This window comes from Vigna umbellata, chromosome 7 (assembly GCF_029865625.1).
Source record: "Vigna umbellata cultivar VRB3 chromosome 7, Vumbellata_1.0, whole genome shotgun sequence".
In the NCBI taxonomy this organism is placed as follows: domain Eukaryota; kingdom Viridiplantae; phylum Streptophyta; class Magnoliopsida; order Fabales; family Fabaceae; genus Vigna; species Vigna umbellata.
The window spans coordinates 3405263-3477351 of record NC_142171.1 but is presented as its reverse complement, the minus strand read 5'-3'; the positions used below and the strand labels follow the sequence as shown (position 1 = coordinate 3477351).

The following is a 72089-nucleotide window of genomic DNA, read 5'->3' as shown; positions in this document are numbered from 1 at the left end:
CTACGTATCTCCACTTTTGATGGAGAATCAAGGATCACGTAGTTCTGGGTTAAAATATTGTTCGTTTGCTTGAAAGTGTTGATGTTTTTAGTTTTTTGAAGATTTTATATTTTTTGGTATTTTTTGAGAAAAAGAAGGTGAAAAGGTTTTTTAGCACAAGGACGATGCGAGCGATCACACATGCGCTTAACCCTTTAAGACATATTTTTATAATTTATTTGAGAAAGAGAAAATGTTTTTAGCACAAGGACGATGCGTGCGATCACACATGTGCCTAAACCTTTAAAATATTTTGGTAAATTTTGTATATATATATACCTAAATATTTTATTTTTTTTATGTATTATTAAATATGTATTTTAAAATAAACAGATGTTTAGAATAAATAAATAAAATAAAAACAATAAAAACAAAACAACAATAAAAATAATAAAATAAAAAAAATAAATAGAATAAGATAAATAAGGGAACAAAATAAAATAAATAAAGAAAAACAAATAAATAAATAAGTAATAAAATAAAACAAATAGTAGGGGGTGCCTAAATGAGAAACGGGGTGTGTAAACTATATTTTTTTTATGAATAGATTGGGCCTAAATCCAAACTGAAAGGGGGTGTGGAAGTGGGAAACAGGGGCTGCGCGATGGAGAATGGAGTTTTTTTCTTCTTGGGCTCGACCCAGCATTGGCCCGGGGGTGGTATGGGAGTGCGCGGGTAAGAAAACAGGGTCTGCAGAACGGAATTGAGGCTGTTTTGGTTTGCAGAAACGGAATGGGCTTCAACCCAAACAGAGGGGGGTGTGAATGAGAAATGCGCGTCAACATGAAGAAGAGGCAGCCCCCGCTAGGCCCAAAGCCTCTCTATTCAGAAACCTTAATCCCATTAGGGGTTTGGTTGAATTCCCTCATTCCTCCTCCTCTGAACAAACAGAAACTGTCAACATTCACCTCTGCCACGTGACGACGTTCATCGCTGAAGCCGTCCCCGGTTGAGGCGAAAGTTCTCCTTTTTCCGCCGCTCGTCGCGCGCGAGTTTGGGCACGTCCTCACCGCCGCCAACGATGCCCGTCACCGCCGGCCACAACTCCAGGTTCTCGCCTCTCCTCCTCTTCTTCGCACGAGAGGGAAGACACGTTGCTGCTCTACGAAGAATCCTCACCACTACGAGCAGTGCCAGCCGGCACCGATGCCTCCGCGGTTCGCCCCTACTCGCGCCGGTGCCGCTGTGACTCCCCAGCCACTGTCGCCGGCGTGCGCCACCCTCCGATCTCTCCCTCTTTCTGTCATTACTTCCTTGATTGTATGATGGGTTGTTATGTGCGTGAGTGTTGTTTGGTGAGGAAGAAGATGAAGGCGCGGAGATGGTGAGAAAAAAAACGGTTAGAGGCTCGACTTTATGCGTGTGTTTGGAGAGGTGGTATTTGCTGCTTGAGGATTCAATTTTGCTGGGGATTGAAGATGAACAGAAACGTTGAAGGGTTCCATGAAAGGGGGGAGAAAAGAGAAGAGAAGAATGGGTTTTGTTTTTGTTTCTGAGTTTGATTGACTACAGGTGAGGGGGAGTGACACGCCGAGGGAGTTCTCGGTGGATGGTGTCGGAAACGAAAAAATGATGATGTGGTTGGGAGGGCGGTTCGAGTAGGGAATGGAATGGTTCAGTGAGGATGAAGACACTGTTCTATTGTCTCTGTTACATGATTTTTCTGTTGTGTGTTTTGTGTTTACTGTTTCAATTTCAGTATTGATGATTGGAGATGAACAGAGGCTTGGGGGCATAGCTTATGGAACCTACCTCGTTTTGAGCTTGCTTGGAATAGAAAAATAAGACCATAGAAGTGGACGTGGGGAGGGTGATGCAACAGTGAACATATACAGTGGAATGTATTCAAACAACAGTCATACCCAAACAACAACTTCAACATAGATATGTGTAAGGGCAAACAAACAACTCTCTAAACAGCATTACTTACCTCTCGAAGATCCGCTTGTTATGGTCAATCTAGTGCTTCCAGTGAGTACTCTTCTCCCTTGAGTGGCTGACTTCTGTTTCTCTTTGCAGGTGCAAAAATGGTGAAAAACTCCTCAGCAATGGATGATCCAAGATGAAGGCATGGAGCTGTGTAAAAATCCTTTTACTTTTCCTCCAAAACCCCTCAAAATCCAATATGCTCTCCGTGCTTCTTTTTGTGCAATTCTCTATACCAAATTGCTTGTACTGATTTCGTACACACCCAAATCGCGTCTGCCACCACTCGCTCTCTATAGAAAACCGTTTCTGCCTTTCCCCCTCCAGCACACACACTGCTCTTTTTTGTCCCCCAACCCGAAAACATTCTCTCTTCCTTTTCTCATATCTTTTTTTCTTCTCTTTTTTTTATTTTTTTTATTTTTAACTGTATTAATTATATTAAACAAAATAAACTTTAAATAGGTAAAACTAAAGATGAAAATAAAATAAAAATAGAAAATAAAATAAAAATAAAATAATAAAAATAAAAATAAAATAATAAAAATGTAAGAAAAATATATATACATATATATGGAGAAAAATAAGATAATATATGTAAATAAAACTAGGATAACACAAACATAGTAATAATAATAAAAAATAATGAGAAAAGAAATAAATAAATAAATAACAATAAATAAAGAAATAAAAGATAAAAAACAAAAATGAAAGATAAAAAAATAAAAATAAAAATAAGTAAATAATATAATAGACTACAGTAAAACCAAAAAAATCAATCCGAACAAAATTGAGTGGTGACAATGTTATAATAATAATAATTCTATAACTTTTCGTTATCATAAAAAGAATAACATGTTTTTTTTTCACTAGTTTAATATAAAAGCAAAACCAAATTTATTTAAATTCATTTTAATTATTATAAAATTATTAAACATATAGAAAACAGTTAGATATTTTATAATAAAAATTATCAAATAAATATTATTAAAAAGTTGAAAAGGAAAAACATCATTTTAATATTCACTATCCAATCAAAAGCCAACTACATAAAATGAGACTGCATTAAATCCAAAACAAATGTAGGTACATTTCTCATATACGTTCAATTTATCTATGGTATAAACCCTTGGATGGTTCTTATATTTGTTAGGGTATTTCAAGTGGGTTCTTGTTTTTTAAACTAAGAAAATTGAGTTCATATATTTGTAAAATTGAACCAATTTTGTCCTCTTCGTTAAGTTTTGAGAGACGGCGTTAAACTGTGATGACGTGTTTATACTGATATACATTGTTTGATTATGTGGAATTTTTATTTCAATTAAAAGATTATGATATGACAACATTCACTACAAAAATAAGCAATTTTAGTAGGGATTATTTTTTATGTTACCAGGGGTTTTAACCCCCGAAAAGTATAATTCCCGGGGTTGCAAAAACTCCTGGGAAAAGTTGTGTCGGCAAATAATTACCGGCGATTTTGAAAAATCTTTCGGAATTAGCAAGGGATTGGCAGGGTTTTTGAAAAACCGCCAGAATTGGTAGGGTTTGGCAAAACCACCAGGATTGACAAGGATTTTGCAAAAATCGCCAAAAATGGCAGGGGTTTTGCAAAAACCGCCGAGTTTAGCAAAGATTCCACTCACACAGCCACAAATGTATATAAATTAATTTTCTTTTATTGATTGTGATAAAATTGATTTTTCTTCGTATAAAAAATCCGATAACCCACAACCATATTTCCTCTGGTTATTACATTTTATTTATGCATATTTGTACTTATTTTTTATGTGTATTATCTGTTTGTTTTTTCTGGTTTAGTGCAAGCAAATATTGGAATAATTTTTCAACTTAAGCTTTGGTATAATGAATGATTTAATTAATGACATCTAATGTCATCATCCTAGTACTTATATTTAGATCCCCTACCACCGTCTTACTTCCAATGTTGCACTTGAGAAAGCAACTAAAACAAAATTGAACCTAAAAGCAGTTACAGTAGAAAAGGTAAAATTTAGTCACTGTAGAATGTTCTTTATTCTTCAAATTGTGGAAGAACAATATATTTGAGAAAGTAGATTTGGAGGGAGCATAAGAAATACCCCCGAAATTGAAGAAAATAGAAAAGAAAGCAGTGGGCTAGAGTAGCTAAAAAATGCATCATATTACAAAGCTGTCCAATATTTTCTCATATCAGCAATACGAATTCCTTCATTTTGAATAACATGAACAAATAACAAAAGAGAGGACATTAACCAATCCTATCAAAGAACATTAGCAGGAAGAGAGAGAGAGACATATTTAGAGTCACATGCATTCCCTTTCTATCAAAATGCCCATATATCATAGAACAACCAAACTTTAGGCAATAATTTTGCAATTATGGCCTAATTTGTACTAAAACAGAATTATAGCTGGATGAAAAATTAGTAAAGCCCTGATTCTTTCAGTTATTCTCTCTCTGCGCAACTGTCATTGAATGGCAACATGAAAAATAAAAATTAGCAAATCATGAAAATAACTTAAGTTATTTTGTCATTATTCTGAATAATAATTTCTACAACAAGTAAAAGGTTTGTATTCTTCAAAATATCCAGTGGCCCACTCTTTCAGCTATATTGTGTGGATCAATAGCCTGTCCTCTTCTATCACGAACTCTAGGTCACACTGCTGGTGGATGTGGGGCAGTCAGAATAGTAGTTGGCTTAATCAAATACAAGAGTTAACAACAACAGCAAAATACAAGAGTTAGACACAATCGAATCAATGAACACATTCAATAGACTAAGGTACAGGAGACAAACGTGTAGAGTGAAAATGAACGAAGAGAAAATGAAGTGACCTCCCCGCTTTCTGAGCCGCGTGAACCGTAGATGCAAGGAATTCCGAGAGAAAATCTACAGTTCAGTTTCGAGAGCACCTCGACGAACAATAAGATGCCTCCACGCTGCCTCGAAGCCTCACTCAGCCCACAAATGCCTTGACGCCTCGACACTTTGCTCAGGGGAAGACCAGCACAAAGATGGTGCGGGAAAAGGTTTTGAGGGAAAATAATTATGGTGCAGGGAAGGCGCGGGGAAGGTAGATGAAATGAGTGAAGGTAGAAGAATTAGGGTTTGGGAGAAACTAGAGAATCAGGGAAAGGTCGAATAAATGAAAGGCGTTGGGAAGGGTGGGTATTATTTAGGGGGATACATTAAAAAAATTAAAGAAAATAAAAAAAAGGGGTAACTACGGTATTAGTCAAAACCGCCGAAAATTATTCGGGGTTTCCAAAACCGCCGGAAACAACCCCTGCTAAAATATATTATTTTTGTAGTGATTGAAAAGGGAATTAGGGATTTGGAAACACTGCGTTCGTAAAGAGTTGAAAAACGAGCGTTTACCTTTGGGCTTGGCCTAGCACCGGCCCAGGGTGGCCTTTCTGACCTAGAATCCCCTAGGGGTTCAGCATTCCCCTTTCATTCCCAACACTCATACTCAGCTCCAGAGATCCAAGGTCGCTCTCCACTCGCTGCCGGTGTGCTCACGCCTTAGTCAGAACTGACCGCAGCTCCGACGACTTCCACCAGTCCTGACACCGCCGGCGACAGCAAGTGTGCTCGAAACCAAACGGCGGCCACGGCGTTACTGCTTCCAGCCCCCGCTGCACGCCCAACCTCCATCCGACTGGCAGCTGCGAGCCACCGGAGTCGTCGCCAGTCGAGGCGAAATCTCTCCTCCTCCGTTTGAGATTAGAACTTGCAGCCGACGATTATTCCCATACCCCTCTGATAACTATTTTCTGTTTTGGGTGCTGAGATGAGTTTATGTGATGGGAAACATGGTTGAGGTTAGAAACCGAGTGAGTTCTTTTCTGTTTTTCAGGTATTGAACCAGATGGAGGACAAAATGAAAGATGAATGGATATTGAGGGAGACGATTCAATGGGCGAGTGAAAATGATGGTCATGAGGATAAAAAGAGATCAATTTTGTGTGAGAGATGATTATTGAATGTTCTTTCGAGCTTCAGGGGTTCAAATCCTTTGCTGATGATGATGATTGGAAATGAAGGGAGGCTTGAAGGCTTAATCCCCGGTCTATGAAAAATGGGAGTGGAAGGAGAAGGTGACTGGAAGGGTGTTGGTGGTAGCCGTGAGTGTCAAGATATGGCCATGGGTGAATTTGGATGGTTGAAGAGGATGAAGACACTGTTGTTCTTCTTTTTCTGTTGTGTTTCCCTTTTCTTTTGTTTTTTTTTTTTTGTGAGTGTCCAGTTTAGTGATAGTTCAATGTTGTTCAATGTTAGTGATTGAAGATGGGGGTTTGGTTGTTGGGAATAGCCGTGAGTGTGAGAGTTAGGAAGGAGAGAGGGAGCGTGGTGAAACAGAGAATGAATGGAAGTGGAGGTTTGTTTAAGAGGGTGAAGACACTGTTCTAATGTTTCAGTTATATGATTTTTGGGAGGATCCTGTTTATTGTTTCAATTTCAACTTCAATGCTGATGATTGGGGATGGACAGAGGCGTGAGGGGCATAGTAGATGGATTCGCTTTGAGCTTGTTTGGAAGAGGAAAATAGGACCATAGAAGTGGACGTGGGGAGGGTGATGCAATAGTGAACACGTACTCAACGACAATCATATGCAGGCATGGCAAATTCAACAGAGATATGTGCAAGATGGAGTGCAAGGCAATACTTACCTCTCGGAGATCCGTTTGCTCCTGTCGCCCCTGCCTCTCCAATGAATCTCCCTTGCCTTTGCTGTGAAAATCTCTTCTGGTTCTTCTTTGCAGATGCCCAATGGTGAAGCAAAAACCTCCTCAGCAAAAAAATCCAAAGTCCTTTTTACTTTTCCTCCCCTAATCCCCAAAATCCAATCTGCTCTCCGTGCTTGTCTTTTGTGCCATTCTCTGTACCAAAACTGTACACCCAAATCGCGCCTCTGCCACCCTGCTCTCCTCCAAAACGTCTCTGCCACCACCTCGGCTTTCTGCAGAAACGGTTTTCTGCCCCTCACTCTCCAACATACATACTTTTTTTTTTGTCCCCCAATCCGAAAACATTCTCTCCTTTCTCATAATTTTCTTCTTTTATTTTTTTTTATTATATATATTTTTTTTTATTTAAATTTTTTTTTTAAAAAAAACCGTATTAATTATATTAAGCAAAATAAACTTTAAATAGGTAAAATTGAAGATGAAAATAAAATAAAATAAAAATAAAATAATAAAAGTGTAAGAAAAATATATTTGCATATATATGAAGAAAAATAAGATAATATATGCAAATAAAACTAGAATAATACAAAAATAATAATAACAATAAAATAATAAAAAAAAATAATGAGAAAAGAAATAAATAAATAACAATAAATAAATAAATAAAAGATAAAAACGAAAATAAAAGATAAAAATAAGAAATAAAAATGAGTAATAATATAATAGACTATAGTAAAGCCAAAAACGATCCGGACGAAATTTGGTATTGACAGTTGCCCCTCTTTACTTAAATTTTACTAGATAATATGACAAAGTGATGTTTTCATATTATATTGTAAAAGATAAGTAAAGATAGAAATACTAATTTCGTTTGGATTTCTAAGGAGGCGAAATGAAGTAAAAATGAATACGGAACATAAGTTGAACAAATCGATGAAGAATGTGAGATTGCAACATAAACGACCATTGCCGAGCAGAGGGCCCAAAATCACAGAAAGACTAGAGGCGCCAGACAAGACTGGGCATGAAACGCTGAACCAAAACCGTGCTTGAGCGGAACGAGGTGTACAAACCTCGTGGAGGGTGTACAAACCCTGAACGAATGATGTGAGGTGTACTAACCTTATGGATGAATGCTATGAGGTGTACTAACCTCGTGGAGGGTGTACAAACCCTATGGATGAATGATATGAGGTGTACTAACCTCGTGGAGGGTGTACAAACCCTGTAGATGAATGATATGAGGTGTACTAACCTCGTGGAGGGTGTACAAACCCTGTGGAATGAATGATATGAGGTGTACTAACCTCGTGGAGGGTGTACAAACCCTGTGGAATGAATGATATGAGGTGTACCAACCTCGTGGAGGGTGTACAAACCCTGAACAAATGATGTGAGGTGTACTAACCTCTTGGAGGGTGTACAAACCCTATGGATGAATGATGTGAGGTGTACTAACCTCGTGGAGGGTGTACAAACCCTGTGGAATGAATGATATGAGGTGTACTAACCTCGTGGAGGGTGTACAAACCCTATGGATGAATGAAATGAGGATCAATAGGCTCGACGAGTGCCTTGAGGTGAGCTATCGTAGAAAAAACTCTTGGATTCAGATCTTTTTTGAAGAAACATTGGTAAATACTTAGCAAAACATTAGAGAGATTTAGATATAAAGGTCTGCTAACCTTTTTCACCACTCCATTTTCCCCTTACGGATTTTTGAACAATTTTCTTTGCTTTCTATGAAATGATGTTATGTTATGATGGTGCATGAATGCATATGAGCCATTGGTTTCGTTCCCTTCTTTTGCTCGCGCTTTCTCTTTCTTGCACTTTCTTTCTTCCTTTTTTTTTGTTTTTTTTTTTTTTTGTGAAAATTCTATGCTTGGAATCCGTTGTCAATGTTGACGTCAAACGCGATGTACGTTCGAAATGCATTCAATCAAAATAATGTCAAGAAGCAGTGGGTTCTTTGATGAAAGGAAGAGAACGTAACTAGGGGTTCAAATTCCCTCTAGCACTAGCTTGAACCTGAAAAGGTGCGGGAGATGAGTATGAAAGGTGGATGGTTGAATGATTACCTGTGGGTAACGTTAGCATTTGAATTTTTCTTACATTGGGAGGTGTTGTTAGTATCTACACACGCATGGCCCGCAAGGGCTGCCCCAACTTTGTTGCGTACAGTAAACTTGATTTGGAGAGGGGGAAAGGTTCGGGTAGGAAGGATTGCCCCAATTTGGCGATTCCTGATTGACGGGGAGACTTCACATTTTTTGTCTTTTCCCTTTTTTTTTCGATGTTTTTATTTTCTTTCCTTCTTTTTTTTCTCTTTTCTTTTTTTTTTCAGAAATCCCCTCCTTGATTTTGGACGCCCTTGATGTACCCTTTAGGTTGACATCGATGTGCTAATGATTCTTGTCGGGGGTGATGAAAACAAATATAATTTATGGCTCAAAAGGGGTGCAATTGGATAAACTTCTTTTAACGTTTGGATAAAGAAAAAAAAAAATGGCCACACGTCACTCTGAATCTTTGCTTACCTTACTTTCTCGCGACCTTAGCCCTGGAATAAAACTCGGTGGTGGTTGACACATCGACTTCATTGTTTTTTTTTTTTTTTTATCTCCCAATCAACAGATCGTTGGGGATGTGTACCATGATGAACACTGCCCCAGTATTGTATTCATGACAACCCTTTGTTTTAATGGGAAATGAAAAGGTTGAGGGTTCAAGTAGTATGAATGCAAATGCTCTAGCCGGAAAAGAACGATGGTTACTGATACAAGAAGGTCTAACACCATAGGACCCATCACAAGAGGAATGGCCAAAAAGCTCCAAGATGAATATTCTCCTCAAGGTCAAGTACTATTTGCTATCTTTGGATGGATAATTGGAGAACAAGAAGATAGGCCAAATCTGCCAAAACATGGAGAAGGGTAAAAAGGACATTTCTATACAAAAGGGGTGTACTTATACTTCTATGGGGCTGCATGAGTAATTGTTTTTCTTCACATAAAACTTGATTTTCACGTGTTTTAGACGCTATACATGTAGCACATGGGTTCAGATCTGCCACGTGAAAGTTGAGTGCTTAAAGCCTTGAGATTAATCTATAAAATCTCATAGGAAAAGCTTGTAAATCACTTTTGGATTGTAGTAAAGAATTTCTGCTGAAATGCATAGTAAATTCCTTCTCCAAGAGTCACTTCTTAGCTTGATTCCCATTGCAACTTTCTTCCACTCTAGGAAGCCTTCTGAGTTGTGAATCACCTCTCCAAGCTAGCCTCCATATCCAACCACCATAAACACCAATCATCCGCTGCATCACATCCAAAGCTCCTCACCAATCTGCTCTTGAAATTCCAAATCTGCACACCTCTGCATCAGATACAGCTCCTGTTACATTGGTTGCAGCCACTGTCCAAGTCTCCTTGCACCTCCAATCTCACGGCTCATCTTCTCCACATCTCCTAGGATGTATCAGTTACCCCCGAAACCTTGCATCAGGAGAAGACCCAACTTTGGTATTTTCAAAATTTATTTTGCTTTTGCTTTTCGAAAACACTACGCCCTTGACAACCTCATTGACAACGAATTCAACATGTGTCTTTTCTTTTGCTCTCTTTTTTTTTGATTTTTTTCATTTTTATTTTTATTATTATTTTTTTATTTATTTATTTTTTAATTTTTACGACACCCACCAGGACCGAGCTAAGCCGACTGAATACCCGTGATGCTTTTATTGACATTCGTTCAATTATTTTCGTTTTCATTCCTCTTTATTTACCTAAACAGCTCAGCACGACATGCAATAATTTCAGAAAGTATGAACAAAAATTTAATATGCGGTATTTATTGAACGAAATAACACAGATTACAACAATTTAAAAGGCAATGTTAATATTCGCTAACGGCAACCCCTATCACGGAATCATCATACATAGAACTTTTTGACCGCATCAGAATTAACCGGTAACGGTAATTCCTCCCATCCATCCTTGTGAGAATTAGTGCCCCACCAGAGAATGCTTTCTTCACCACAAACGACCCTTCATAGTTTGGGGTCCACTTGCCTTGATGATCTTTTTGGATGGGCAAAATCCTCTTCAACACCAGTTCGCCCTCATGAAACTCTCTTGGGTGCACCCTTTTGTCAAACGCCTTTTTCATTCTCCTTTGATACAGCTGTCCATGACACACTGCTGTTAACCTTTTCTCTTCGATAAGGTTGAGTTGGTCGAATCGGGTTTGAACCCACTCAGCTTCCTCTAACTTAGTTTCCATTAACACGCGTAAGGAGGGAATTTCAACCTCAAATGGAAGTACCGCTTCCATCCCATACACTAGCGAGAACGGCGTGGCCCCAGTTGATGTTCGTACTGATGTGCGGTATCCGTGCAGAGCGAAAGGAAGCATTTCGTGCCAATCCTTGTAGGTGACCACCATCTTCTGCACAATCTTCTTGATGTTCTTGTTAGCAGCCTCTACTGCCCCATTCATCTTTGGACGATAAGGAGAGGAATTATGGTGGTGAATTTTGAATTCCTCACATAACTCCGCCATCATCTGATTGTTCAAGTTGGTAGCGTTATCAGTGATGATCTTGTTAGGTAGCCCATACCTACAGATCAACTCCTTCCTTATGAATCTAACCACAACCTTTCTAGTCACGTTGGCATACGAAGCAGCCTCAACCCACTTGGTGAAATAGTCGATTGCGACTAGTATGAAGCGATGTCCATTTGACGCTTTTGGTTCTATAGCTCCGATGACATCTATTCCCCACATCGAAAACGGCCATGGTGCAGACAACACGTTCAGAGCAGTGGGTGGCACATTGATATTATCTGCATATATCTGACATTTCTCACACTTTCTCACGTGTATGCAACAATCGTTTTCCATGGTCAACCAGAAGTAACCAGCTCTTAAGATCTTCCTAGCCATCGAATGTCCATTCATGTGTGTACCAAATGTACCTTCGTGCACTTCTTTCAATATCAACTCGGTTTCCTTTGCATCCACACATCTGAGGAGGACCATGTCATGGTTTCTCTTGTATAAAACATCCCCACTTAAGATGAAACTTCCGGCCAACCTTCTTAGTGCTCTTTTATCGTTTTCAGACGCATCCTCAGGGTATTCTCGGGTTTTAAGATAACGCTTGATATCAAAGTACCAAGGTTTACCGTCTAACTCCTCCTCGATGAAGTGGCAATATGCTGGCTCTGCATGGCTTTTCATTTTGATTCTTGGTAATTCTGCATCTTGATCAACCTCAAACATTGACGACAAGGTAGCCAGTGAGTCTGCTAATTGATTATCTTCTCGAGGTATATGGTTAAATGTGATGGAATCGAAATACTCCATTAATCCCCTGATGTAAGCTTGGTAGGGAATTAATTTTGTATCCCTAGTTTCCCATTCTCCTTTCAGTTGATGGATGACCAAAGCCGAATCTCCATACACATCCAGAATTTTTGCCTTAGACTCAATTGCTGCTCGAATACCCATGGCACAGGCTTCATATTCAGCGATGTTATTTGTGCAGCTAAAACACAACCTTGCCGTCATTGGTATATACTGACGCTCTAGGGAGATAAGCACTGCCCCTATTCCATGTCCCATCACATTCGAGGCTCCGTCGAATAACACCGTCCACGCTTTTTCGTTTCGGTCTTCTTTGTTCTCTTCGAATAGAGCCATGATATCCTCATCAGGAAATTCAGGTTGCATTGGTTGATAATCACAAAGGGGTTGATGAGCCAGGTATTCTGCTAGTGCGCTACCCTTGACAGATTTTTGAGTGACATATACGATGTCGTACTCTGACAATAGCATCTGCCATCGAGCTATCCTTCCAGTAAGAGCAGGCTTTTCAAAAATATACTTGATAGGATCCATCTTGGATATCAACCATGTGGAATGACTCAACATGTATTGCCTTAAACGATGAGCGGCCCATGCCAATGCGCAGCAAGTCCGCTCTAACGATGAATATCGTTGTTCGCAGTCTGTGAACTTCTTGCTTAAGTAATATATAGCGTGCTCTCTTTTGCCATCCTCATCATGCTGACCCAACACACAACCCATTGACTTGTCCAATACAGTCAAATACAAAATGAGTGGCCTTCCTGGTTCTGGTGGACGTAATATAGGAGGGTTTTGTAAGTATTGTTTGACTCTCTCAAAAGCGGCCTGACAATCCTCATTCCACACCACAGCCTGATTCTTTCGTAACAACTTGAACAGTGGTTCACAAGTAGCAGTTAAGTGGGAGATGAATCTAGCAATGTAATTCAATCTACCCAAAAACCCTCGAACTTCTTTTTCCGTTTGAGGCGCAGGCATTTCCATTATTGCTCGCACTTTGTCTGGATCCACCTCTATCCCCTTCTGGCTGACAATAAAGCCCAACAATTTCCCGGATTTCACTCCAAATGTACATTTGGCGGGATTCAGCCTAAGCTTATACTTCCTCAATCTCTCGAATAACTTTCTCAAGTTGAGGACGTGTTCTTCTTCTGATTCGGACTTTGCGATCATATCGTCCACATAAACTTCAATCTCCTTGTGCATCATATCATGGAAAAGTGCCACCATCGCCCTTTGATATGTTGCCCCGGCATTCTTGAGTCCAAAAGACATCACTTTATAACAAAATGTGCCCCACAATGTAATAAAAGTAGTCTTTTCCATATCTTCTGGCGCCATCTTGATCTGGTTATACCCCGAAAAACCATCCATGAACGAAAACAGTGAATACTTGGCTGTATTATCAACTAGGGTGTCGATGTGTGGTAATGGGAAATTGTCCTTTGGGCTTGCGCGATTCAAATCTCGATAATCGACACACATCCGAACTTTACCATCCTTCTTAGGCACCGGTACAATGTTTGCTACCCATTCTGGGTATCTCGCCACAGCTAGAAACCCTGCATCGAATTGCTTCTGTACCTCCTCCTTGATCTTCAAGGACATTTCCGGTTTCATTCTTCTTAGCTTTTGCTTTACCGGTGGGCATTCCGGCTTGAGTGGGAGCTTGTGTTGTACAATATCTGTATCGAGGCCTGGCATGTCATTGTAAGACCAAGCAAACACATCCCTGAACTCCCTCAATAAGACACGCAATTTTTCTTTCACTTCTGCCTTCATGGCTGTACCAATCTTCACCTCCTTTACCTCATCCTCATTCCCTAAATTGAGTACTTCAACATCTTCCTGGTGATGTTTCATCTCCTTACACTTTTGTTCCACTAGTCTCAACAGTTCAGGAGGGGGTTCCGGGTCATCATCACAATCATCTTCCGTATTATTGACGGGGCGCCCAAAATCAGGAATATCAACATAATTACTTTCAAAACATTCATTGTCATATCTGCATTATTTGAGTTTATGAAAAGGAAATAAATAAACGAAAAATGACGAGGAATGCAAAATGATGATAAAACACAAACAAACACACTTTGATTATCGCGCTGAGCATAACAAACTAAAAGCGTCAACCCGTAAGTCATGAATCCTAAAGCCCCGGGTAAAGCTATAGGATTAATTAAAGTTATTACATCTTATTCAAATTAAGCATCACGGGCAAATCCAGCATCTCCCAGTTGTCGAGTCGTGCATCCGGGGAGCAGGCCCACACGCAACTGGAGCCTTCCGATCCATCTTCATCTCCCACAACTGCTATGTGGCCGACGTTAACCCAACCAGCGCTGCGAAAGCTCTCCTTGAGGTCACAGATACGAATTCTTCCCACTTTGGGCTCCCGTCTTTCCATCCGAGCCAGACTGCGCTCTCTCCTTTCTTCTATCAGCCTTCTCCTATCCTCCTTGGTGGGCTTGTATCCCAGGCCATACCTATTCTTGTTCTCGACGACCTCCAGAGGGAATGCTCGCCCCTGTCCATACCTACCCAAACATTTCCCATGCATATAACCTTCTTTTAACATGACTCTAGCCATCATGATAGAAGCACGCGACAGATGTGGGCTGACCACGAATGGCTCCACGTAGGTGTTTCCCACGATCTCCAGAGATTGGAAAGTTGCCTCGAGAGCTTCCTCGGCTACTTCAATATAACGGGAGGATGATGGTCCGCTCACCAGGAAATCCTCCTCTCCTGCCACTATCACCAGCTTGTCTCCCATAACATACTTCAACTTTTGGTGTAGTGTAGAAGGCACAACCCCTGCGGAATTGATCCAAGGGCGACCCAACAGACAACTATAGGCCGGGAGGATGTCCATGACTTGGAATGTCACTTGAAAGACACACGGACCGACTTGGACTGGTAGTTCTACCTCTCCCATCACTTCCCTCTTACTACCATCAAAGGCTCTCACAATCATCGAACTTAGCTTCATATGCGTTCCGTCACTGGGTAGCTTCTCCAAGGTTGCTTTTGGCATGACGTTCAGGGAGGATCCATTATCCACTAAGACACGTGCTATCACATGATCCAGGCATTTCACAAAGACATGAAGGGCTTTGTTATGACCTCTCCCCTCAACAGGTATCTCTTCATCAGTGAAGGTGAGGTAATTATTAGCAACGATGTTGCCAACAATGCCCTCGAACTTGTTCAGAGAAATACCTTGTTCCACATGAGCCTCACTGAGTATCTTCATCAACAACTTTCGGTGCGAGGCAGAGTGCATGAGTAATTCTAGCAAGGAGATCCGGGCAGGCATGCGATTCAACTGTTCCACCACTTTGTACTCACTCTGTTGTATGAACTTTAGGAATTCACCAACTTCTTCTTCAGATATTTCCCTCTTCTCCTCTTTGTCGGGGGTCTCCTCGGCCTCCACGTTCTTCCCCCTCAAGAACTCCTTTGCTTTTGCAGCCATTGTTGCTTCCCTATCATTGGTTCTTTCTCTCGCCAATTCTGGTGGTGTAAAGATTCGACCACTTCTGGTCATTCCACCAATGCCTGATATGTTTTCCACAGTCGGATTTGCATATTCTCCCTCGTCTAATGCAGTTGCCCCATATCTCCATGGGACGGCTTTCTCGTTCTTATAAGGGAAAGGAGTTGGCACTCGGATGACCACAAACGGATTTCCTTCAGTTACCAGTGCAGGGGTGGTCCTAGTAAAATGGATCACCAAAGGTTCGGGTAGAGTCACATCAGATTCTCCACCAACTTGTGCAAATACTTCCTCCTCTCTGACCTTGCGGCACACTTGCATCAGATTTCTATCAAGTAAGTCTTGTAGAAAAATCTCGAATTCCATACATTCCTCAATAGAGTGCCCGGCCTTCGGATGGAGTGCGCACGCTTTACCCAGATCATAATCGCCCTTCACTAGGCCCTTCTTCAACAAAGCTTCAAAGATAAACCTTCTAGAACTTCGGATTTCGCCCACATCTCTTATCAGATCATGGTTTCCAACCTCGACGGCGTTCGTCGAGGAACTCCCGTGCCCGGACAATGGATTAGTATCGACGCTGGGCTGGTCCTCTTGAAACTTTAACCAACCCGAATCTATCAGAGCCTGAACTTTGTATTTGAGAGCCATACATCCTTCGGTCGAGTGGCGAACGCCTCCTGCATGATAACTACACCTGGCATTCGCGTCATAACCCCTAGGGTACGGCGGCTGTACAGGCTTCATCGGACAAATGGCGATCAGACCCTTTTTGACTAGGTTAGGTAACAATTCAGTGTAGGTCATAGGGATTGGGGTGAACCTAACAAATTGATTTCCCCTTGGGTTGTTGTTGTGACCCATATTCAGATTTGGGCCCATGTTTGCGACCAGTCTTGCAGCTTCGGTTGGGATACGCTGCGGTGGATAATACGCTTGTTGTTGTTGAGGCCTAGCTTGGTGAACAAACATGGTGTTAGCAGCATAAGGAGGCGGGTTTAAGTATGGTCGATAATTAGGATTGGGAGCTCGTCCTCTCCACGCAGGCATTACCGACGCAGCATGTACCTCCCCCTCTTTTTTCTTCCCCTGATTGAAGCTGGGCTTTTTGTAGTTTGTAGCTGCAGGTGGGCCATATGCTATCTTCCCGTTTTTCAATCCAATTTCTATCCTCTCACCAATGATGATGGTGTCAGCAAAATTGACAGATACATTCCCAACCATATGCTCATAAAATGGCGGCTGGAGTGTGTTTACGAACATCGACACCATCTCCTTATCAAACAACGGCGGCTCAACTTGCGCAGCCAACTCTCTCCATCGTTGGGCGTACTCTTTGAAAGTTTCATTGTCCTTTTTTGTCATATTCTGCAGCTGCAGACGGTCCGGAGCAACATGAGTATTGTATACATATTGTTTTACGAAGGCGTCAGCTAGATCCGCCCAACAACGAATTCGGTATGGCTCCAGGTGGGTGTACCAGTTCAATGCCACCCCAGCCAAACTTTCCTGGAAAACGTGGATGAGTAGCTGCTCATCATGAGCATACGCAGCCATCTTTCTGCAGTACATGGTCACATGGCTTTTAGGGCAAGTGTTACCCCTATATTTTTCAAACTCCGGCGCCTTGAACTTAGGTGGGATTTTCAAGCCCGGAACCAAACTTAATCTGGCCGCATCTCCAAACCCGTAGCTCTCAACTCCCTCAACAGCTCTCAACCTCGCCTCCAGACTTTCCAACCTACCTGTAGCTCCAACGAGGCTACCGAATCCCCCAACCATTGTGGCGTGCTGTGCAGCTTCGGCTGAAGAATCCTCCCTAGCAACCACACGCGGTACTGAGGTCACCCGAATTCCATCAGTTGTGTTGGTCTCATTCATTCCCGTGTCCACCATGGGAGCCGACACTAAGACAGGTCCCTGAGTGCCGGTGGTTGGTGGTATATTGACAGTCGCGGGGAACGAGAATGAAGCGTGCTCAACTTCCAAGTACTCTCCTACAGGAGGAGTGTAACCCGGAGGTAAACCATATAGTGGGAAAGGAACAGATTGGCTCGCAGCGTTGAACATTGGAGGATAAGGGTGAACATTCCCCCCAACATGCGCAGATGAAGACTCTCCAGTAGTCTTCATGGATTCAAGCGTCGCCAAGATCTGGCCGATCTGGTCCTTCAACTGGCCAACATCCGTTTTGAGAGACTCCTGTGACTCCTCCCAGCTTGCCATGGCTTTTGAGTTTGCCCGGGTCCGGTAGGGATGTCGTGGAAATTTGGTCGTCGTTTTTTCTCACGCGTACTGCTTTATTATTTTAATTAATTAGATGGAAATGAAACATGCTGAACAAAAGAAAAGATGATGCATGCTAGTAATAGGGGGAAATCACAAGATTGTAATGACATCACTGATGGAAATTAACACAAGCAGATGCTAAACAACATCCCACACCTTTCATTTAAAGGAAAACAAGTTCATTGCATTTCTTACAGGAAACAAATCATAAAGATCTCAAAATACATCAATTCCTATCCCGAGTGATGAGGGATTTCATCTCGTCTATCAACTGTTTACAGTGATTAATAAAAAGCTCTATCTCTACTGGTGGGCTATAAAAGTGGGTACTCGCTTCAGCTTCCGCCACCATTCTGGGGATGTCTTCAATTGCCCCATTTGCCAAAGCAGCCAACTGAGAGAAGCTTTCATTCCAATGCTTTACGGCCGTTTCTTGCTCTGCGATGTGCTCTTTCATTCGCTTTATCAAGGCCTGATGCCTTTCTTCAAATTCCATCGACCTCCATCGCTCCTCCTGCTCCTCGATGTAATCCTCCATCTGCTTTAACATGGCTCGATACTCCTCTTCAGCCTCTGCCAGCTTCCAGCGCTCCTGATTCAACTCCGCTTCAAATGATTTAGCCATTTCCTTCATCTGATGCCCCGATTCTTGTACTTGGACTTGCGCTTCCCTTAGTCTTTTTAGGGCTTCCCTTTTATCCCTCTTGGCTTCTTCATAGAGTTGTTTCCACTGTCTGCCCTCTTCTAGAGCCACATTCTTCTCATTCACCCTCATGGATAACTCCTTACTCGCGGCCGCAAGATCCTGTTTTACTCGGAATGTATAATCTCTCTCTGCCTTCTGGCTTTTGAAAATGTTTTCATAAGCCCGTGACTTTTCTTCGTTATCATTCCTCATATCCACAAAATCATTGCGAGCTTTCTGTAATTCATTTTCCAACCTAGCATTCCTCACCCTCAATTTCTCCACCTCAACCTTCAGCTGTTTCACCTCTTCACTTTCTGGGGCTTGGAATGTCCCTTCACTCGCCGATTGATCATTGATGGGCTTAAAAGGCTACTTGACTTCTCTTACCCTCTCCAGAATCCAGGTATGGTAACTAACCCTGCTATCCATCACTCCACTCCTCAGGTCCTTCTCTGCTCGCACCACATTTTCCCAGGCACTTCTGACTCTCCTCAACATTTCAGTACAATGTCCGTCCTCATAGTAGATGAAGAAGGCTGTGAGATAATCTGGTGAAGGCGTTCCCTTCATAGGATATCCGAACTGTCTTTGGACCAAAATAGGGTTGTAGTTAATACAATACCTAGCGCCTATGAGAGGTATGTTAGGGAAGTTGCCACAATGATGGATAGATGGTTTAGTCTCAAGCCAAGGAAGGCGCCATTTTACGTTTCCCTCTCTCAAACCGGCAAAGAAAAGAGCCCACCCATTACCTCCTTGATGCGACAGATTCTCAGGTGAACTTCTAACATCGACTACCCCCTTAAATACTCGTGCCGTCATCCACGCATATAACGCCGGCAAACAACAAAGAATCCTCTTTCCTTTTCTCTCCTGGCAAAAACTCATAGTCCCATACACATCTGCGAGGACTGCTGTTACGGGGTTTTCTGATCTCGTCTTTTTTGCCACAAAGACATCAATAGCAGTGTAATCTACAAAGTCTTCCAGCTTGGGAAACAGGACAATGCCAAACACAGTGAGGGCTAGTACATCCATGAAGGTCTCCCATTCTTCCCTATCGCCCAGGTCGTGCAAATATTGTTCAAGGTAACCTTGTGTCAGCCCCCGAATTTGATGTCTCGTTATCAACCGGTTCTCCAATTCATTGGGCTGTAATTTCATTATAACAGCAAGGGTAGAAACAGAGGCATGATGCTCCAAGTGCTGATATGGCTTGGTACCCTCCAATGGCAAGCCCAGAATATGCTCAAATTCTTCTACAGTTGGCGCCAGCTGGAAGTCCTGGAAGGTAAAACATCTCAGGGGAGAATCATAATACTGAGCTAGAGTTGTAATAGCGGGCAACTGTACTTTCACCTCCATTAAACTCAACAAATTCCCATATTTCCTCCCGAAGGCTTCTCTCTGTATGGTCTTGAGTCTTCGGCCTAAATTTATCAACCCGGTCAAATTTCCAACATGTGTCCTTAGGCTAGACTTCTTTCTTAAAATGGCGGAGTTGGAATGCAGTGTAGCATCAGATCTGGCGTCAACATCCATCTCGTGTGAAGTCAAGTGTATACCTGTGATTTCCCCTAAAACCAACATGTTACTAAATGATGCATGAATATGATGCATGATAATAAAACAACACGATGAATCAAATGCATGCATGGCATGAAAATGCAATAACATAATTTTCGAAAGAGAACGAACAGCGTGAGGATTACAAGAATACACGTTTCTCCGTTTGTGCCCTAATAAAGGTTCAATGGCTTGGATTCGAGGTCAAGTATATGCAGTTTCACAAGGATGGTCTCCTGAACCTAGAGGTCAATGGTCACTAGAGCTATGGCCCCCTTCATAGCATCTCCACAACAGTCGAGTAATCAACTAGATGAGGGGACACAAGTGAAGAGAACAAACTCTAGCTGGAGTTCTCACGATAGCCAGACAGGAAGTACATCCCAGAATGACACCGCTACACAACTCCTCTAATTCTAAGTTACGCTCAGACCCGGGTATAGGGCCCCACTCATGATATGCACAAAGTGTGTGTGTGAAGGGAGAATGCAATGCATACCCAAACCCTCACCTGCAAAACAACCAGAAGATTCCCAGGCGGATATAACATGTTTTCTATCTTAGGGTTCAATATAATCAAAACAAACACACATACAATTATGCCAAATATCAAACAAAGATAAAGAAAAAAGGAAAGAAAAACACAAATAAAAACCACATTGAATTCGCGCATCTAATTAAATGGCCTGACTCTCTAGCGTCCCCAGTGGAGTCGCCATCTGTCGCAACCGGAATCGCGACGGGACGACGATCCAAAAAAGGAAACGCGGGTTTTGAAAAGAGATTTTGGAGTCGCCACCATAGTTTATTCTGGAAAACTACGGAAAAACCATAAAACGATAAAGCACGGTCCACGAAAACCAAAGATTGGGTTCGGGAGTCGGTTACGCGTGAGGAAGGTGTTAGCACCCCACAACGCCTGCCCTAAGGCAGTACCTTTAACTAAATGCACGAATATGATGTGATTTTCAAAATGTTTAACTATCCCCTAAAATAAAATTCTAAAATAAACAAAACATATTTTTTAGTTTTTTGGGCCCGACAAGGATTGACCTTGCTCCTACGTATTCTCATTCAAAATGAGAAATCAGGGTTACGTAGTTCTTTTAGAAAACTGCTTGAAAATTTGTTTGAAAATTGTTTAGAAAATTTTGTTTGGAAAATGATTATGGATAAATTTGGATTTTTGGGAAAGTGAACCTGACAAGGGCTAGCCTTGCTCCTACGTATCTCCACTTTTGATGGAGAATCAAGGATCACGTAGTTCTGGGTAGCAAGACTATTTGTTGTTTAAAATTGTTGATGTTTTCGGGTTTTTTGAAGATTTTATACCTTTTTTTTGTATTTTGTTTAAGAAAGAGAAAAGGTTGTTAGCACAAGGACGATGCGTGCGATCACACATGTGCATAAACCTTTAAAACATATTTTTTTGGTTAATTTTACTTAAGGAAAAGAAAAGGTTTTTAGCACAAGGACGATGCGTGCGATCACACATGTGCCTAAACCTTTAAAACATATTTTTGTAATTTTAATTAAGAAAGATAAAAGGTTTTCAGCACAAGGACGATGCGTGCGATCACACATGTGCCAAAACCTTTAAAACATATTTTTTGTAATTTTAATTAAGAAAGATAAAAGGTTTTCAGCACAAGGACGATGCGTGCGATCACACATGCGCCAAAACCTTTAAAACATATTTTTTGTAATTTTAATTAAGAAAGGGAAAAGGTTTTTAGCACAAGGACGATGCGTGCGATCACACATGTGCCTAAACCTTTAAAATGTATTTTTGGTAATTTTAATTAAGAAAGAGAAAAGATTTTCAGCACAAGGACGATGCGTGCGATCACACATGTGCCTAAACCTTTAAAACGTATTTTCATAAATTCCTTTATTTAAATTGTAAATATTGCATTATTAAATATATATTTTAGGATAAGTAAATATCTAGAATAAGTAGATAGAACAAAATAAAATAAAAAATAAAAATAAAAATAAAAGAAATAAATAGGACAAATGAAATAAGATAGGCAAGAATAAATGAAATAGAATAAAATAAAATAAGAAAAACAAACAAATAAAAATAACGAGCGTTGGGTGGATCATAAACGGACGTTGAGAAAGAGGAGAAATAACGAGCGTTCGTTGCGGGGATTAACGAACGTTCGTTGAAAATGAGGAGGAATAACGAGCGTTGGGGGATCATAAACGGGCGTTGAGAATGAGGAGAAATAACGAGCGTTGGGGGAATTATGAACGGACGTTGGGAATGAAGTGAAATAACGAGCGTTAGTTTCGGGGATTAACGAACGTTCGTTGAGAATGAGGAGGACGAACGAGCGTTGGGGGGATTAACGGACGCTCGTTGAGAATGAGGAGAAAGATCGAGCGTTCGTTTGGTGGATTAACGAACGTTCGTTGAGAATGAGGAGGAACGAGCGTTGGGGGAAATTGACGAACGTACGTTGAGAAAAATAGCCTGGATGACGAGCGTTCGTGGGTGATATGACGAACGTACGTTGAGTACAGGAGGGTAGATGACGAGCGTTCATTGGGAAAGGAGGTTGAGTGACGAACGCTCGTTGGGGACGAGCGTTCGTTGGGACGAGCGTTCATTGGGACGGGCGTTCGTTGGGGAATTGACGAATGGACGCTGGGAAAGGGGCTGAATGACGAGCGCTCGTTGTGGACGAGCGTTCGTTGGGACGAGCGTTCGTTGGGGAATTGACGAACGGACGCTGGGAAAGGGGCTGAATGACGAGCGCTCGTTGGGGACGAGCGTTCGTTGGGGAGTTGGCAAACGGATGCTGGGAAAGGGGGCCGAATGACGAGCGTTCGGAATGGGTTGAAAAACGAGCGTTCGAAAAGAGGGAGTAACGAGCGTTCGAAAAGGGTTGAAAAACGAACTGAGAAAAGAGGGAGTAACAAGCGTTCGTAAAGAGTTGAAAAACGAGCGTTCAGAAAATTCTAAAAGACGAGCGTTCGAAAAGGGGGAATAACGAGCGTTCGGAAAGAGTTGAAAAACGAACGTGAGAAAAGAGGGAGTAACGAGCGTTCGTAAAGAGTTGAAAAACGAACGTGAGAAAAGAGGGAGTAAGGAGCGTTCGTAAAGAGTTGAAAAACGAGCGTTTACCTTTGGGCTTGGCCTAGCACCGGCCCAGGGTGGCCTTTCTGACCTAGAATCCCCTAGGGGTTCAGCATTCCCCTTTCATTCCCAACACTCATACTCAGCTCCAGAGATCCAAGGTCGCTCTCCACTCGCTGCCGGTGTGCTCACGCCTTAGTCAGAACTGACCGCAGCTCCAACGACTTCCACCAGTCCTGACACCGCCGGCGACAGCAAGTGTGCTCGAAACCAAACGACGGCCACGGCGTAACTGCTTCCAGCCCCCGCTGCACGCCCAACCTCCATCCGACTGGCAGCTGCGAGCCACCGGAGCCGTCGCCAGTCGAGGCGAAATCTCTCCTCCTCCGTTTGAGATTAGAACTTGCAGCCGACGATTATTCCCATACCCCTCTGATAACTATTTTCTGTTTTGGGTGCTGAGATGAGTTTATGTGATGGGAAACATGGTTGAGGTTAGAAACCGAGTGAGTTCTTCTCTGTTTTTCAGGTATTGAACCAGATGGAGGACAAAATGAAAGATGAATGGATATTGAGGGAGACGATTCAATGGGCGAGTGAAAATGATGGTCATGAGGATAAAAAGAGATCAATTTTGTGTGAGAGATGATTATTGAATGTTCTTTCGAGCTTCAGGGGTTCAAATCCTTTGCTGATGATGATGATTGGAAATGAAGGGAGGCTTGAAGGCTTAATCCCCGGTCTATGAAAAATGGGAGTGGAAGGAGAAGGTGACTGGAAGGGTGTTGGTGGTAGCCGTGAGTGTCAAGATATGGCCATGGGTGAATTTGGATGGTTGAAGTGGATGAAGACACTGTTGTTCTTCTTTTTCTGTTGTGTTTCCCTTTTCTTTTGTTTTTTTTTTTTGTGAGTGTCCAGTTTAGTGATAGTTCAATGTTGTTCAATGTTAGTGATTGAAGATGGGGGTTTGGTTGTTGGGAATAGCCGTGAGTGTGAGAGTTAGGAAGGAGAGAGGGAGCGTGGTGAAACAGAGAATGAATGGAAGTGGAGGTTCGTTTAAGAGGGTGAAGACACTGTTCTAATGTTTCAGTTATATGATTTTTGGGAGGATCCTGTTTATTGTTTCAATTTCAACTTCAATGCTGATGATTGGGGATGGACAGAGGCGTGAGGGGCATATTAGATGGATTCGCTTTGAGCTTGTTTGGAAGAGGAAAATAGGACCATAGAAGTGGACGTGGGGAGGGTGATGCAATAGTGAACATGTACTCAACGACAATCATATGCAGGCATGGCAAATTCAACAGAGATATGTGCAAGATGGAGTGCAAGGCAATACTTACCTCTCGGAGATCCGTTTGCTCCTGTCGCCCCTGCCTCTCCAATGAATCTCCCTTGCCTTTGCTGTGAAAATCTCTTCTGGTTCTTCTTTGCAGATGCCCAATGGTGAAGCAAAAACCACCTCAGCAAAAAAATCCAAAGTCCTTTTTACTTTTCCTCCCCTAATCCCCAAAATCCAATCTGCTCTCCGTGCTTGTCTTTTGTGCCATTCTCTGTACCAAAACCGTACACCCAAATCGCGCCTCTACCACCCTGCTCTCCTCCAAAACGTCTCTGCCACCACCTCGACTTTCTGCAGAAACGGTTTTCTGCCCCTCACTCTCCAACATACATACTTTTTTTTTGTCCCCCAATCCGAAAACATTCTCTCCTTTCTCATAATTTTCTTCTTTTATTTTTTTTTTATTATATATATATATTTTTATTTAAATTTTTTTTTTAAAAAAAACCGTATTAATTATATTAAGCAAAATAAACTTTAAATAGGTAAAATTGAAGATGAAAATAAAATAAAATAAAAATAAAATAATAAAAGTGTAAGAAAAATATATTTGCATATATATGAAGAAAAATAAGATAATATATGCAAATAAAACTAGAATAATACAAAAATAATAATAACAATAAAATAATAAAAAAAAATAATGAGAAAAGAAATAAATAAATAACAATAAATAAATAAATAAAAGATAAAAACGAAAATAAAATATAAAAATAAGAAATAAAAATGAGTAATAATATAATAGACTATAGTAAAGCCAAAAACGATCCGGACGAAATTTGGTATTGACAAAAACAAATCAACAAAAATATTCAATCAACTGGGTTGCCTCCCAGGTTGCGCTTGTTTAACGTCACGAGCCTGACCCAAAATCCACCAACACCCTTAGGTAGGTGCAAAATTTTCTTACCAACACCCATCAGTAGGTGTTACAGCCATTGTATCCTTCAGTAGATACTTAACCACCTAGCATCCTTCAGTAGATGCTATATCCAACAAAATAAATACAAAAATAATGTTCACAAATTAAAAATTACAAAACCAAAATAAAAGCAAAAGTTCTTAAATCACTGGGTTGCCTCCCAGCAAGCGCTCTTTTAACGTCATTAGCTTGAACTCAAGTTCCTTCTTCTTTTTCTTCTTTCTACTGAACTTCTTCAGAAATTTGATCAAACCAGGAACCTGTTGCAATGTCTCAACCATAGGAACTTTAATCTCCAATTTCTTGAAGATTTCCATAAAGCACTTGAATTTTTTTTCCTTCCTATGATTCTTCTTTAGATGAGGATGTGATTTTTCATATGATTTCTTCTTCTTTCCTCTCATCTTTTTTTTCTTCCTTTTTCTCTCCCTAAATTTTCTCTTTTTCTTTTCTTTTATTTTTTTCTTCCCTTTTCTTTTTCTTTTCAACTTCTTTATTTCCACACAAATTTTCTTTCTCTCTTCTCTCTCAACCACTTCTTTCTCTTTTTCTTCATCTTTATTTCTCTCACTCAATTCTTCTTTTTCTTTTCTCTCTATCTTTTCCTCATCGCCCCCTATTTTTTTCTCATCAAGAATCTTGTCACTTTCAGTGATAATGGCTTGCCCTTCCTCCTTAGGGTTAACTTCAGTATTAACCTCATCATTCAATCTCTGACTAATGGAATGAAGCTGCATCTCCATCCTTTTACATGATTCTTCAATGCTTTTCTGAGTAGCGTCAGAATTTTTCAAAAATTGTTGAAGGGTGTCATCCAAACTTCCTGATAGAAAGGTTTGTTGCTGTTGCTTGTTAAATTGCCCAGTTTGTCCAGCTTGCCCACTTTGTTCCTGACCAATACTTGGGTGTGGTTTCCACCCTTGATTGTAGCTCCCTTGACGGTACTGATTGGTCATGTAGTTTACATCCTCTACGGCTTCAACTGGAAAGGCACATTGACCATTGATATGGTCACCTCCACACAATTCGCATAACTGGGATTGTACCTGTGCAACAGTCTTTAACTCTTGTGGCAATTGTTCAAGTATCTTTGAGAGATTCTCCAATTGTTGAGTTATTAACTTGTTCTGAGCTATCAAGGCATTATTGGATTGCAACTGTAGAACTCCTTTTTGTTGAATAGGAGCTCCTCTTTCACTGTTTAGTTCATTATCACTTGTAGCCATATTTTCAATGATTTCTGTAGCTTCCTCTGGAGTTTTCCATTTGATATTTCCTCTAGCTGAGGCGTCAAGCATCATCTTGGTTTGTGAACCAAGACCTCCAAGGAAGATTAGGACTACTTCCACTTCGTCAAATCCATGCGTGAGAGTCTTTCTTAATAGGCTTTTATATCTGTCCCATGCATGCCCCAGTGATTCTTCCATGCCTTGTCTAAATGAAGAGATCTCGTGCTTCCCTTTGTTGATTTTAAAGCTTTGTTGCTGCCATTGTTGTTGTGGTTGGTTCTCAAATTGTCCGGCAGCTTGCCAAAATTGGCTTTGATCCATGCTTGAGTCATGTTCCCACCAGTGGTTGAGATTACTTTGGTAGAATTGAGTGCCCATATAGTTAAATTCTTGACCAAATTGCATTCTGCAGACATTAGGCACAAAACCCTAAAAATAATTGTTAGCACAAAAAGATAGAGAAAAAAAAATCAAAGGATATAATTGAAAAGATAAGAAGATAGGAAATAAAAACAGAAAAATAAAAACAGAAAAATAAAATAAAATAAAATAAAAACAGAAAAATAAAATAAAATAAAATAAAATAAAAATAAAATAATAACCAAAAAAATAAAAACAGAAAATAAAAACAGAAAATCAAAATTAAAGTCAAAGATAATCAATAATCACACAAATTAACTAGTTAAACCACGAGTCCCCGGCAACGGCGCCAAAAACTTGATGGACAAATTTATGAACACCAAATTATGATGTCACAAACTTGTTTTCAATCGGCAAGTATGACCGAATCGTTCAAGTAATAAACTTGGTAAGACCAAGTATCGTTCTTCCCAAAGGACTCACGGCCTAGTTTAGTTGTGTTGGTTACTGATTAGTTAAGACTTAAAAGACGAAATATTTGGAGTTTAATATGCAAGACAGAAAATAAACATGTATGCATGAAGTTTTGATCAATGGCAAAAATCAAAAGATAAACACTTTCAATGAAATTTATGTATGAATATGTTGTTGGGGGTCAATTTCATCTTATCCACTCTCATATATTTTTAGGAATTCAACAGTCAAATCATCATTGTTAATGCCACTCTCTAATGTACCTTTCCAGAAGGCTTCTCCCTAATCACGAGTTCATACAATTCCTAGCATTCCTAATGATCAGTTCATAAGTGCAGGAGCTTAATGACAACCAATATAAAATTGGGAGAAATTCCCCGGATCTAGACTTCCCCGTACGTGCCCGTATCGACAAAACCAATAATCATGCATCGAATGAGTTAAACAATGCAAGCATTAAGCAAAGAGGAAAAACCCTAACTAATGATGAAAGAAAGCATAAGTCTTAATTAAAAGATGTAAAAACAGATTCCATATATGAGAGCTTCAAAAGATTACATTGATTCCCCAACAAACATACAAGGTTTAGTTCACCATATTCATGGTGAACCTAGATGAACAATAATGAAAGAATGAAAGAGATAGAAAAACCCGAGAAAGAGAAGAGGAGAGCTGTCACCATCTCCCAATCTACCCCAAGGGGTGGAAGAGAGAGTGTTTGCTTCGTTTCTGTCAAAGATGCCTAACCCTAGGAAACCCTAAAGTTTATATATCATTCGTAAATTACAAAAAGTCAAGTCCAAGCCCATTAAAGTGCCGCTCAGCGGTAAAATACCGCTCAGCGGTGAGTGCGTGACTTGTTTGCTCCCCTCAGCGGCCATTTTGCCCCTCAGCGGACCTCCCGCAAGCTCCTGAGTGCCGCTCAGCGGTAAACTGCCGTTGAGCGGTGACTTCGGCTTCTCCTTTTGCACTTTTTATTGTCTTTTCTGATTTCATCTCTCTCCTTCTTCACTTCTTTCACCAAATTCACCTTAAAACCTGCACAAAAACACTGAAATCAAGCATAAACCTGTCCAGCTCTCTTATTTCTAAAAATATGAAGAAAAGCATGATTTCAAGCTAGTTTCTAAGTGTAAAGGTTGCTTTTAGTGTCAATTTTAATCATGAAAATAACAGTTTTTCAACTGTTATCAACTTGTCCAACACACCATGGATAAGTTCTTAAGGATAGTGTGATCTACACGCCTTAAGAAATTTTGATAATGATTTTTGTCAACACTATACAACATTAAGAAGGATCAACCTTATATGTGTCATAAGATCAATGAAAAGCCAAGGCAAGTCGAGATATTAGAGATATTTTATATTTGGGTTAAATATGTTTTTAGTCCTTATACTATCAAGCGGTTCTGGTTTTAGTCCCTCTTTCAAAGTAAGGTACATTTTAATCCTCCTCCTTAAGCAAACTTTGATTTTAATCCTTCAAAATTAACACCGTTAAAAACCAGCTGATGTGGCTAACGGTAGACTGGCACAATTAATTTTTCTTGCGCTGAGTCAGTGTTTCTCACCTTTTCTCCCTCTCTCTCCCTCGTCTCTTCCTTCCATCTTCCACCCAACCTCCCCACCGCCAAGCTCCAAATTCACCTACCACAAAGTCACTCTGCTGGAACTGTAAAGAACCTGGCCACATGGCCAATAATTGTCCAAATGAGGGAATTTGCCATACCTGTGGTAAAGCTGGACACCGTGCTAGGGAATGCACCTCTCCTCCAATGCCTCCAGGAGACTTAAGGTTGTGCAACAACTGTTATAAGCAAGGCCACATAGCAGCTGAATGTACGAATGAGAAGGCACTGTAGTTGCGGAATAACTATAATCTTGCTTTGGTAAATGCAACAGAGAAGGCACTGCAGTTGCAGAATAACTCTAATGCTCGAGAAGCCCTTGCATAATGACCAGGCCACTTGCAGTTCTTGCACAAATTGTCTCGGCTGAAACCCCGACGTGAATCTCTCTTGTAAGGTGCATCACGGTAAGAAAATCGATCAGATCGGATCTTACGGTCCATTGGGCTCCTGCTTCTGCTCCGGCTCCTGTTGCGGCTGTCTGAACCCACTTTCACCTTTTTTCTTTCCTACCCTCAACCACAACTGATCAGCAAAAAAACTCCAAGTTCACTGATCATCAAAATCACACTCACTCATTTCCTGACCTCCAACAATGAAACCCCCAAGCCCAAAGCGGAGTCCCAATCGAATCACCTCTAGGATAGCAGCGTTCAATAGCAGATTCCCAAATCTCTAACGTTCGAGAATCGCGGCGGGGAAAAATCAAGCTGAGGAAGGATCCGACGCCACGGCGGGCGCTGCATTCGACGATGAACGACGATCGGTTTGGCAGAGGCAACGGCGGTTAGCTTCGTGGGTGGCGGCAGTCTTGAACTCGAAGGAGAGGGAAAGGGTATCCCTGATTGTGCGTAAAGAAGAGAAAAGAGAGTAATCTGACGTAGTGGCGCTGACTACGACCGGTGGCGACCCTAGCGGTGATCGGTGACGCTGGGGACACTCACCTCGCGGCTAGCGGCGGCTGATTCATCGGAGACTGTGTCGCGGCGTGGAAGGAAGAGACAAGGGAGAGAGAGGAAGAAAAGGTGAGAAACACTGACTCAGCTCAAAAAAAAATTGTGTCAATCTACCATTAGCCACCTCAGCTGGTTTTTAACTATGTTAGTTTTAGAGAACTAAAATCAAAGTTTCCTTAAGGAGGATGACTAAAATGTACCTTACTTTGAAAGAGGGACTAAAACCAAAATAGTTTGATAATATAGGGACTAAAAGCATATTTAACCCTTTATATTTTTATCTTTTATCTTATAATGATACTATTGCTACCTTTCTAATTTTTTTTGTAATTATCTTTTATTTTTAACTTTGTAATGTAGGCTAAAATACGTTGAAGGACCACCACGTATCTCCATGGACCTAACCACGTATCAATCATGGGTCATGATAAAAAAGACCAACATTATGTGTCAAAAAATCAATGAAAAGCCAAGACAAGACGAGATATTAGAGATCTTTTATGTTTTTATCTTATTATCATGTGATTGCTACCTTTTAATTTCTTTTTGTAATTATCTTATGTTTCTATCTTTGTAATTTAGGTTGAAATACATTGAAGGACCATCATGTATCTCCATGAATCTACCCACAGATCATTCATGGGTCATATTAAGAAATACCAACCTTATATGTGTCAAAAGATCGATGAAAAACCACGACAAGTGAAAGATACTTTTTTGCTTTTATCTTTTATTTTATAGTAATGTGATTGCTACCTTCTAACTTTTCTTTTAATTATATTTTGCTTTTGCTTTTGTAATTTAGGGGGACTACTACGTATCTTCATGAACCTGACCATGGTATCTTCATGAACCTAACCATGGATCATTAATGAGTCATGTTAAAAGATCGATAAAAAGTCAGAACAAGTCAAGATATTAGAGATCTTTTATGTTTTATCTATAATTATGTAATTATTACCTTCTAATTTTTTGTAATTATTTTTGTTTTTATCTTTGTAACTTAAAACGTTCTTTTGATATTGGCAATAGAAACTATTTGTAATCATTTTACCTATAAATAAAATACTAACTTTTACGACCAAGAGACAAATAAAAAAAGTCATAAACTGAGTCAAAATTCTGATTATTTTTGTCTTTAAGAAAAGACACCCAATTTTTTTACCGAAACAAGTATAATACAATAAAACTATAAAAACAACTTTAAAAAACTCTCTTTGTTAATTACCAATAGTATCTGAATAAAATTTAAGCCAAAATCCGAACCAGATCATTCAATTAAAAAAAAATTATAGTTTGAACCAATTTTCAATCATTTTTTAATTGGTTATTTGAAAGGTCATGTTTACATATATGATAAAAAAAACACTTGAGAAATAGATCTCTTGTTTCCCTTACAGGCAAGTAATTTCAAGCAACTAAATATATTAATGATTTTGAATAGAAAATAATACGCGTTCCGCGTGCGAAAAGAAATCAATAAAAACTAGATTTCCTATTAATCCTTACGCTGCCAGCTGATGCCTGATTTGCTGCTCGATTGCTTCCAAAATTTTTCCGATTTGATTCCCTTGCAATTCTTGAACCAAACTACAACAACAAACATAATACAAACACAAATCAATGACTACAAACATATGTTCCACATATAAACAAATTGTATTCATTCACTCATCTAGGGAAGCTGCACCCTCTCCTCTGGTTTAGCTATTATTTCCTGATACGTTACTTTCTAATAAAAATGCATGTGAAATAAAATAAAATAAAAAATCGGTTTCCACTATACTCATAGCAACACATTTTACAATGCATAAGCTCTATTGACAATTTGACATCTAACTAGAAATCTAGTGAAAAGGCAATGTGATTCTGCTAGAATTTTTCCCTAGTTTCTTTTCACTTTCTAGTATCTTTCTTATTTCTTCTTTCTTTTATCATTTTCCTAAGCCAAGGCTAAAGCGTCCTATGAATGGATCAACTATCCTATATAGTGGATTAAAATTAGAAGTAACCTAGAAGGTTTATATTTAAAAATTGCAACTCGTCAAACAACATTGTCTTTCCCGTGATGGTTTTACGTAGTTTTAGGAATCCACCGAGTTCTTCATCAAGTAAATTCAAGTGTAAAGATTCAGAACACACACCTGAATTGCTCGTTTTGGCAGAACTGCTGCTTCATATAAACCAAGCAATTTGGCAACCTTCAAGAAATATCAACTATGAGATTCAAGTTCGGCAATTCATTTTTTTGGGGGCCACTTCAAATAAAACGGGAAATAATTTGGTAAATTTGAACATCAAATCCGTGTAGTCACTAGAAACAAGAACAAATATCAGTACTATATCTTATAAAATATAAGCAGGACTGGGGGGTGTCAAATACATTCCACTGGTACACCGACACTGATGTAAAACATATTAAGGGAAAATAAATTTCCTGTCGGATCTACAGCAGAAGCTTTTTTCTTTTTTTCTCATGTATATGGATTGTGGATTCAGCTCTGGCAGCAGCTCTTATCCTCAAGGCATACAATTTTGCTCTTATTACGTACTAAACACTCGTATCACTAGATTCTGCTCAGTCAAAGTTATACAAAAAGATATTGACCAAGTGTCGGTTCAGCCAGCCATCAAATGTCCAACAATAAAACAGTTGAAAAGGAGAAAGTAAGCAAATCATCCAAACTCAAAAAAAAAATAGTAATACCTCTCTTAAGATCTTTTTATCACCAATGCCGATAGGTTGATCAAGGTTGGCAACTTCCCACAACGGCATATTGAGCAGCAGCCTTATAACATCTTCATCCAAGAATGGAAATCTAGCCTAAAGGAAACAAGAGCCAAAAAGGGGGGAAAGATAAATAACTGGAAGGTCCATATTGATTTTTAATAGACTTTGATTATTACCTCCTTCCCATTATCAGCAATACACCTATCATCTCTCCCTAAATTTCTTCTCCAAATTCTTTGCATATCGAGTCTCATTTCCTCGTGTAGCCCCAGCCAACTGATCAAGGCATAGTATGTCATCAGAATACATTAGACGATAATGCACATATATTCCACAATTAATCAGTACTGTTAACAATCAATTAACCTAAGAATTTCAATAATATTGCTTCTCTTGGTAGAATGGCATTAAACTACCACCTTAAAAAAAAGACAAATCTTCTAAATAAATTATCCATCAAGCACTGTCAGTTCAATAAATTATTTAGGTCAAACCTGATTTCATCTTCTAGGGATATAAGGGTCATGAGGTCCTTGAAATGTTAAGTCAACGATTTAGTCCTTCAATAATGTAAAGTGTCATCAATTTAGTTCCCCAATCATGCAAAATGTTGTCAAAGATGTCCCAAAATTAGGATTAAAATAACATTTAATTCTCTCAACTTAACAAAAAAAGAGCAATTTGATGGAACTTTGAAAATTGAGAAACGATATCAAGGACAAATATTTTTAGAGAAAGAAAATGATAATGCTCGTATCTTAGCAGAAGAAATTAGGGGTTTCAATATTTTTGGAAACAAAGTTTGCAGAACAACATTTTAAATCTTAGGAAATTTCTTAAATTTAATTGAATGATGCAAAGATACAAGACTCAACAATTGAGCTGAATATTATAAGATCCTACTAAAACTAAAATGGGCAAGGAAACGTTTTATTTATTAAACAAAGATGAAAGAATAAAAAATGATCTTATCATTGTTCATCATAAACATAAGGACAAGAATAACACTAAAACATAATTTACCGTTTTTATATTAGTACCTTCCACGTCTATAACTTGTCCTGTGTCTCCCATACCCAGCACACTGCTCATCAGCACCAGAACCAACTAGAAGAATCTTTGCATTCGACTTATACTTAATCCGTACATGATTGTTGTCATTATCAGATATATTTGCATCAGAGACCCATCCATTGCCACCAGAAGCAAGCCATAAAGCTATTCCAATATTAAGGTCCTGAAAAAGTACAGACCAATCATCAATTAGAAATACTAAAGATGTTAAAAAACTCATCAAGATGGTTTGCAGTCTAAAATTTCCATTTCACCTCTCAAAAGTTTCAGTCACTTTAAAATTAGAATAAAAAAAAACGATTTCATTCAGCATGAAAACCAACATATCCCTATGTCAATATATCACCTAGTTTAAGTTAAGTACATATAATTCAAAAACTTTTAACAAGGTTCCAATAATTGTAATGTTCAGTACCTAAATCCTTAGAAACTGGCATAGTTAAATTTCTCTTCTTATCACTTGTCAACATCTGAATGTTTTCTTCAATTCACTCTCTCTCTTCCACGGGATCTCGTATTATCTCCAAATAACTAAATTGGGAAATGCTTCCCGGTATCATAGACATGCTAATGACTACCTTGATGATATGCATATCCCCTCTCAACAGGTGCAGTTGCAGTTGGTTGGACATTAAATTACTCAAATCAACCTAAAATAACTAAAAATGCATATACATGACAGAATAAAAATTGTAAATTTCAGATCCAGAAGATTAAGTATTACCATGTAGGTGTTGGCAGGATTTATGAGTGACACAACATGACTAGTTTCGAACACCAAGTCTGACAAGTCAGCATCAATTTCCACAAGTCTCCACCTGAAATTATAAATTGTAGCACCCTTTCACCTGAATATGATAGATGCTAAAAATAGATATTTCGACATAAAGAACATATAATAAATAGGTTCATGATCACAACTTAACTACATAAGAATCCAGTCTAATGACAGAATATGTATATATATATATATAATAAGTAAAATAAAAGAATAAGAGATTCATCCTAACAGAGCAAGTGAGAAATGGACTGTTCATGAAGCCAAGAAAAGGATACCCTTTTTTGTTCTCCTTAATACTGCCGAATGTTATCACTTAATCTGTGTAATTGACACTGTATTTTTTTTTTGCAGTAAACATACCTACCATATGCTAAAGCCTATACATGAAACTAAAAACTAACACAATAAATTTTGATATATACAATTTACGCTTAACATAAGCATCATAAATTTGACACTAATTAAAGGAGTAAAGAATGAGGAATGGAAATTGGATGGTAAGATCATTAGTAATATAATATCACAGAGATTGGAAATTTTTTAAGTTTTCGAACTTATAGTATTGTGGGTTGTTAGGAAAACTTTACTGAATTAGGTCATTTGATTATTCTAATTATTACAGAATCGATCTAAAGTCTAATTCAATCCAAGAAAACCAACTATAAGATAAGATACTTATATACTATAAGTTCGTCATATGACTAGATGTAGAATTTCTAACACACTTTATCATACTAAGGATTGGAAATCTCAAGGGTGGGAAGGAGATACTACAATTTGGTTATATTTATTATAGTAGGTGTGGGATCTCCCACACCAATAATTAAAAATAACTTGGTGATCAAGTTGAAACTTGCTCCAAAGATCACTCAAGTAAATTGATTACCTCCACCTTGTTATTGGGTAAAGTGTAACTTAGATGGAGTGGCCATTAACTATCCTTCTATAATGTGCACAGGACTTTTCAAAGACTATAGGTCTGGGATTATATGTTGTTTTTCAATTTTTCTTTCTCGTCATAGTTCTCTTGAACCTGAATTACTAGGGGTCATGCATGCTATTGAGATTGCTTCTCGGGAAAATTGGTATGGATTGAGAAGATTCTACTAATGTATTTGTTGAAATGTAATGTTCTTTATTATTATTATTTATGTAGGGGAACCCAACTATTAGGTTAGGGTTTTAGAGTTTCTAGACCTTTTGTATTATGCACTATTGTACTCTATAAATAGAGTGGTAAATTGTAACAATGACTTAATAGAAAATAAATTGCTTTTAGTTACTTCTAAGCTCTTTAAGTTGGTATCAAGAGTCAGACCAATGGGTCTTCATTGTTTGTCATCGGCATTGCTTTCTTTTTGCCATTCACCACCATTGTCCGCTGTCACGCGCCATCTTCTCAGTGTCAGAATCTCATCGCGCCACTACTAGTCGTCTGACCAAAACCTCCTAGGCATGTTGTGGTCCCGGTTTTTCTGTTTCGTTGGTCGTGGCTCATATCTAAGGTTTTTTCCCTCAAGTTTATTTTGGAATCCCAAGTTTTTCTCTCCTTGCAGTTTTCTTTGGAATGGCTTCGGGTTTTGGAATAACTCCTCTATTTGCTACTCCTAACATTACTTCTGCAAAGCTCACCTGGAAAAATTATTTATCTTGGTCTTCTTTTGTGGAGTTATGGTTTCTTAATCAAGGATACCATAATCATCTTGAACAAGATGTTTCTACATTACCAGATGAAGAGGAACCCTAGTGGCAAAAACTTGATTTTCAATTATGTGTTGTTCTATGGCAATCTGTGGAACAAGAGGTCTTAGAAATTTTTAGAACTTATAAGACGTTGTTAGGTTCCTAAATTGGGAACCCACTTTCAAGACTCCCTTCCTCCCCAAGAAACACAGAAAGAAAGAGAAGTCTGAATGTTATTCACAAGTATAGTATCTGTACAATCAAACGCAGAGGCATAACCCTCTTCCACAGGTATAAACCCGTAAGCAACTAAGCAATCAATAATTCCCCCAATCCCTTCTACTACTCAGCCTCTATTTATACAATCTTACAATCTCACCAAAATTGTCCTAACTGTTAGTTTGTTATATTCATTTCCTCCTATTTTTCCTCTCATAAACTACCCATCCTTTCTTATTCTTATCCCTATCAATACCCTCCCCTTGATCATCAACCTTGTCCCCAAGGTTGAAATCGGGGTACTGTTCTCGGATGGTTATTTCTTCTTCCCAGGTGGCCCCCTCTGGTCCTCCTTGTTGCCACTCCACTAGCAGTTGCGGCACGCTTCCTCCTTCTGTTCGCTGCCTCCTTCCCAAAACATTCACGGGCCAAAACGAAGGCCCTTCTACCTGCAGATCAGGCGGTAGGTCCTTCTCCACCTAGTGCTCTCCTACTGCCTTCTTCACCTGGGAAACATGAAACACTGGATGGATTCGAGCTGTCTCTAGCAACTGCAATTTACAAGCTGTCTCCCCCACCTTCTGAATCACCCGAAAAGGTCCAAAATACCTTGTTGACAGCTTTGGGTGGAGTCTAGTTGGCATTGAGGTTTGTCTATGGGGTCGTATCTTCAAATACACCCAGTCCCCCACATTCACATTCGCGACCCGTCTCTTTTTATTAGCTTGTTGCACCATAAGATCCTGCGCTCGTTCCAAATGGAACCTCAACTGTTTCAGAGCTTCGTCTCTGGTTTGAAGTTCTTGATTCACGGCCTCTACCAAAGATTCACCAGGAATGAATCTGTGCAAAGAAGGAGGCGCTCTCTCGTAGACAACCTCAAAAGGTGTGCACCTTATTGCTCCTTGGTAACTCGTGTTATACCCAAACTCCGCCCATGATAGCACTGTCATCCAACCTCGAGGCTGCTCTGAACAGAAACACCTGAGATAACCTTCCAGAATACGGTTCACCACCTCCGTCTGCCCGTTCGTTTCTGGGTGATATGCGGTGCTCATTTTCACCTGCGTCCCCTGGCTTTTGAACAATTCATTCCAGAACATGCTCAAGAATAATGGGTCTTTGTCGGTCACGATGGATTTTGGGATCCCATGCAATCTTACTACTTCTCTCATGAAAATATCAACCACCATCCTTGCCGAATAAGGGTGTTTGAGCGGTATGAAATGGGCATACTTGCTCAAACGGTCCACCACCACCAAGATAGCGTCGTACCCATGGGACTTAGGCAGCCGTACCACGAAGTCCATGCTAAGCTCTTCCCAAACTGCATTTGGAATTGGCAAGGGCTGTAGTAATCCTTGCGGTGATGATGCTAAATACTTGTGTTGTTGACACACAAGACATTTAGCCACAAACTCTGTAATATCCTTCTTCATCCCGACCCAGAATAAGGACTGGGCTATCCTCCGGTATGTCCTGTAGACTCCCAAGTGGCCCCTCGTTTAAGTTTGGTGGAATTCTGCCATTAGCCTAGGTAACCACGAAGACTTTGCAGACAATACTAACCTCCCTTTGTAATGCAACCTTCCATGTTCCACCGTGTATGCCGGGTGAGAATTTGGATCTCCCTTAATCTCTTCAATCACCTTTCGTAGCCTCGCGTTGTCCTCCACTTCCCTCGTGACTTCTTCAAAGTCTTGCCAGTAAGGTCTGGCTATCACCGTCAGTTCCTTGTTTTCTTCTTTTTCACCCTCTGCTATTCGAGACAAAGCATCAGCAGCTCGGTTGGTCATCCCAGTCTTATACATAATTTCAAAATCATATCCCAATAGTTTAGCTATCCAGTTTTGTTGATTCTGCGTCGTGATCCTCTGCTCCAATAGATACCTGAGGCTCTTCTGGTCAGTGTGCACTATGAATTTCTGCCCCAGTAGGTAAGGACGCCAATGCTGGATAGCTAACACGAGAGCCATCAATTCCTTCTCGTAAATGGATTTGCTGAGAGTTCCTTCAGATAAAGCCTTACTGAAAAAAGCGATTGGTTTTTTTTCCTGCATCAGTACAGCACCCACTCCTTTACCCGACGCGTCACACTCAATGTGAAAAGGTTGCTGAAAGTCGGGTAAGGACAACACCGGGGCTGTCGTGACGGCGGTCTTCAGTGTTTGCCATGCCTCTTCTGCCCTTTCGTTCCAAGCAAAGCCCCCTTTTTTCAACAGTTCCGTTAGAGGTCTGGCGATTTTGCCATAATCCCTAATAAACCTCCGATAATACCCCGACAAACCCAAAAATCCCCTTAAACTCTTTACCGATTTTGGCCGTTCCCAATCCACCACCGCCTTTATCTTTTCATCGTCCATCTCCACGCCTCTATGCGAGATGATATGTCCCAAGTATTTGACGTGGGTTTGCCCAAACTCACACTTCCTCCGATTGGCCACCCACTGGTCCCGACTCAACGTTTCCAGGACCTTTCCGACATGCTCCAAGTGCTCATCCCAGGTTCTGCTGTAAACGAGGATGTCGTCGAAGAAGACTAGCACGAACTTCCGCAAATAGGGCTTGAAGAGGTGATTCATAGTGCTCTGAAACATCGCCGGCGTGTTGGTGAGTCCGAAAGGCATCACCACGAATTCGTAATGCCCCTGATGCGTGCGGAACGCCATCTTCTCTATATCCTTCTCAGCCATACGGATTTGGTGATACCCGGCCTTCAAATCCACCTTCGAAAAATAGGTAGCCCCTCCTAACTTGACAGGAGGTTGTTCCTGTGGAGGGAGAGTGCTCCCTTGTGAGTTGGGTACTGTACTTTTGTATTCTTGTTCATCAGAGTAATATACAGTACTGTTTTTATCCAGTATTTTGTGTGTGCGTGTGCTGTTTTGAGTGGTAGATAGACTTCTTGACCAAAGAAGTCTATCAAGTGGAGACTTCAAAACAGGTGGTTATTACTACTGGTGTTGATTTTACTAAAGACAGACTTAATTTGTCTTACTTTAGATTCTAAGAATCTCTTTATGGGTTTTAGCAAGGTCCCGTCATTTGTATTGTTTTCCTATTTTCATAAAAAATTGAAATTCTCATTCAAGAATTGTTGTGTAATAAAATATCATTAATTTTAGGTTGAATTAGGTATCAATATTATCTGTCTCACTTACAGCTCTACTCTGTTAGTTAAAGGGCCTCCCATTTAGTGGACAAGAAGAAAAATGGGTGCTGGGGACGAGTCAATCAGTGGGTAATTAGTTGGGAGAAACTAGGCTCTTGAATTCTTGGTGAGCTCGTGATTTCTCTTTCTGTACCGGGTGTCTCTTTTTCCTTTATGTTTGCATCAAATTTCATCTCTGTTTGGGAACATTTCCTAGGAGATCTTTACAGCAATCTTTTTGTATAGATTTAACCACTTCTATCATTATCACACTAAAAAGATGTTTCAGACCATATTTAATACCCCACAACAATGGAAAATACATTATCCTAAGTGAAATATCTTCCAACAGGAAAAAGATGTTTCAGACCATTTTCTGTGCCCCACATAACAATAGAAATATGTTTCAGACCATTTAACAGGATATAGTTTCCTGTTGAAATATTTAATCTGATAATAAGTAAAATTTCCTCTATTTTTTCAAAATTTTCATACCAAATAAATTGGTAAAGTCAACACTATAAACCTAAACTTAATATTACTCAATTATACTTGAAGAACAGACTAATTTAGATAACAATTTAGTCTTGAAAAGGATAGAGAGAAAAAGTCAATTTATGCATTCAAACAAAAAACAAATACATAAACAAAGGAACAAAAAATAAACAGATAGAAAAACAGTAGATAGCATACTTCCTGGAAGGTGCAACTCTTCTTAGTTCATTCAACCCTGCTTTCGCAGATTGTCTATCAGGAGCTAAATGACCATCAAAACTTACATTAAGTAGATCGATTTCATCTGTCAATCCAAAATATATTAAAAAACACATTAACAGAAGGCTCTCGAATTGGAACATGTCAACTCAACCAATTCTCCTACTTTATACATCTCAAAACCGAAAAAGAAACCAATAAAGTTTGTTTCATATAAATTATAATCAACATTAGAGTTGGCAAATTAAGTCAATTTAGACGCACTCACAATTGGGATCTAAGCATTTATCCAATAATGCTGCAAGTATCATGGAGTCCAGGCCACCTGAGAAAAGAATTGCAACTGGAACAAATTCCTCTTGTCTGATACCAGATGTCACTGCCTAAGCAAACAAATCCAAAGAGTCCTATCATGTATACGAATAACACTATCAAGTTTCTCACACATTGCACAAGCACATTAAATTTAATTATATATTATAAATAAAAAATTCAAAGAGAATATTATATGTTTTCACTAATAGATATGAATAAATTAGAGAGAACAATTTTCGAATTTGAGAGGAAACTATAAATCAACAAACATAATTTTTTATATGAAGTGCAAAATTTTTAAAAATCAAATTCAAATTAGATTAAGATTTGTTGAGATATTTTAGGAAGTTTTAGAGTTTATTCTGTCAATATGTTACGAAGTTTCAGATTTTATTCCTATTGGTTTTAGTTTTGTATATTGGTTGTATCTTGGTTTTATTACTAGCATATCAATCCCACAATCTCTTGTTTCCTAGAATAGCCTATGCTCGTTTCTTAAATTTTCCAATCAATACAAGTGTATATATCAGATGTATGTCATGGACTCAATAAGAGTGATGAGTTTGGTATAGTATATAAGAGAAGAAATAAATAAGGGAATGTGCCAGCTGTAACGGACTATTATAAATAATCCAGGGTTAATTGTGGGCGGGGAGTTTTTTTGAAAGGAAAAAGTTTAGGAGAATTGTGGAGAGTGAGGTTCTCTCCAACAACCTCAGTGGGGGAAACACTTTGTAACATTCTATATCATTTCTATATCTATTACGTTGGTAGGTGCAGAATTGGAAATAAGCAATAAAGATTTACAAGACAGTCTTGTTTACAGTTGTGATTCGTAGTTCTATCAGATAGAAATTATGTTCTTCTAATTTTGAGATGATTACAATAATAGTAAACTTCAATTTATCAATAAAATGAAAGAATTTCAATTTGATACAATAATGTTTCAACATTCAGATTTAAAATTGAAATTAATCTTAAGAAATAATGTTTAATAGAAATAAAAATTATGATAAGAAAATAGATCAGATACTCAATGTTGAAAAAACATGTGGATTAATATGGGGAAGGAAATTGAAGAGTTACATTGTCCTTCAAAACTGAGAAGCAAATTTATAATAAAAAAGTAGGTATACAAAAACACAACAAGAACAGCTCAAATAAATTCAAAGGGCATTCAAGAGTTCAAATTCTTTGGCTACAAAAGCTACAGAAGAGATCCAGAAGCAAATAGATATTCTAAAGGTAACAAAACATACAATAGAATCCATTGACCACTTGAATACATTTCGGTCAAAAAAATATCTAAAGATGTCAGTGGAGACATTTAGTAGTTGCAATTTGCATTTGGGAAACACACTAAAGTAATCAAACTTAGTTTCAGAACGCAGCATTGCAACAGATTTTCAATACATTTGGTTAAGTGTCCTTGAATAAGCATTACCTATTTTATCAGTGAAGAAATTCTAAAAGTTTTGTAACATTTACTTTTTTGTGGTTTGAATTCCCTACAAAATTTATTCGTTAAAATATTTGTCCAATAAATGACTGAATAAGATTGGTCATAAAGATAATTAAAAAGGGAACGAAAAATATTGCTTACCTAGACAATATAAGTTTAGCTATTTCCTCCCCACTTTCCCCTTTCACCTCCCTTCCCGAACCCACTTTCTTCTTTTAGTATTCATTTCTCTCATTCACCTCAATATCTTTTTCTTAAATTCAATTATTACTTTTTATACAGTATACACACACATACACTTTAGATAGTATTAGGGTGGCAAAAATACCCGCGCCCGTAGGTATTCGCACATAAAATCTGTTGGTACCCACAGGTAGCGGGTAGCAAGTAGCGTGTAATTTAGTACCTGCTCATTAACGGGTTGAGATCAAGTATCATACTACATGTATCCATAGGTATCTACCCGTTAAGAAAATGAAATTATATTTTTATCCTTATTAGGTTCTACTAAGTTGCTGCTAAGGTTCTTTTTATTTTCGCTTTCTGTAGTCGTCCAAGTGCTATAGAAGTATTTTAGAAAGCATTTCTCACATTGCTATTAGGGTTTCTTCTTGTTTTTAATCTTCTCGGAATTGTTTGAGTGGGTGGGTGTGAGTTTTTCATGGGTAGTGATTGAACCCTAGTACCAATAGCATGACGTGTATCCTAGTGATTGAATCGTGTTTGAATGGGTGGGTGATGTGTATGTGGTTGCTTCCTTGATCCATTTGTACTCAAGGTTTAGTGTTGTGGATGTTGCCCACAAGGTGTTTGATGATATGCCCATCCAAGATGTAGGATTTTGGATTGCAATGATTTTGCGGTTTCTTCAAAATGGGAAAGCAACCAAGGCATTGGGTGTTTTAGGTAGGATGAAGGTTGAAGGGGTGAAGATGGATACTTTTACGGTAGCAAGTGTGGTTCCTATTTGTGAACAAGTGAATGATGTTGTTTGTGAGATGTTGGTTCATTTGTATGTATAAAGCATGGATTGGAAAGTGATGTTTTTGTTTGCAATGCTTTCATTAATATGTATTCGAAGGTGAAAGATGTGGTGTCTTGGAATTCTATGATAGCCAAATGACATAACTAGCCACCATAATACCCTTGGTGTGTCCTAAAAGTTGTTTTCATCATATCTTCTGGCTTCATTCAAAGTTGGTGATAGCAAAACTTAAATCCAGCTTAGAAAAGTATTGAGCACCATATAATTCATCTAGTAATTTATCCACAGTTGTCATTGGAAAAGAATCGCCATGTCCCATCTTTTTTTTTAATCAAAACAATTGGAGAAGAAAATGGGCTATTGCTTGGTTGTATAAGACCTTCCTATAGCATTTCTTGTATCATTTCTTCAATCTGGCTTTTGTGATTATGAGGGTATCGATATGGTCGTACTTTTACTAGATTAGCCCCATTCATTAAATTGATTGCATGATTTTGATCTCTTTCTGGTGGTAGCCCGATGGGAAAATCAAAAACCTTTCGGTATGTATGCAATAAACGAGCCAACTAGTTCAACATGACTTGGACTGTCCCCTGTAACTGGTTCTGCTCTAATTCAGCTGGCTGACATTGCAGCATGAATGCTTGGTCAATAGCATGCGTGTTTTGCCATCTTAGCAACTAATGAAATTCCAACTGCACCAGACTATCAGATTTTTGACCCTACATGACAAACTGTCCATTGACATAGAACTTTAATGTAAGGGAGGGTGCTAAAATCAATAACATGAGGTCCCAACGTGGCCAACCAAGAGGCTCCCAACACTAAATCTACTCCCGCTATAGGTAATAAGAAAGCAGATAAATATAAAACATGATGTTGTATCTTCAATTGTATGTCCCTTACACACCTTTCTGCCAGTCAACGTATTGCAATTCCCTACCAAAACTTTGAACTGAGGTGTTGGTTCAATAGGTAGCTTCAGGAAATGAGCAATTCTTAATTGAGTAAAATTGTCATTGCTGCCACTGTCCACAAAGATATGTAACATGACACTTGCAACTGTCCCTGAAATTTCAATATGCCCAACCCATTGGCTCCTTTTAGGGCATTGTAAGAGAGCTGGTGCTCGGGCTCCACTATCGATTCTACACTGGGAGGAGGGTCTGGTTCCAAGGTTTCTTCCTCAACTTCTTGGACATGTATTAAAAACATGTGTCGGTTTGTGCACTTATGGTTCGAAGTAAATTTTTCATCACATTTGTAACATAAGTTTTTTCTCATCAAATTTATATCTCTACTGGGGTCATGCGTTTTACATTGACATTGTGGTTCGCCTAGGTCAAGGGTTTAGTGTTTGGTGTTGGAAGTAGAGGGGGAAGGGTGTTGTTTTTGTTTGGGAACCGATTAGCAGGAACATAGGAATGACTGTTGGGAGTGTACTTTTCTTCATAGAGTCTGGCAAGAGCCACTGCTTTCGAGACAGATTTTGGGCCTTGTGCAATGACGTCACATCTGGTTTTGGGTTTTAACCCACTCAAAAAACAATCCAACAGTGTATCAGTTGATAAACCGCGACCCTATTAGATAGAGTGGTGAATGAATGGTAAAATTCACTCCCGATCTTGTCTGGGACAACTAGAGCATGGGCATTCATATAGTGAAGGGCCAAATTCTGTTTCCAAAACTTTGATAAAAGCTGCCCAAGATTGAAACGTGTTGGTTTTAAGCATCATTTGGAACCAGGGAACAACATCTTTGTCCTTGTGAATACCAGCGATTATTAACCATTGAGCCTTTGGGGTATGATAATATTCAAAGAACTGTTTTGCTTTGAAGTCCATTGTAGCATTTCACTACCATCTACGCAAGGGAAGTCTAGTTTGACGCTTCAAACATGAAAGGGCTGGTTGTCCAAATCGTGGTTGCCCGAGTTTGAACCACCATCGTTTATCCACTCAAACAACTCTGCAATAGCCAAATCCAGACCTGGAAATCTTTTCGCAGTTGCTTCTTCTCTTTTCCCCCCTCCATGTGGATTTGTTCCAAAGCTTCAAGCATTTTCTTCGTATTATGCTGGAGTTCTTTGAGGCCGCTGTTTTCAGCCATGGTAGCAATGAAAGCACCAATGCACTAAAATAGAATATAGAAAGTTATTGTATAATGATGTAAATTATTGTTCCACGCCCCAACAAAAGCTGGGTACTGAAAAGTCACCGATAACAGAAAATTTAGAGAGGATAAGATGGAGAAATTTAGGGGACCCAATTCAACAACACCCAATAACCCAAGACATCTTCCCCTCTCTCCTTAAATCAGCCTAGCCTCATGTAATCACCCCATTTTCTGTTAGGGAGTCTTTTTCTCTCACTCTTCCGAGTGTTCATTCTTTTCTGCTCCTGTACCAGGGGTCCCTTGTCTCCAACCATCTCTTCGTCTTTGCTGTCTACTCCTTCAATAATTTTTGCACCTAGGTCCCTTACACAATGTTTAGTCATAGAGACAGCCCCATGGTGAAGTTAATAAGAATATAATTTAAGACTCAAATTCATTGATCCAAAATGTAAGAGAAATCCCCACAGCTGAAACTGTCTTCACAGTCTTGACAAAGTACAAACCAAGAAGAACATTTATCCTTGATGTAGCCAACAGTTATAGAATACACAATATCAATGACAAAACTCATCACCAGTTCCAGTTAGGTTGCATACCTGATAAACATTATACAACGAAGTACGTCGTAACACAGATTCCTTTAAAGCATCAAGCAAACTATGAGCTGGAACCGGAATTGCAGATTGAACTGAGCCTGCATAATGAAGACATGCCTAAACCTAGTAAGACAAAGATGCTAGAGCAGAGTTCCCAAACAATGCAAAAGGAAGTAAGGAACTAGAATGTATGACAGAAATTAAAGTACTGAATAGCTAAAAATTAAAGCACCGAATAGCTAAGTAGAACTTTCGCACACTATTATACACTAATCACCTGTTTCATTTGGAACTGACTCTGAAGAAGCCAGATGTATAGAACGTTGCCCCCTGGATAACTTATGACAGCATGTTTTCAGGTCTTCAGAGCTTGGTTCAACAGAAATTCTATCCCACTTGATAAGTTCAGTTAACATTGAGTTTACGTATCCATGCATTTTGACTTCAGCTACCAGATAGCCGCTTGGTTTTGAAACATCCACATGCAAATTATATATTCCACACGGTAGCTCTTCCCAGTAACTAAAACATCCTATCCCATTACGAGTTTCATCCTCTGAAGCAAATTAATATTTTTAAGTCACAACTCATTCTTCCAAAATTCAGTTTACAAATTCAAGAACTGACAAAACTAACTATAGTTTTAAAACCTAAACCAGGCCAATAAGATTAAAATGTGCTGAACAAAGAAAACCAGAGGTAGACTTTAGAATTAAACCAGGACATTCATCTTTCAACGATTTTCATTTTTCTCGTCAAGATGAAATTTTTAGTCAGACCAGTAATCAAAGAGTGACCTAGCCACTAGCCCAGGTTTACAACTATGCTAGTAAGAAAGGTCAAATAATCTATTACGAGCATAAAGGTACTCTATAAATAGATATTACAGATATAAAATCAATCAGGAACCTAAATCACAGCTTAAGCTTTAAGCAGATTTGGTTGTTGACAACTAAAACTAAAATCATACATGAGAAAGTGGGAGAAGAAAAAACATTTCAAGAAGTGATATTTATCATTTTTAAAAGACTTTCATCCGTTGTCTTTTAATTTTCAATGAAATAAATTATTGTTCCAAAGTTATCAAACAGGTATTAGGCTCAATCAAATCAAATGGTGAGCTTATGTTGTTACAGGCCTGACTAAACGTGTATATTAAAGGAGATACGTGAGTGGATAGTAAAAAGATCATAAAGAGCAAGAAGACAATGCTTGTCAAAGACGACGTAAGAAAAGGTGGTTGACAATGACAATGTATTGGAATGTAACAAAACGGACAGACAGCAGCACTAGGCAAGGATGGATCGGGGTAAGAGGACCAGAACATAGGGCAGTAAAGACAAAGAACGAGTAGAAAGGATGTTGATCTCTGGGCACTTATTGGCAGGAAGCACTTTGGCAGTTCTTCCATATTATTTTATCTTCTTCCTGTGAGAACATAGTTTTATCTTTACTGGCATTTTCTATCTGTTTAGAACCAGTATCAACAATATTGAAAGAAGAAGCAGGAGTCATCCGGCAGCACCATATAAAGAGCACATTCTCTTTCCTGCACGCCTTTCATAATGGCACATCCCTCTATTAGAACAAGACCAGACTGAGTGCATAGTTTACAATACCTTCCCACCATCACTAAATTACAAAAATGGTCAATACTTAACTAACCGACAATAGACTGTTCAGAAGCAAGATAATTATAGCTGTTTCGGGTATTCTTACCAGGGGCAAACTGAACTGGCGAAACAGGTGAAACGGAAGAAAGCAGAAAGGTTGAGTCATCTTCCGTGGGCCAGTGAACGAGAAGGCTCCGCCGACCGAACCCATCCCGACCAAACCAAAGAGTCCTGGAGCTATCCTATAGCAGACAAAGAAAGCACCGCCTCTGACACAATGTCCGCGAAAATCATGCCGCAAAAGATTCAAATACAAAGAAACTTACCACTGGGTGTTACCTGCCAATAAATGATAGCCCAAGGCCCTTTAATTGCTGAAAGAACACCCAAAACTGTACTTTTTCCACATTCAACACATTGACCAGCTGAACAAGAACCACAGGAACAACACTCCCCTAGAGTCCGCATGAGAAACTCAGTATCGTTGCAATCACTTTCCAGGTCAAATCCACCGAAAATCTCACCTGAAAAGCAAAGTAGAAATTAAAACCAGAATGACTAAAAGAAGAAGAAAAAAACGAGGGACAGAAAGTAGCACAGAATACCGTTATACACGAGAACATTCCCTGACGCATCCACCAGTGGCTGAATAAGCGGATTAATTCCCCTGAGCTGCAAGGTTGCACCGAAGAAATGAAGCTTCGCGGTGTGGATGCCATCGGCGTTGTCGCGTTCGGAAGATGACACGCCATCATCCATGAAGGATGAAATTAGATTTTCCTCGGATTGGAGAATAAGTTTCTTGGCGCACACGCTATCGGGGCCTCTTCTCCGCAGAGCTGCTTTGAGATCATCCAAAGAGAACAACAACTGTGGCAGATAAAAGGAAATGGTACGAATTGCTATAACCACTTGATTTAGAGTTTTTGATGGATTCAAAGAGTAAGAGTTGCACTTACTTTCTCGGTTTTCCGAGTTGAGCTTGTTGAATCGAAGGGCAACCATGAGGTGTCAATACGAATGCCTGAGACAATCAACGCTATTCCGCACATCTCGTCTTCTCTATTCTGGCAGCAGGTCAGAGTAAGGTGGTTTTACGTAGGGTTTTGACAGAGTCTACTTTGACTTTAGTAATATTAATATTTAAAATATTCAATTATAATAAAATCAGCTTCCGTAGCATAGTGGTAGTGCGTTCGCTTCGTAAGCGAAAGGTCGCGAGTTCGATCCTCGCCGGGAGCTTTTTTTCACTTTTGTACTAAAATCGATTTTAAACTGGAATCAACGAGAGAGCAAAGGAAATACTCACTCTTTGTAAGGTTCCACTAATTTTGTGAAATTTATTTTTTTTAATTTACACTACAACTTGTATTTTTTTTATCAAAAAGAATTTTATTCGAGACAAGTAAGACTTTATGGATAAATAAAAGTTCTTAACATATGTTTTATTTTTTATTTTCCTCTCATGTTTTAACTTTTTTAAAAACTAAATAAACATTACTTATCCTAAACAAATTAGTTGAAAAATAAAATATTATTAAATATTAATTTTGAATAATATAAAATTGGCTCACGTATTAACATGTCCTTTTACTTATCAATTCTCATTTTTTTTATTAAACATATTTTTGCAAAAACATATATTGGTTAATGAATAATAAAACAAAATTCGAATATAGAAAAGTCTGTTTAATTGAAGTTCAAGATTTTGTTTGGACAAAATCGTCTAGAGAGAGTATATTGTCTAAAAATTCAAGTTTTGAAATTTAACTAACAATATTTAACAAAATATCGTTTAGTGAAGTATAATGTTTAAGCAAGTGCATATCAAAATATCTTTATTAAATGCTTGTAATATAAATAGTGATGTGCCAATTATAAAGGGTTAAATATGTTTTTAGTCCCTAAACTATTGGCCGTTTCTGGTTTTCGTCCCTCTTTCAAAGTAAGGTACAATTTGGTCCTCATTCTTTTCGAAAACGCTCGTTTTAGTCCTCGAAAACTAACACTGTTTAAAAAGTTGGTCCTCATTTAGCAACAAAATGAGGACTAAAACCAAAGTTCCGAGGACTAAAACGAACGTTTCGAAAAGAATGAGAACCAAATTGTACCTTACTTTGAAAGAGGGACGAAAACCAGAAACGGCCAATAGTTTAGGGACTAAAAACATATTTAACCCAATTATAAAAGGATAAACAATATTTGACAAAAGTATGTCTAGTGAAAGTAATAAATGTTATATATCTTATTATTTTTACTATTTTGAAAAAGCTCAGACTTTCGATAAACGTTTATATTACGAATCATGCTTCAACACTCTATCAACGTATAAAACATTAAATGAATGTATGTACTACACTTTGTGTGCTATGTTTTTTCATCTCTTTATTTGTATAGATATTAAGAATACCAATATCTACTTAAAAGCATTGCACGAGGATCAGAAAGACATTATGAAATAAGAACACATTCCTATAATGTTTCATAAAGTTTTATGTCTTACCATAGTTGTACAAGCTCTCACTGCAAAAGCAATGCTCCAATATCAATTGATAGAAAATGACAATTCAATGATCTAAACCAAGATAAACAATATATTTTTCAGTGATGAAATGTTATTTCAATAAATTATAGTCACAGTGAATAAATCTTTTACATTTTGTGCATGTATCATAACATAATTGCTTAAACATATATGATATTGCAAAGATATCAATTGCTAAAGATTGTAAATCATAAGCATATCAAGTATATTTTTCAATACTCAAATCAAGTATAATTTTAAAATTTAAGCACAGAGTATTATAACTAAAATGCTAGTTATCATGCAACAAAAGATGATACATATTAACAGAGTTATGCGGCAAAATTAAAAGTACTTGATTTGAATCAAAATGATGCACATATGTTTATGCATAATGGAATTCAATGTGAATTTGAATGGGATGAAGCATATAATGTGCATTGTACTTAAAACACATATACAATGACCATTCAGACTTATACATCATATCAGATATGGTAATTAAATGCATATTTAACTAGAAGTGATCATCTAATCGATTATACTTTTTGCTTAATCGATTAAAAATCTGCATCATTGTATAAACAGAGCATATTGATAACAGAGTCTTTGTTACTTGGATTTAAACCTGCAGAAACATGTTCTTTATACCATATGGGGCCAGTATTCAATAGAATGTTGTATATTTGTTTATTCTATCAATCATGGATAAAATATCAATTTCAAAACATTAAAAGATAATGAACATAGATTCATTATCAATTTCACAGCATCAAATATCATATCAATATGCCATAATAAAATCAATTTGGTACCATAGAGCTTGATTCCTACATATTCAGATTTCTAGTAATCTGAAGTAAACTCAATTGTTAATCATAGAGCAATTCAATCATACATTCAGATTTGGACATTTGAATCAATCAATATCAACCAAAAACAATTTCCAAACGTTTAAAGTACAAATTATTGGATATATATATATATATATATATATATATATATATAATCAACCAACAACATAATTAAAATACAAAAATATGGAGTATTGTTCAGAATAAAAGTGCGGATAATAAAAACAAGCACCTATTTAGCTAACACGCCAAAAACTAAAGCATTAAAGTCTAGAGCCTTAAGTTTTGAGTATTACAGATTTCCCAAAAAAAAACAAATGATTTGAATGAAAAGTTATTATAATCTGAAATGTTCACAAAGTCTTCTTCTTCCATACCCTCTTCACTATTAGTCCAAATGTTTCCATCTTCTTCATCTTCATCATATAGGTTTTGATTATTTAGTTTTTGCTGAATTTTTGTAATTGATATTTCAATTTTATCAAACCTAGCAATGTGAAGTTGCATTTGATTAACCATGTATCTTTCAAAATCAGTTATGGGTTTGAAAGCATTTGAAGCAGGTCCAGCATTTGAAGCATCCACATTAAGTGGCTCCAAATCTTCTCCTTCAATTGTTTAATGTTCGTCCTTGAAGGCCCATCCAGTTTCACATTTTTGTAGTCCCATAAAGCAAGCTGGAAGATGAGATTGATCTTGTTACAACTTCTTGTTACTTCGTCTATGAGGTCAACATTGTAATGGCACATAACTTTTGATAGAAAAACAACATATGGAAGACAAGTCATATTATGTGTTGTGACCTTGATCATATTATCAGAGACAGCTACAACCTAGTTAGTTTGGAGTCTTCGTTTCAGAGCATGAACCAGATAAATGTCTTATGTGGTCAATTGAGCATGGCTGCTCCTCCTAGGAAGTAGAATCCATGCTATTATGAATGCACATAGACGATCATATATTTTCAATCCTACAACTCTATACAGTATAATCTTTAGGCACTTCAGGGTTCCTTAAACATGCTTTGTATATAGCCAGATTATTTACCCCAAGTATTCTTAGATGAGACTTATAACCTCTTGGACGAAAGCTAGCAAGGGATGTCCAAACGTCTTCATCTAATATAATGTTTACACCTTTTACTCTAGAACACAATATACCATCAGTAACTTTTAAATTTTCATAAAACATTTTTCCAAAATCAGGGTATCAATCACCAAACATTTCCACAAAGTTTGCCAACCCTTGGTACTTCAACTAGTCCTGGAAGATGAACCCTTCTCTACGAAAGAAATTTATCCCTGTGTATTTGTGAGATATGATTTTTCGAATGCGCCAAAAGCATACGAAATTTGTTTGGGCTTCATTATCACTTATCCACCTAGTGGGACTTGCTGATCTCACTTTGGGAGTAGCCCTCTTTGTGCATTTGGAGGTGGAGACCATGTTTTTGCAGAGGGTAAGTGTGATGTATATGGTAGAAGAAGGATTGTTGGTTTGAGAGTCAAGATGGTGATTAAGGTTTCAATAGATTTGGACAAAAGATGAGTTTGAATCTTAGGTTTCTAAGAGCGAAAGTAGAAAGAACATCTTAATTGATTAGGGTTCAGTCTAATTGATTAGAAGAAGTTAGAAACCTATTTAAATCAGAAATGTCCTTGCTGGAGTTGTTTTAATCGATTACATTCTTAATGTAATCGATTAAATCAATGACAGGCCCTTATTTTCAACAAAATAGAGAAAAGCACATAATTGATCAGGGTCTTTATCTAATCGATTAAATTATGCAGAATTTGTCATTCTTGAGGTTTTCATACATCCTACTGGTATCTAACACAAAGTACATATGATACCAAACAACATGTTTATGCAAAATAGAAAATATGAATGTTTTACCAATGCTAAAGCTTGTTACCACTTTTGATGTCTCTTAAGATGTCATGAGCACTTTAAATTGTGAGATATGCTTCAACTTTGTACATTACCTTGAGCATAGTCATTTTCAATTCCTCTTACTTTCATGCAAAATAATTTAAAGGTTCGGATGCAGGTACCCAATTGAATTTAGGTCCTTTTATGTTAGGAGGTTTTAGTGATTCCTTAGGAATCCATTTAAACTTGCCCTTGGGTACACCAATATTTCTATAGTAACAAGACCTTGATGCATGACTGATGAGTGCATATTTATGCCCACATTTATGTTTTAAAATTCAAATTTTTGATGAGATAATTGTGCTTAAATGGTTGATTTTAAGTGGATTTGTGATGATTGAAATTGTTGAGTTTGGGAATTAAAGAGATGTAAAAAGTTAGTTTTAGCACATAAAGTATTCTTGGATGTTCTAATGTTTATTTGTGCAGCTGAAATTAAAGTTTAATTGGTCCAAATTGCAAATTAAGGCCCAAAACCAGCTTTTATTTGAAAAATAATGTACAAATGGGCCAACACGCAGACTTTACCCTTGCACCTCCTAAATTTCCCTACATACACTCCTATTTTTGTGAAACAGACCAAACAACCAAGCCCAACACTAAGCATTTTCTCCTACAACCCCTAAAATTTCCTATGCCTACCCCTCCTAAATCAGACTCCACTAGATCATGCCACATGTCCAAATCCTTTGCACACCAAATAAACCAACCAGAACATGCCTGTCGCAACCGGAATCGCGACGGGACGACGATCCAAAAAGAAATCGCGGGTTTTGAAAAGAGATTTTGGAGTCGCCACCATAGTTTATTATGGAAAACTACGGAAAAACCATAAAATGAAAAGACACGGTCCGCGAAAACCAGATTCTGGGTTCGGGAGTCGGTTACGTGTAGGGAAGGTATTAACACCCTACAACGCCTGCCTTAAGGCAGTACCTTTAACTAAATGCATGAATATGATGTGATTTTCAAAATGTTTAACTATCCCCTAAAATAAAATTCTAAAATAAACAAAACATATTTTTTAGTTTTTTGGGCCCGACAAGGATTGACCTTGCTCCTACGTATTCTCATTCAAAAATGAGAAATCAGGGTTACGTAGTTCTTTTAGAAAACTGCTTGAAAATTTGTTTGAAAATTGTTTAGAAAATTTTGTTTGGAAAATGATTATGGATAAATTTGGATTTTTGGGAAAGTGAACCTGACAAGGACTAGCCTTGCTCCTACGTATCTCCACTTTTGATGGAGAATCAAGGATAACGTAGTTCTGGCAAGATTGTTGGTTGTTTAAAATTGTTGATGTTTTTGGGTTTTTTGAAGATTTTATACCTTTTTTTGTATTTTGTTTTTTTTTTTGGAAAGAGAAAAGGTTTTTAGCACAAGGACGATGCGTGCGATCACACATGTGCTTAACCTTTTAAAACGTATTTTTGTAATTTTACTTAAGAAAGGGAAAAAGTTTTTAGCACAAGGACGATGCGTGCGATCACACATGTGCTTAAACCTTTAAAATATATTTTTTGTAATTTTAGAAAAGAAGGAGGAAAGGTTTTAGCACAAGGACGATGCGTGCGATCACACATGTGCCTAAACCTTTTAAATATATTTTTTGTAATTTTAGAAAAGAAGAAGAAAAGGTTTTAGCACAAGGACGATGCGTGCGATCACACATGTGCCTAAACCTTTTAAATATATTTTTTGTAATTTTAGAAAAGAAGAAGAAAAGGTTTTAGCACAAGGACAATGCGTGCGATCACACATGTGCGTAAACCTTTTAAATATATTTTTTGTAGTTTTAGAAAAGAAGAAGAAAAGGTTTTAGCACAAGGACGATGCGTGCGATCACACATGTGCCTAAACCTTTAAAATATATTTTTGTTAATTTTATTTTTTTATAAGTAAAATTATTATATATATATTTTGAAATAAGTGGATATTTAAAAGAAATAAATAAAATAAAATGAAATGAAATAAGATGAATAAAAAGGCAAATAAATAAATAAAAAAAAACAACAAAATGGGGGTGCCAAAATAAATAAAAAGGGGTGTCGAACGGTCAGTCGAAAAGCTTCGTTAACGAGCGGTCTGTGGAAGAAATGAATTGGACGAGCGCCAGATAAGGAGTGACCTGCACGAGCGCTATTTGCTTTCTGAACGAAAGCTTAAAACCGAACGCTTGGAGACAAACGTCATCGAGACCGAACGTTCAAACGAAGACCGAACGCTTATTAAACAATATAACCAAACGCTTGCTAACACATTACACGACCGAATGTTCACTAACACAAAACAAAACTGAACGTTCACATAACATGACCAAACGTTCACATATAACATGCCCGGACGTTCACATGAAGACCGAACGTTCATTAAAACATTATGACCGAACGGTTGACTCTTTGTATGACCGAACGTCCTAAAGGTCAGTATGGACGAACGTTCGAATAAGGCAAAGTACGGTTGGTGGAGGACGAATGTTCGTTAAAGTTAAAGGACGAACGGTTGCATGCACAGTTGTGGCGAACGGACGCTGGGAAACGGGCTGTATGACGAGCGTTCGTTGAGGAATTGGAGAACGGACGCTGGGAAACGAGGCTGAAAGACGAGCATTCATTGGGGAATTGGCGAACGGACGCTAGGAAATGAGGCTGAAAGACGAGCGCTCATTGGGGACGAGCGTTCGTTGGGAAGGTGAGGCGGGATGACGAACATTCGTTGGGACGAGCGTTCGTTGGGGATATGACGAACGTACGTTGAGTACAGGAGGGTAGATGACGAGCGTTCATTGGATGATGTGACGAACGGACGCTGAGAAGAGGAGGTTGGTCGACGAGCGCTCGTTGGGGACGAGCGTTCGTTTGGAAGATGAGGCGAGATGACGAACGCTCATTGTGGACGAGCGTTCGTTGGGAAGGTGAGGCGGGATGACGAACGTTCGTTGGGACGAGCGTTCGTTGGGGATATGGCGAACGTACGTTGAGTACAGGAGGGTAGATGACGAGCGTTCATTGGATGATGTGACGAACGGACGCTGAGAAGAGGAGGCTGGTCGACGAGCGCTCGTTGGGGACGAGCGTTCGTTTGGAAGATGAGGCGAGATGACGAACGCTCATTGTGGACGAGCGTTCGTTGGGAAGGTGAGGTGGGATGACGAACGTTCGTTGGGACGAGCGTTCGTTGGGGATATGGCGAACGTACGTTGAGTACAGGAGGGTAGATGACGAGCGTTCATTGGATGATGTGACGAACGGACGCTGAGAAGAGGAGGCTGGACGACGAGCGCTCGTTGGGGACGAGCGTTCGTTTGTGAAGTTGAGGCGACATGACGAACGCTCGTTATGGACGAGCGTTCGTTGGGAAGATGTGGGAAATGGAGGCCGAATGACGAGCGTTCGAAAAAGGCCAAATAATGTGCGTTCGTTTATGGGCCCGGCCCACCGGGGTAGTTTCTAACCTAGAATTCCCTTAGGGGTTCTGCCTTCCCATTCTCATTCACAATCAGCACATGAGAAACCCAGGGTCCCTTTCTCTGATCGGCTAGCCTAGGGCTGGGATTGCCTCCCTTGAACACCTACGCCACTACTTCTTCCAACCAGCCACCGCGCCACCACCTTCCACCCGTCTCGGCGTCGGCGGCGACCCCAAGCACCACCGGAACCACGGCCGGCCACGGCGTTCTCTCCCCCTCTCTCTCTCTCGCACTAGCCTAGGGTTGAGGCTTTTCCACCTTGGGCACCTCCTGCCGCCGCCTGTGCCAGAGCCGGCCACCGTCGCCTCTAGCTGGAGCGCGCTTCTTCACCGGCGCAACCAGTGTCACTTTCCTCCCTCTCCGTTCGAGGGCTTTCTCGACTGCTAATCGCCCCCGCAAAACCACATTTCCCTCTCTTCTTCCCCTAATTTTTATCGTTTTTTATTGATTCACTGATTAATTTGAAAATTACGATTGTGTGTTGTGTACATCTGAATGTGAGGGGTGAATGCTGGATTTGTTCTGCCTTACGTGTTGATTGGGTTATGCTTGTTGGAGGTGGCGTCGAAGATGTTGGGGAGATGAGAGTGATGGTGCTGGAAGTGGTGCTGGAGATGAAAGTGGTGAGAGGAAGAAAAGGGATGTTGAGAGTGGATTATGGTTGAAGATGGAGATGAGGTGTTGAAAATGAAGAAGGTAAGGGATGAAAATGATGGGTTGGTCGTGGGGTGTTGGTAGTAGTGTTAGAGATGATGATGCTGGAGGTGGTATAAGGATGAAGATGTTAGGTGTCCCCGTGGAATAAGGATGAAGATCATAGGTTGTTTGGCTGTGGGATAAGGTGTTGTTGATTGGAAATGAAGGGAGACTTGAAGGGTGCGAATTGGGAGTGGAAGAAAAAGGTGGCTGAAAGGGTGTTGGTTACTATAGTAGCCGGAGACGATGGTGAAGGTTCATATACAGGACCAATCTTAAACAGAGCAATATCAAGCGTAAAAACGCAATAACAAGTATAAAAAGGCAATGGCAACCATAAAAGCTCCAGTGTTCATCCCATCATACATGACAATATGAACGAGTGAAGTAGTTGCTTACCTCTTGGAGCTCCTATGCTCTTGCTTGGCGTCTCTAGCGGCTGCTGCAACTGCGAGTGAAGTTGGTGCTGGTAGTGAAGATCTCCAGGAAAATCCCCTTCTCCCTTGAGTGGCTGACTTCTCCCTTCTCCTTCCTGTAAAATCCCTTCTGGTTCTCCTTTGCAAAAATGCCAAAAAAAATCGAAGCCCAATCCTCCTCCCCGTGCTTGTCTTTTGTGCCATTTGTATACCCCCAAATCCAACCGTACTCAATTCCGTATGCCCTGCCATCACCCCGCGTCCTTACCTGCAGAAACGGTTTTCTGCCCCTCACTCTCCAACATACGTACTGTTTTTTTTTGTCTCCCAATCCGAAAACATTCTCTCCTTTCTCATAATTTTCTTCTTTTATTTTTTTTTTATTTTTTTTATTATATATATATTTTTTTATTAAATTTTTTTTTAAAAAACCGTATTAATTATATTAAGCAAAATAAACTTTAAATAGGTAAAATTGAAGATGAAAATAAAATAAAATAAAAATAAAATAATAAAAGTGTAAGAAAAATATATTTGCATATATATGAAGAAAAATAAGATAATATATGTAAATAAAACTAGAATAATACAAAAATAATAATAACAATAAATAATAATAATAAAAAAAAATGAGAAAAGAAATAAATGAATAAATAACAATAAATAAATAAATAAAAGATAAAAACGAAAATAAAAGATAAGAATAAGAAATAAAAATGAGTATAATATAATAGACTATAGTAAAGCCAAAAACGATCCGGACGAAATTTGGTATTGACAGTTGCCCCTCTTTACTTAAATTTTACTATATAATATGACAAAGTGATGTTTTCATATTATATTGTAAAAGATAAGTAAAGATAGAAATACTAATTTCGTCTGGATTTCTAAGGAGGCGAAATAAAGTAAAAATGAATACGGAACATAAGTTAAACAAATTGATGAAGAATGTGAGATTGCAACATAAACAACCATTGCCGAGCACAGGGCCCAAAATCACAGAAAAACTAGAGGCGCCAGACAAGGCTGGGCTTGAAACGCTGAACCAAAACCGTGCTTGAGGGGAACGAGGTGTACAAACCTCGTGGAGGGTGTACAAACCCTGAACGAATGACATGAGGTGTACTAACCTCGTGGAGGGTGTACAAACCCTGTGGATGAATGATATGAGGTGTACTAACCTCGTGGAGGGTGTACAAACCCTATGGATGAATGATATGAGGTGTACTAACCTCGTGGAGGGTGTACAAACCCTATGGATGAATGATATGAGGTGTACTAACCTCGTGGAGGGTGTACAAACCCTATGGATGAATGCTATGAGGTGTACTAACCTCGTGGAGGGTGTACAAACCCTATGGATGAATGATGTGACCTCTTGGAGGGTGTACAAACCCTGTGGATGAATGATATGAGGTGTACTAACCTCGTGGAGGGTGTACAAACCCTATGGATGAAGAATGCGAGGTGTACTAACCTCGTGGAGGGTGTACAAACCCTATGGATGAATGATGTGAGGTGTACTAACCTCATGGAGGGTGTACAAACCCTGTGGATGAATGGTGTGAGGTGTACTAACCTCGTGGAGGGTGTACAAACCCTATGGATGAATGAAATGAGGATCAATAGGCTCGACAAGGGCCTTGAGGTGTGCTATCGTAGAAGAAACTCTTGGATTCAGATCTTTTTTGAAGAAATATTGGTAAATACTGAGCAAAACATTAGAGAGATTTAGATATAAAGGTCTGCTAACCTTTTTCACCACTTCATTTTCCCTTTACGGATTTTTGAACAATTTTCTTTGCTTTCTATGAAATGATGTTATGTTATGATGGTGCATGAATGCATATGAGCCATTGGTTTCGTTCCCTTCTTTTGCTCTCGCTTTCCCTTTCTTACACCCTTTTTTTTCTGTTTTTTTTTTGCGAAAATTCTATGCTTGGAATCCGTTGTCAATGTTGACGTCAAACGCGATGTACGTTCAAAATGCATTCAATCAAAATAACGTCAAGAAGCAGTGGGTTCTTTGATGAAAGGAAGAGAACGTAACTAGGGCTTCAAATTCCCTCTAGCACTAGCTTGAACCTGAAAAGGTGCGGGAGATGAGTATGAAAGGTAGATGGTTGAATGATTACCTGTGGGTAACGTTAGCATTTGAATTTTTCTTACTTTGGGGGGTGTTGTTTAGTATCTACACATGCATGGCCCGCCAGGGTTGCCCCAACTTTGTTGCGTTTAGTAAACTTGATTTGGAGAGGGGGAAAGGTTCGGGTAGGAAGGATTGCCCCAATTTGGCGATTCTTGATTGACGGGGAGACTTCACATTTTTTTGTCTTTTCTTTTTTTTTTCGATGTTTCATTTTCTTTCCTTCTTTTTTTCTCTTTTCTTTTGAGTGATTGTGTCATTCACCACATCATTTCGTTTCAGGGTTAAATTCGTGAGAAAGATTAGGACAAACAGTCTTCAGTCAGCGTGGACTTTTATTGGCTTGTACCGTGGCTAAAGGTCAAAGGGTTTTGAAAGAAATGGATAATGAAGGCTCAAATAAGTGTTTGGCGGTTAAATTGTTTCAACAAGAATCATTTGCAAGGTGTCGAGTCAACTATCCCTAAAGATTTGAGACTTCGAGCATCCTTTTATTTTCATTGCTGTTTTTTTTCTTTCTTTTCTTCCCCTTTTGGGTCGCTTGCTTCGTTGTCTCTGTTGTGTACTTCTTTGAGACTTTATATATTTTTTATTTCTTTTTCCTTCTTCTTTTTTTTTTCAGAAATCCCCTCCTTGATTTCGGATGCCCTTGATGTACCCTTTAGGTTGACATCGATGTGCTAATGATTCTTGTCGGGGGTGATGAAAACAAATATAATTTATGGCTCAAAAGGGGTGCAATTGGATAAACTTCTTTTAACGTTTGGATAAAGAAAAAATGGCCACACGTCACTCTGAATCTTTGCTTACCTTACTTTCTCGCGACCTTAGCCCTGGAATAAAACTCGGTAGTGGTTGACACGTCGACTTCATTGTTTTTTTCTTTCTTTTTTTTTATAATTTTTTTTATTTTTTTATCTCCCAATCAACAGATCGTTGGGGATGTGTACCATGATGAACACTGCCCCAGTATTGTATTCATGACAACCCTTTGTTTTAATGGGAAATGAAAAGGTTGAGGGTTCAAGTAGTATGAATGCAGATGCTCTAGCCGGAAAAGAACGATGGTTACCCCCGAAACCTTGCATCAGGAGAAGACCCAACTTTGGTATTTTCAAAATTTATTTTGCTTTTGCTTTTCGAAAACACTACGCCCTTGACAACCTCATTGACAACGAATTCAACATGTGTCTTTTCTTTTGCCTTTTTTTTATTATTTTTTTTTTATTTTTTTTTTATTTTTTTTTTCTTTATTTGTGTTTGATAGTTGGAATAACTGCATGTGAATTGTTGAATATGGAACCCTAGGGTAGAAAACATGTTTATATCTGCCTGGGAATTTTTTCTGTTTGTTTTGCAGGTGAGGGTTTGGGTATGCATTGCATTCTCCCTTCACACACACACTTTGTGCATATCATGAGTGGGGCCTATACCCGGGTCTGAGCGTAACTTAGAATTAGAGGAGTTGTGTAGCGGTGTCCAAATCCTTTGCACACCAAATAAACCAACCAGAACATGCCACCTCATGCCTCTTGCCACGTCAGCCTTGTCCTCTCTAACAGAGAAACCCTAATCCAGCAGAACCTTAGCCGCCACCATGTGCCGCCGCCGAGAAATCGCGTCGTCGCGCCGCTCCGCCACCAACCTTAACGACCATCATGCACGACCACCATCTTCCTCGCGAGATCCGTTGTTGTCCTCCTGCACAACGCCGCCGGCCACCACGAGTCTTTCGCTCGCACAGGACTCGCAAATCGCGATTCCGCCATGGACACCATCAACGAGCATCATTGCCGCAAGACCTCCGTCACAAAAACCGCTCTCCTCCATTCATGCCAACACCTTGTCGCTCCGCAATCGCGCCACCGTCTCCACCATCAACACTCATACGCGATTTCTTCCCGCTGCCACACCGTAAACCACAATCTTTATCTTCTCCGCCATGAACACACCTTGCTGCCGTGCCGCATCCTCGTCGTCATCTCCTTCGCTGAACCCTGGTGCATTGATAACAGTTGAAAAACTGTTATTTTCATGCTTAAAAGTGATACTAAAAGCAACCTTTAGACTTAGAAACTAGCTTGAAATCATGCATTTTGTTTATATTTTCAGAAATAAGAGAGCTGGACAGGTTTATGCTTGATTTGAGTGTTTTTGTGCAGGTTTTGAGGTGAATTTGGTGAAAGAAGTGAAGAATGAGAGAGATGACATTAGAAAAGACAAGAAAGAGTGCAAAAAGGAGAAGTCGAAGGCACCGCTAAGCGGCAAACTACCGCTGAGCGGCACTCAAGAGGTGGCGTTGGAACCGCTGAGGGGCAAATGGCCGCTGAGGGGAAGAAAGAAGACGCGTAACCACCGCTGAGCGGTAAATGGCGCTGAGCGGCACTTTTTGGGCTTGGACTTTTATAATCTTTTGTAACTCTAGATTAGTATTTAAGGGCTTGCACGTCCTTTAGTTGGTATCTTTGGCAGAAACGAGGCAAACACTCTCTCTTTCACCCCTTTGAAGGAGGATCTTGGATGCTCAGGCTACCTCTTCACCTTTATTGGGTTTATTCTTTCATACTTTCATTGTTATTCATCTAGGTTCACCATGAATATGGTGAACTAAACCTTGTATGTTTGTTGGGGAATCAATGTAATCTCTTGAAGCTCTCATATATGGAATCTGTTGAGTACATCTTTGAATTAAGACATATGCTTTCTTTTATCATTAGTTAGGGTTTTTCCTCTTTGCTCAATGCTTGCATTGTTTAACTCATTCTAATGCATGATTATTGGTTTTGTTGATACGGACACGTACGGGGAAATCTAGATCCGGGGAATTTCTCCCAATATTTTACTGACAACATTATATTGGTTGCCTTAAGCTCCTGCACTCATGAACTAATCATTAGGAATGCTAGGAATTGTATGAACTATTTGATTAGGGAGAAGCCATCTAGAATGGTACATTAGAGAGTGGCATTAACAATGATGATTTGAAAGAGGAATTCCTAAAATATATGAGAGTGGATGAGATGAAATTGACCCCCAACAACATATTCATTCATTTAATCCATTGAAAGTGTTTATCTTATGTCTTTGCCATTGATCAATTCATGCATACATGTTTATTTTCTGTCTTGCATTTTAAACCCAAATATTTCGTTTGTAAGTCTTAGTTAATCAAGAAACCACATAACTAAACTAGGCCGTGAGTCCTTTGGGAAGAACGATACTTGGTCTTACCAAGTTTTATTACTTGAACGATTCGGTCATACTTGCCGATTGTGAAACAAGTTTGTGACATCATATTTTGGTGCTTACAAATTTGTCCATCAAGTTTTTGGCGCCGTTGCCGGGGATTCGTGGTTTAACTGGTTAATTTGTGTGATTATTGATTACCTTTGACTTTGATTTTGAATTTCTGTGTTTATTTTTTCTGTTTTTATTAGATTTTATTTTTTTAGATTTGATTTTTATCTTTTTAGATTAGATTTTATTTTATTTTCGAATTTTTATTTTATTTTTCTGTTTTCTGTTTTTCTGTTTTCTGTTTTTTTTATTTTTAGGTTAGATTTTATTAGATTTTATTTTTATCTTTTAGGTTAGGTTAGATTTTATTTTATTTTATCTTTTAGATTAGATTTTATTTTTTAGATTAGGTTTTATTTTATTTGATTCTATCTTCTAAATCTTTTATCTTCTTATATCTTTTCAATCTTTATTTTCTTCTATATCTTTTTGTGCTAACAAATCTTTTCTAGGGTTTTGTTTTCTTGTGTATGCAGAAGGCAATTCGAACTAGAAGTAAGAAAACAACAGAACCACTACTTGAAGGACTAGACGAGAGTAGAAGGAGGAGAAGAATCAGAACGTCCAGAGAACTTTTCCCTTCTCCTGAAACTCTCCTACAATCATCACCACAAGGTTCTGTTCACAGCACAGGGAGTATGGAGAACAATAATAATGCTAGAAGAACTCTTGCAGATTACACTAATCTTGCTGGACCTCAGCACTTCAATAGCATAGCTCGACCTAGAGTCAATGCAGCCAACATGGAGGTCAAACCAGCATTAATTCAACTGGTAAAGAGTAATCAATTTACTGGGTTATCACATGAAAGCCCATATGAGCACCTTACAACATTTAATGAGATCTGCAATACGGTCAAGATCAATGGGGTGCCAGACGAAGCTATCAAACTTAGCTTGTTTCCTTTCTCATTGGGAGGCAATGCTAAGCTTTGGTTGAACTCTTTTCCAGAAGAAAGTTTCACGGAGTGGGAAGCAGTGGTTACAAAGTTTCTAAGCAAATACTTCCCACAATCTAAAGTGACTAAAGGAAAGCAAGAGATATCTTCATTCAAGCAGGGCATGGAGGAATCACTGGGACATGCATGGGACAGGTATAAAAGCTTGTTACGTAAAACTCCTACGCATGGCTTTGAAGATCAAGAAGTAGTCTTAACTTTCCTTGGAGGGCTTGGTTCACAAACCAAGATGATGCTGGATGCCTCAGCTGGAGGCAATATCAAATGGAAAACTCCAGAGGAAGCAACTGAAATTATTGAAAATATGGCTACAAGTGATAATGAGCTTCACAATGAAAGAGGCGCCCCTATGCAACAGAAAGGGGTTCTTCAATTACAAACCCATGATACTCTGCTAGCACAGAATAAGATTCTAACTCAACAGCTGGAAACTCTGACCAAAACTCTTGCTTCACTACCTAAAGAGTTAAAATCTGCTGCACAGGTACAAACCCAGTTGTGCGAATTGTGTGGAGGTGATCACATCAATGGCCAGTGTGCTTTTCCAATAGAGGCCTTGGAGGATGTTAACTTCATGGCTAATCAGTTTCCATACCGTCAAGGGAATTATAATCAGGGTTGGAAACCACATCCAAGCATTGGCCAAGGACAAGCTGGGCAGGCTAATCAGTTTAATAAGCAGCAGCAGCAACCAACTTTGTGGCAACAATTATCTATGCTTAATGACAGATCAACAAAGTTGGAAGAAACTCTTCAGCAATTCATTCAAAAAACTGAATCTTCTCAAAAGAGCACTGAAGCTGCTATAAAGAATCTGGAGATTCAGATGGGTCAGATTACTAAGCAATTGGAAGAAAGACCCAACAGAAATTTTGGGGCTAATACTGAGGTTAACCCCAGAGAAGAGTGCAAAGTGGTCAAGAGTGTAAATGAAGAGATCATTGAGTTGGAAGAAGATGAAACAGAAGAGAGAAGAGAAGAAGAAAGAAAGGACACTTTTCCTTTTCTAACAAATCAGGAGAAACCAATGAATTTCACAGATTTATTCAAAATGGTTGATAATGAAGCTCCTTGGGAACAAATTCTACAGAAAATAGCAGTTTACACCAAATCAGATGAAGGAACCTCTACAAAAAGAAGACGTAAAGAGGATGAGGAAGAAAAGTGTATAACTGTTAAGAAAGAATCATTCCCACCAAAAGCAGCAGATCCAGGCAGTTTTTCTATTCCTTGCATTATAGGGAAGAAAAAGGTAAAGAAAGCTCTCCTTGATTTAGGCTCAAGTGTTAACTTGATGCCTTATTCTCTATTGGAGCAAATTGGCCATGTTGAAATAAAACCTGTAAAGGTTAATCTTGTAATGGCTGATGGATCTTCAAAGGAGCCATGTGGGATTGCAGAAGACATTGTAGTTTGTGTTGGCAAACTTCAGTTCTTGGCAGACTTTGTGGTGATGAAGATGGAAACTGAGAGAATACCTTTCATACTTGGAAGGCCGTTTATGAAAACGGCTAGGGCTATCATTGATGTGAATGAAGGTATAGTGGTTCTCCAAGACAGAGAGGAGAAAGTGGTGGTGGATGTGTTCAAAGATGAGATACAAGCAAAGGAGGAAGAAGCCAGTTATAAAGCTGCATTTCAAGATGCACCCATAACTAGAGGTAAAAATAAAAATCTTAAGGTTTCTGATAATCATTGTTTGTATTTTCAGGCACCCAAGGTAGAAGAGATTGGGAAAGGAGAAGAAGTTCCTAGAGACTGGAAAAAATTAAGACTCCAACTTGGCACACCTGTAAGACTCAAGAACAAGTTGTGGGTTATTAAAGGCTTTAAAGAGAAGGAGATGATAGAGATAGAATCTCCGTATTCTAGAGAGTCCAAAACAGTCCAAAGGAAGCAGTTGAAAGGTTGGTGGAAGGACTACATCAATTATAAAGAAGATGGAATGTGAGCTTTAACAGGGTCAAGCTAGTGACGTTAAAGAAGCGCTTGCTGGGAGGCAACTCAGTGGATTTACAAACTTTTGATTTGGTTTTGTAATTTATAAATTGTGAATATTATTCTGTAATTATTTTTGTTGGATTTAGCATCTACTGAAGGATGCTAGGTGGTTAAGTATCTACTGAAGGATACTAAGTTTGTAACACCTACTGATGGGTGTTGGTGAGAAGATTTTGCACCTACTGATGGGTGCTGGTAAGTTTGAAACACCTACTGATGGGTGTTGGTGGATTTTGGGTCAGGCTCGTGACGTTAAACAAGCGCTACCTGGGAGGCAACCCAGTTGATTGATTGTTTTTGTTTGTTTATTTTTAGTTAGGATTTGCATAAGCATTTTTAACATTGAATTGCAGGGAACCTATGAGAGACATGTAGGGAAGGCACGTAGGTCAAGAAAAGAAGGAGGGGAGCACTTCACGAAAGTGCCGCTGAGCGGCAATTACCGCTGAGCGGTACTATCGCAGAGGGGCTTAAGTTCCCCTTAGCGGGACCCGAGCCCATTAGGGTATTTTTATACCCCAAGCTGCGTTTTAGGGTTTATTTCCAGACTTCTCTCTGCACAAACACTTCCACACACCTTCTCCTAGGTTTTCCACATCTTTTCACTCTTCCCTCTTAAGAAAATCTCTCTTCTATTCACTTTTTCACTAGTGTGCCATCAAAGTTTGGGGTTGGAAGAGAGCATTCTAGTTTGAAGGCATTCTCATTGCATCTAGTATCTCCACCCAAGTAAGTAAAATGCATTTTGTTCATTCTAGGGTTCTTGAATTTGAATGTGATTGTCAAAGCATGAATATTTAGGGGTTTTGATTTCTATGCATGATTGGATGATATATTTGATGTTTGAACCGATTAAACTGCAAGATTATGAACTGGAAAACTGAAAATTGCATTTGGGTGGAGTTAGGGAAGCTTTAAAACTGATTTTTCAAAAATCTGCAGAGTTACCGCTGAGGGGTAAATTACCGCTGAGCGGCACTCTGCCAGATTTGGTTTTTTTTTTATTTTTGCGTGTTGGAATGTGGCGCTGGTGGCGCTGAGGGGAAATTCTGGCCCTCAGCGGTGGTTTAGCTTCGAAAGGAGTTGTGTTCTGAGTTTACTAATGATTAACATCATGTTCTGTGGTTTTGGATTTATGTTTGAATGCAGGAATGGCATCCTCTTCAGGAAAGAGATTGAAAACCATGGCAACCAAGAGAAAGGAAAAGGAACCAGAGCAGCCCCATAATGGCAGGTTCCTCTCTAGGAAACATGAGAAGCACTTTAGGGTGGTTCAGGACAGGAGACTTCTAATGGAGAGAAAGGTTGGAATGATACCTAACTTTGCTCCTCAATTTGGAGAGCAAGTGTTAGGGAATGATTGGGGGAAGCTAGCCACTTATCCATCACCTGCCAACATAGCTGTGGTCAAGGAATTCTACACCAATGCAAAGAAGATTGGTGATCATCCAGCTGAGAATTATTTGGGCTATGTTAGAGGCCATGCTATCAGGTATGATCCTGACTCCATCAATAACTTCCTGGATACTGTGTGGGCTGGTGAGCAATGCCAGTTTGCTCTTAGCATGGAGGAAGGTGCTGACTTTGAGGATGTTGAGAGAGTATTGTGCATACCTGGAGGACACTTTCAAAGGAATAGATCTGGAGCAGTGGTTAACATTAGGAGGACAGACTTGACTCCTCTTGCAAAGTATTGGATGGCATTTTCTCATGCCAACATTCAGCCATGCTCACATGTGTCAGATATCACTCTCAGCAGGGCACTATTCATCTATTGTGCTATCAGAAACTTGAATGTTAATATTGGGCAGGTGATAGCTGATGAGATTAGTGTGTGTGCTAACACCTCAAACAACAAAGCACCACTGGGACATCCTTCTTTGATCACTCACCTTTGCAAGCTAGCTGGGGTGGATACTTCTGTTCCACCATTTGAGAGGCCAAGAAAAGCTATAGATGAGGCCTATTACAGACAGTACTGTGGAGGTGAGGAGGCAGCCCAGCCAGTGCCACCACGCCAGGCTCGTAGAGAGAGAAGGCCAGCACAGAGCAGGACTTCTGCTGATACTCATGAGGCAGAACCATTCCAGATGAGGGACATGTATATGTCTCTTATAGGTGCTCAGTTGCAGTCCATCCACAGAGGGCAGGTGGCCACGGCTGAGATGATAGTGGGGATGTATGATACCCCTCCAGCACACAGGTGGACTATGGATGAATTCCATAATGTAGTAGCTTGGCCAGAAGAACCAGTACATGGAGAAGGAGCTGGAGCAGCTGAAGCTTCAGCTAGAGATATGGAAGAAGATGAAGCTGAGGAGGAGGATGCGTTTGATGATGATGATGAGGAAGAAGAGGAAGATACAGAGGACAGCTCAGACTGATGAGGAGCTGAGATAGCATTTACTGATGAATGCTATCATATGATTATGCTTTTATGGTTTAAGTTTTCTGAACTTATTTGTTTTTGTTTTTAAATTAGGGTTTGATGTACTCTATTGAACACCTGGTTTGTTATGATGGTTTGCTATTAACTGTGATTGTGTGATAAGTAATGCTTGATGATGCTTATTGATTGATTGATGTTGAGATGATGTGCACATTAAAATGCTTATACAGGTGATTCACAAGCTTTGTGAACAAATGCATAATATCATGATTGTGATTGTGAAATTAAGCAGGATGTGCATGTCAAATGTGAATGAGCTTATATGTGAGGTTTTGAGCTCCAGAGTTGTTATTGTTGAATGCTGTTACTTTGAAAGCATGAATGACTTTGCCCAGGTTTTCTATGATTGAATCAATTGCTTGTTTTGCATCATATGATCAAAGGCCGTGTTTTTGAAACCCTTTTTATTGGCCAAATTCATAAAGTTAGCCTTCTAAAAGAGAACACGTTGTGTTCTATCCTTTGAACCCTTAGCCTTAAATATACACTGAACACCCTTGATTGAAAATCTTTACCTTGAGTTAAGTAGAAGATCTTGTGTGGTATTGTTAAATGTTCAAGTTTGGGGTTATTGGGGAAACATGAAAAAGGAAAAAAGCATTGAGCTAACAGCTAAAAAGTAAGAATATGCAAAAGAAAAGAAAAGAAAAAGAAGCAAAGCTCAATGCAAATACAAAAGTAAAGGCAAAAGAAAGTTGGGAATGAATAAGAAGATTGTGTTGTTATGACTCTCTTAACTCAAGGATTTTGTGATCCAGAAAACCAATTTTCTTGTTAGCCCAGCCACATTATAAGCCATTGAAAAGTCCTTGTGATGATGCATGCTTGTGAATGTATTTGATTGTGGTTAAATGAAAGGCAAAGTTGATTCATGTGACATTGTGATAGTGGAGTGAATGAGTGAAACACTTTACCTCTTATACACTTGTGTGTTGAGTGAAACACTTTACCTAGTGAGGAAATATTCCATAAGCACATGAACATCCATGCTTAATTGATTGATCATTCATGAAAAATAGCATTTGTTGGAATTTAAATGACTTTGTGAACACTAAAGCATGTGCACATCTTGATTGAACTCTTGGTCTTAAGTTTGAGTGAAGTTATTACTTATCTTGAAAAGAGGATTTTGAATGAGTAAACCATCATATGAATTGGTTGGAGATGGAGTTACATTTTGTTTGCTTGAGGACAAGCAAAGTTCTAAGTTTGGGGTTGTGATAACAGTTGAAAAACTGTTATTTTCATGCTTAAAAGTGATACTAAAAGCAACCTTTAGACTTAGAAACTAGCTTGAAATCATGCATTTTGTTTATATTTTCAGAAATAAGAGAGCTGGACAGGTTTATGCTTGATTTGAGTGTTTTTGTGCAGGTTTTGAGGTGAATTTGGTGAAAGAAGTGAAGAATGAGAGAGAGGACATTAGAAAAGACAAGAAAGAGTGCAAAAAGGAGAAGTCGAAGGCACCGCTCAGCGGCAAACTACCGCTGAGCGGCACTCAAGAGGTGGCGTTGGAACCGCTGAGGGGCAAATGGCCGCTGAGGGGAAGAAAGAAGACGCGTAACCACCGCTGAGCGGTAAATGGCGCTGAGCGGCACTTTTTGGGCTTGGACTTTTATAATCTTTTGTAACTCTAGATTAGTATTTAAGGGCTTGCACGTCCTTTAGTTGGTATCTTTGGCAGAAACGAGGCAAACACTCTCTCTTTCACCCCTTTGAAGGAGGATCTTGGATGCTCAGGCTACCTCTTCACCTTTATTGGGTTTATTCTTTCATACTTTCATTGTTATTCATCTAGGTTCACCATGAATATGGTGAACTAAACCTTGTATGTTTGTTGGGGAATCAATGTAATCTCTTGAAGCTCTCATATATGGAATCTGTTGAGTACATCTTTGAATTAAGACATATGCTTTCTTTTATCATTAGTTAGGGTTTTTCCTCTTTGCTCAATGCTTGCATTGTTTAACTCATTCTAATGCATGATTATTGGTTTTGTTGATACGGACACGTACGGGGAAATCTAGATCCGGGGAATTTCTCCCAATATTTTACTGACAACATTATATTGGTTGCCTTAAGCTCCTGCACTCATGAACTAATCATTAGGAATGCTAGGAATTGTATGAACTATTTGATTAGGGAGAAGCCATCTAGAATGGTACATTAGAGAGTGGCATTAACAATGATGATTTGAAAGAGGAATTCCTAAAATATATGAGAGTGGATGAGATGAAATTGACCCCCCACAACATATTCATTCATTTAATCCATTGAAAGTGTTTATCTTATGTCTTTGCCATTGATCAATTCATGCATACATGTTTATTTTCTGTCTTGCATTTTAAACCCAAATATTTCGTTTGTAAGTCTTAGTTAATCAAGAAACCACATAACTAAACTAGGCCGTGAGTCCTTTGGGAAGAACGATACTTGGTCTTACCAAGTTTTATTACTTGAACGATTCGGTCATACTTGCCGATTGTGAAACAAGTTTGTGACATCATATTTTGGTGCTTACAAATTTGTCCATCATGCATCAATGTCGCCGCCGCTACAAAATCCAACATCGTCATCGTGCCTCTACGAGTTCGCCAAACTCGAAAAACCATCACCTCCTCCAAGCCAGCATCCAAAATGGCCACCACATGCACTTAGAAAAACCACACAGCAAAACCTAATCCTTTTGCGAAATCGACGCACTAGCCAAATCACCGTCAAGGTTGTAGGTTCTCCACGTTTCCGCTGCAATCACCTCCACCGTGAAGCAAGAATGCGTCAATGCCGCTGCCAACATCTCAGACCTACAAATCCAAAAACCTAGAACAAAAATCGCCACTGAAACCACCGTGGCAGCCTCCACATTCTCGCACCTCCATGTTTTCAGCAAGAACGGCAGCGTTGGAAGCCTCTCCTCTTTTCCTCATGGCGACGCAGGCGCAGGCGCAGGGGCAAGCTCTTTCCCCAATCTGAAACCTAATTTGGGAGAAATGGGGAATTCCACGTGGCAAGCTCTCATTCATCGCGCCCTTCCTTAGTCAAAGTCGATCAACACTGCTTAAGTATGGTCAAAGCTGGTCAACAGGGGTTCTAGTGTAATTTTAGAAAATTCAGAAGGGGCTAAAGTACAAATAGAAGAAATTTCAAGGCATTTGTTCAATTTTGGAAAGTCAAAAAAACTAAAAGATAAAATTCAGTTGTTGAATTAATGTAATTTGGGAATATCAACAGAAAATATCTTCCAAATAATTCTTTTAGTTATTTGGAACATATAAGATAAAAGATTTTGTCAACTGAATATTCAGAGTCCAAGCTCAATCAAGCCCTATATAAAGAGACCCAGGGGGACTTCACTTCATTCATTCTCTCATACTCCTCTCACTTTTCTTTCATCTTGTATTCAACTCCATTCATGGAGAGCTAAGCATCTAGGGCTATTCTGCTGTAATTCCATGATGGATTCTGAGGTTACGTTCAGTTAATGCAATTGTTTACTTTGATTTTTGATTTAAGTTGTTCTCTCTATGTCTTTCATCTCTCTATCTTGTTAAAAGTAAAGATTTTTGCATCATAATGTGTTTGAATCTACATGCATATTGACTATATGATTTCTAGGGTTTCTAGGTTTAATTAAGAATCTACTTTGATTTAATTTAGGAACATTCATATGATTAAATGGTTTTTACTATCAATTGAGAATGTACTTTGGTTGGTAGTAATAATTTCAACTATAATTAATTGAGAATTTAGTTTGATTGATTAACTTTTAACTTGGTTAGGAGATTTAAGAATAGACATGATTAAACACAATAGAATTTGATTGAGAATGTAC

At 39.0% G+C, this 72089-nt stretch overlaps 1 protein-coding gene and 1 non-coding gene across 5 annotated transcripts; one reads left to right on the top strand and one right to left on the bottom strand.

The window, feature by feature from the left end:
- Positions 1-31314: 31314 nt before the first annotated feature.
- LOC124821754 (Asparagine synthase family protein) lies at positions 31315-48589 on the bottom strand. Of its 4 annotated transcripts, XM_047293688.2 has the most exons (14): positions 48475-48589; positions 48121-48385; positions 47855-48039; positions 47622-47757; positions 46180-46458; positions 45903-46000; positions 40698-40812; positions 40409-40514; positions 34606-34699; positions 33848-34044; positions 32984-33083; positions 32784-32900; positions 32221-32277; positions 31315-31666 (listed from the first exon to the last, which is right to left on the bottom strand). In XM_047293688.2, exons 1-14 carry the CDS (start codon positions 48565-48567, stop codon positions 31553-31555), a joined length of 1956 nt encoding a protein of 651 aa, XP_047149644.1. In that variant the 5' UTR covers positions 48568-48589; the 3' UTR covers positions 31315-31552. The 4 variants fall into 4 exon arrangements, 1 of the variants encoding a protein (XP_047149644.1); XR_015780759.1 differs by lacking the exons at positions 31315-31666; positions 32221-32277 and adding an exon at positions 33302-33367 and having other exon boundaries at positions 32849-32900; positions 33831-34044; XR_015780757.1 differs by lacking the exons at positions 31315-31666; positions 32221-32277 and adding an exon at positions 33302-33367 and having other exon boundaries at positions 32849-32900.
- Positions 48590-48685: 96 nt separating this feature from the next.
- TRNAT-CGU (transfer RNA threonine (anticodon CGU)) lies at positions 48686-48757 on the top strand. Its single transcript has one exon. It is a non-coding gene; the product is annotated as a tRNA-Thr (tRNA).
- The last annotated feature ends 23332 nt before the right edge of the window (positions 48758-72089 follow it).

Bases quoted from the DNA above. Each gene is read 5' to 3' on its own strand.
- LOC124821754 (XM_047293688.2), bottom strand. From the start codon at position 48,567: ATGTGCGGAATAGCGTTGATTGTCTCAGGCATTCGTATTGACACCTCA. The intron at 48,386-48,474 runs GTAAGTGCAACT...TATCTGCCACAG, and splicing joins CAACTCGGAAAACCGAGAAA to TTGTTGTTCTCTTTGGATGA. The intron at 48,040-48,120 runs GTATTCTGTGCT...TTTGCTTTTCAG, and splicing joins GAATGTTCTCGTGTATAACG to GTGAGATTTTCGGTGGATTT.